This window comes from Gossypium hirsutum, chromosome A03 (genome assembly GCF_007990345.1).
Source record: "Gossypium hirsutum isolate 1008001.06 chromosome A03, Gossypium_hirsutum_v2.1, whole genome shotgun sequence".
In the NCBI taxonomy this organism is placed as follows: domain Eukaryota; kingdom Viridiplantae; phylum Streptophyta; class Magnoliopsida; order Malvales; family Malvaceae; genus Gossypium; species Gossypium hirsutum.
Genome location: NC_053426.1, coordinates 62245380 through 62317468, shown reverse-complemented (window position 1 = coordinate 62317468; position 72089 = coordinate 62245380). Strand labels below are relative to the sequence as shown.

Below are 72089 nucleotides of genomic sequence, written 5' to 3'. Positions count from 1 at the left end.
ATACCAAAGTTCAAACACAACATAATAGCCTATACATGCCGAAATGTTCTCCTAAGCCGACTAAGAAGAAAGTACCAAAACTTGCTATCCGGTGTGATGACTTCGATGACGGCCCGACCACGCAAAAAGAGATGTGTCCAAGAAACCTAGAATAGGTGACAAGGAAACACCGAGTGAGTTTATAACTCAGTAAGTCATAAGCTATGCACTACCATCCATCAATAACATTATCACAAGAGAAAACAAAATGGAACGAGGCTAATTACTCCATCCATTCCGAACCATACCATAGTTCCTCCAACCTATCGTTTCAATTTCATACCAATTTATGCATTCACAATCCACATACTCATCAATAGGATATTCGAGGCATTTTCATAAATCATTTTATTTTCGTTACAAACATACAACTAAACGGCCTTTCACCCATTCTACGATAAATTTTATGTACGTGACTTCAAGTATATTTGTCACATAGGTTCAAACTTACCAAGCTCAACACCAAGTATAGACATAGCACCTATTAGCCATGAACCCAAGACACTTACCCGATCCGCTGTCCATGATCGACTCAATAGTGTCGCACACATAGTGTCCATAATGATTCAAGGATGTATATTAAGTCCGCACACTCAGTGCTATATAGTCAACTCGCACACTTAGTGCTACATAATTAAACTCGCACACTTAGTGCTACATAGTCAATTCGCACACTTAGTGCAACATATTCAATTCGCACACTTAGTACAACATAGTCAATTCGCACACTTAGTGCTACATAGTCCAACTCGCACACTTAGTGCTGTACAATTTAAACCCGCACACTTAGCGCCAATCTCATGGTCATAAATGGTTATACCCGCACATTTAGTGCCGAGATCAACAACTCAACACATCTCACCTCTTTTCTTTTCATTCAACAATTTCATCATCACATACATACATGTATATATATATTTATTCATTCCATTCGGCATCATTACATAGATGTTATGACCATTTGAATTAATACCAAGTATATGCTTAATGACTTACTTTATGTTGGGTAAAATAATTCCGAGTCGGCTACTCGATGACCTTCGATTTCCCCTTGTTGGACGCCTCTCCTTTAGGTTCTTGAGCTTAAATAAATAAATCAACTAGTTTAATTACCTTGCTAGTTATTTATATCCCATAACATTAATAGTTTCATATCAAAAGAAGCATACGGCAACATTCTATTTCAAGGTATATATTCATAATTCAAATTCGACCATATAAACCAACATCATCCACTTGATCAATTATAAAGAATTAAGGTTAATATCACCATGTGTACTCTATATGGCCCATTATACATAATCAAATTTAACATCATCTATGTATTCACTCATATGGCCGAATATACATACCCCCATATAACATCATTTTCATTCCATTTAACACTTAATTTCCACCACATGAACACTTGGCCGAATACTCTTAAACTAGCAAAACTCCACATTTGTTCATACCATCTTTTAAATTCACATGTCTATTTTTACTTTTTTTTTTACAAGAGTCATAGTCGAATCGTTTTAACCATGAGTAACATAACAAGCATAGATCGTGTTTATGGATATACCATGGCCGATTCAAGCTAATCACCTCCAAAATCATCAACCATTTTCAATGCATATAACATATATAAACATGAATAAGTTTCATATAATCTCTTAACACATTAATTTCTTTCATCAACAACCTTTTGTTTCTTTATCCATCAAAACTTAAAGGTAAGAAAAAATCAAGTTCTTCTCACACATACCATAACCGAAAGCTCCATCCAACACTCTAAATTCGAAATTTTAGTATGGCTAGGTAAGAAAAACGTGATGATTAACCCAAACAACTATTATTTCAAAAGAAAAATTAACAAAATTTACTAACCTCCTCTTCATTCAAAAGGCCGAATGCCTTTGCTCCCCCCTCCTTTTTCTTCTTCTTGTACGGCTAAGAAGAACAAGGTAATGACCCCCTTTTTTTGTTACTTCTTTTATTATCCTTAGTATTTCTTTTTATTATTTCCTTTCCTTTACATAAAATAATGACCACTTCATGGAAACTTACCACCTATTCTAATATATGCTCCATCATGGCCGGCCACTATGTATAAAAGAAGGGGTATTTGACATGCAAAGCCATTATTCTCACCACATGCTTTAATAGGTCCTTGTAATTTAACCAATCACATTTCCAGATATTCTCACATAGGTCCTATTTACTAAAATTCACCTTCAATTAAAAAAAATTCAAACATGGAATTTTCACACATGCATATATACATATAATAAGCATCAAATATGACAGCTAATTATTTTTATGACGCGGTTTAGCGGTCCCGAAACCACTTCCCGACTAGGGTAAATTTTGGGGTGTCACAACTCTCCCCCACTTAAGAAATTTTCGTCCCCGAAAAGCTTACCGGTAAATAGGTTTGGGTATTGTTCTTTCATCGAACTCTCGATTTCCCAAGTAGCTTCCTCGATCCCGTGTTTGAGCCATAACACCGTTACTAACGGAACCCTTTTGTTCTGCAACTCCTTCACTTCACGAGCTAGGATACACATCGGCTCTTCTTCATAACTCATATCGGCTCGAATTTCAACCTCCGACGGACTAATTATGTGCGAAGGATCAGATCTATAGCGTCGAAGCATCGAAACATGAAAGACATCGTGTATCTTTTCAAGTTCAGGGGGCAAAATCAATCTATATGCAACCGGCCCCACTCGTTCAGAGATTTCATACGGCCCAATGAATCTCGGGCTCAACTTGCCTTTACGGCCAAACCTAAGTACCTTTTTCCAAGGCGAAACTTTAAGGAACACTTTATCTCCCACCTGATATTCAATGTCCTTCCGTTTCAGATCCGCATACGATTTCTGACGATCTGTGGCTACCTTCAGACTTTCACGGATTACCTTTACTTTCTGTTCGGCATCTTTAGTTAAATTAACTCTGAAAATTTTACTTTCACCGAGCTCGGTCCAAAACAATGGTGTACGGCATTTACGACCGTACAAAGCCTCGTAAGGTGCCATCTTAATACTTGATTGGAAACTATTGTTGTAAGCGAATTCGATCAAGGGTAAATACCGTTCCCATGAACCACTAAACTCGAGGATGCAACAACTCAACATATCCTCAAGTATCTGAATTATCCGCTCGGATTGACCATCGGTTTGGGGATGAAAAGCGGTGCTAAAATGCAGCTTGGTACCCAAAGCTTCTTGCAATTTCTTCCAAAATCGTGAGGTGAATCTCGGATCTCTATCCGACACGATAGAAATAGGTACCCCGTGTAATCTCACAATCTGAGAAACGTACAATTCAGCTAGTCTATCCAATGAAAAATCCGTACGCACGGGAATAAAGTGAGCCGACTTAGTCAGTCTATCAACAACAACCCAAATCGTATCCTTCTTACTTGCTGACAATGGCAGTCCGGACACAAAGTCCATTGTGACTCGATCCCATTTCCACTCGGGTATCATGGTCGGCTGAAGTAATCCTGAAGGCACTTGATGTTCCGCTTTCACTTGTTGACATATCAAACACCTTGAAACAAATTCAGAAATGTCTCGTTTCATGCCCGGCCACCAAAATTGACGTTTCAGATCGTTGTACATTTTAGTACTACCCGGGTGGATAGACATTCGGCCACTATGAGCCTCATTCAAAATCATCGAAATAAGTTCCGAATTCCTTGGAACACACAAACGACTTCTGAACCTCAAACAATCATCATCATCCATTTGAAACTCCGATTCCTTGTTCGGAACACACTCAGCCCGTTTTGCAACCAATTCATCATCAATTTTCTGGGCTTCACGAATTTGATGGATCAATAATGGTTTGGCTTTTAATTCAGCTACTAACACATTGTCGGGTAGAACAGACAAGTGCACATTCATTGCTCGTAAAGAAAACAACGATTTCCGGCTTAAGGCGTCCGCAACCACATTAGCCTTTCCCGGATGGTAATCAATGACAAGCTCGTAATCTTTCAACAACTCAAGCCAACGTCTTTGTCGCAGATTTAAGTCTCTTTGAGTCATCAAATACTTGAGACTTTTGTGATCCGAAAATACATGGCACTTCTCACCAAACAAATAATGTCGCCATATTTTCAAAGCAAACACGATGGCAGCTAGTTCGAGGTCATGGGTCGGATAATTTCTCTCGTGTGGCTTCAATTGTCTCGACGCATAGGCCACAACTCTACCTTCTTGCATCAATACGCAACCCAACCCAAGTAGGGATGCGTCACTATAGATGACAAACTCTTTACCTGATTCGGGTTGCACTAAAATTGGAGCTTCAGTCAAATGAGTTTTCAGTTGATCGAAACTTTTCTGACATTTCTCCGTCCATTCAAACTTAACATCCTTTTGAAGTAGCTTCGTCATTGGTGTGGCTATCATCGAGAAACCTTTGACAAATCGTCGGTAATAACCGGCGAGCCCTAAGAAGCTCCGGACTTCGGTAACATTTCTCGAAGGCTTCCAGTTAAGTATGGCTGAAATTTTGCTCGGGTCAACTCGAATACCCGATGCGGATACCACATGACCCAAGAAGCTAACCTCTCTTAACCAGAACTCACACTTACTGAACTTAGCATATAACTTCTCATCCCGCAAAACTTGCAACACTAATCTCAAGTGTTCAGCATGTTCGATCTCATCTCTTGAATAGACCAAGATGTCATCAATGAACACAACTACGAACCGATCCAAATATGGTCTGAAGATCCGATTCATCAAATCCATAAATACCGCAGGGGCATTAGTGAGCCCAAACGGCATCACTAAGAACTCGTAGTGACCGTACCTCGTTCTGAAAGCAGTTTTGGGTACGTCCGAATCTCGAACCCGCAACTGATAATAACCCGATCTCAAATCTATCTTTGAAAACACTGATGCTCCCTTTAATTGATCAAACAAATCATCAATACGCGGTAACGGATACTTATTCTTTATCGTCACTTTATTTAGTTGACGATAGTCAATGCACAACCTCATGGTTTCGTCCTTCTTTTTCACGAACAATAATGGTGCACCCTAAGGTGAGAAACTTGGTCGAGCGAAACCTCTATCCGTCAACTCTTGCAATTGAGCTTTGAATTCTTTTAACTCGGTTAGTGCCATACGATACGGAGCTATCGAAATTGGCGTAGTTCCAGGTACAAGCTCAATACCAAACTCTATCTCCCGAACAGGTGGCAAACCCGGTAATTCTTCAGGAAAAACATCCGGGTATTCACAAACCACCGGCACAGATTCGGGTTTCTTTTCTAACTCTTTGTCATCAAGTACATACGCAAGGTATGCTTCGCACCCTTTTCTTACATATTTCTGGGCCAACATTGCTGATATTACAGCTGGCAACCCCCTTAAGTCCGCAGACTCAACTCGGATTATCTCGTTATTTGCGCACCTCAAATCGATAGTCTTACTTTTGCAATTCACAACCGCATCATGCGCGGTCAACCAATCCAAACCAAGAATAACATCAAATTCATCAAACGGCAAAAGCATCAAGTCCGCTGGAAAACAAGAACCTCGAATTACTAGGGGACATCTCTTACACACTTTGTCGACAAGCACGTAACGACCCAAGGGATTTGACACCCGAATTACGAACTCAGTAGACTCAACAGGTAGAGTCTTATTGGATGCTAAGGTTTCACATACATATGAATGAGTAGAGCCAGGGTCAATCAATGCAATCACATTAGTATCAAAGAGAGTGAAGGTACCAGTGATGACGTTGGGGGAGGATGCCTCCTCTCGTGCACGAATGGCATATGCTCTAGCAGGAGTACGGTTCTCGGCTCGAACAGCCATATCAGAGGCCCCTCTCTGACTACCACCCCTACCTCCTAAAATTCTCGGTGGTCTACCTCTAGTTGTCACTCCACTAGGTCTTGCACCTTGAATCTTATTCTTCTCATCAAGCTCCGTGCAATCTCTAATGAAGTGGTCCTTCGAACCGCATCCGTAACAGGCCCTGTTAATAGTCTTACCCCAACATTCACCTATGTGTCGTCTTCCACATTGGGGACATTCAGGTTTCTCTAGACGATTATTGCCCACACTAGCTACCGAAGTAGCTCGGGAGTCCGTCGATGGTCTTGCTCTGATGGAAATTCCCGCAGTCGTCCTCGACTTATTAGTGTCCTCCCTGAACTTCTTTACGGCTGAGAATGGAGCTTTACCCGTCGATCTTTTACGATAGTCTCTAGCCTCAAATTCAGCCTTCTTCTTCTCCTTTCCAAGTTCTTCCGCCTTGCAGGCTCGTTTGACTAGTGTTACGAATTCTTTTATTTCCAAAATACCCATTAGTAGCTTTAAATCCTCATTCAATCCTTCCTCGAATCTTTTACACATAGCAACCTCGTCAGCTACACACTCCCGGGCATACCTACTGAGTCTTACGAATTCATGTTCGTATTCAGATACTGTCATACGGCCTTGCTTGAGTTCCAAGAATTCCTTACGCTTTTGATCAATGAACCGTTGACTAATATATTTCTTTCGAAATTCCGTCTGAAAGAAGTCCCAAGTTACTCGTTCGTTTGGGACTATGGAAATCAGGGTCCTCCACCAATAGTAGGCTGAGTCTCGCAACAAAGATACAGCACATTTTAGACATTCGTCAGGTGTGCATGACAGTTCATCGAACACCCGAATGGTGTTATCAAGCCAGAACTCGGCCCTTTCGGCATCATCAGTAACTATGGCCTTGAACTCCTCAGCCCCGCGCTTCCTAATCAAGTCTACAGGTGGCTTACTCAGCCTCACAGGATCAGTGACTGATGGCATTACGGGCTCTTGGGGTGGATTATTCAAATTCGGGAATTGTTGGACAGCCGGGTTGGTTCGGGCATATTGCGCGACCCACTCATTCATCATGGTAAAGAAGGCTTGTTTAGCCCCCTCACCTTGATTATTCGCAGATGACTGAGGTTCAACAGGCGGCGTCCCTTGTGCAGGAGCAGCCGCTACACTTTCAGTCATCCGCCAAGGTTCTCTCTACACCGGGATCCATTTACTAATCAAAACATAAATTTTAACCGTCAGAAGTCATCACACAGTTAAACATTAACATTCGGCATGTATAGCTAGACTCATACGTGCTATGGTAGTCCTAGAACCGACTAAACCATAGCTCTGATACCAATCAAATGTAACACCCCGAACCCGAGACCGACACCGGGGTCGAACACGAGGTGTTAACAGACTATAACCCCTTATAAAGATATTTTCCAGACACTGCCTAATCTGCGTACTTGTCGCTTTAAAAATCATATCTTGAGTTTCACAACTCGAAAATCAGTTTCGTGATTTTTCCCTGAAACTAGACTCATATTCCCATCTACATGTTTTTTTCTAGAATTTTTGGTTGGGCCAATTAGTACAGTTTATTAGTCAAATTCTCCCAAGTTACTGGGGTCGACTACACTGACCTTTGCGCGTTACGACCTAGATATCTCCCTGTACAGAACTTCAATGCTGATGCCGTTTATTTCTATAGAAACTAGACTCAGATAGGAATCTATACATATATAGCATGACTCCTAATTATCTCTGGTTAATTTATAATGAATTTACAAAGTCGGAGCAGGGAATCCAGAAACCGTTCTGGCCCTGTCCCACGAGAACCTGATTATCTCTTAATTTATTCATCAAGCTTCGATTACATAATTTATTCATCAATCAATTCCATTCCTACTATTTTTAGCGATTTTTCAATCTCATGTCACTGCTGCTGCCAGCATCTGTTACGAAAGCAACTATGCCCACTTCGTGTTTACTCCTTGATCTAACTAGTAATTCATCATGCATATCACAAATTATGATCATGACTAACCATGCCAAAGGCTAATCATTGTCAAACTTTCCCCTACTACACTATTGCCATATCATGAATTTTAACACCAAAATAATCAACCATGACGTATGGCATAAAAAGGTCGAATTATCAAAATTTGTGACCTAACGTATGAATCCAAACCCAACCGAACATTTATGCCATTTTCGCATGGCTAAAAGTTTACATACCAAAGTTCAAACACAACATAATAGCCTATACATGCCGAAATGTTCTCCTAAGCCGACTAAGAAGAAAGTACCAAAACTTGCTATCCGGTGTGATGACTTCGATGACGGCCCGACCACGCAAAAAGAGATGTGTCCAAGAAACCTAGAATAGGTGACAAGGAAACACTGAGTGAGTTTATAACTCAGTAAGTCATAAGCTATGCACTACCATCCATCAATAACATTATCGCAAGAGAAAACAAAATGGAACGAGGCTAATTACTCCATCCATTCCGAACCATACCATAGTTCCTCCAACCTATCGTTTCAATTTCATACCAATTTATGCATTCACAATCCACATACTCATCAATAGGATATTCGAGGCATTTTCATAAAACATTTTATTTTCGTTACAAACATACAACTAAACGGCCTTTCACCCATTCTACGATAAATTTAATGTACGTGACTTCAAGTATATTTGTCACATAGGTTCAAACTTACCAAGCTCAACACCAAGTATAGACATAGCACCTATTAGCCATGAACTCAAGACACTTACCCGATCCGCTGTCCATGATCGACTCAATAGTGTCGCACACATAGTGTCCATAATGATTCAAGGATGTATATTAAGTCCGCACGCTCAGTGCTATATAGTCAACTCGCACACTTAGTGCTACATAATCAAACTCGCACACTTAGTGCTACATAGTCAATTCGCGCACTTAGTGCAACATATTCAATTCGCACACTTAGTGCAACATAGTCAATTCGCACACTTAGTGCTACATAGTCCAACTCGCACACTTAGTGCTGTACAATTTAAACCCGCACACTTAGCGCCAATCTCATGGTCATAAATGGTTATACCCGCACATTTAGTGCCGAGATCAACAACTCAACACATCTCACCTCTTTTCTTTTCATTCAACAATTTCATCATCACATACATACATGTATATATATATTTATTCATTCCATTCGGCATCATTACATAGATGTTATGACCATTTGAATTAATACCAAGTATATGCTTAATGACTTACTTTATGTTGGGTAAAATAATTCCGAGTCGGCTACTCGATGACCTTCGATTTCCCCTTGTTGGACGCCTCTCCTTTAGGTTCTTGAGCTTAAATAAATAAATCAACTAGTTTAATTACCTTGCTAGTTATTTATATCCCATAACATTAATAGTTTCATATCAAAAGAAGCATACGGCAACATTCTATTTCAAGGTATATATTCATAATTCAAATTCGACCATATAAACCAACATCATCCACTTGATCAATTATAAAGAATTAAGGTTAATATCACCATGTGTACTCTATATGGCCCATTATACATAATCAAATTTAACATCATCTATGTATTCACTCATATGGCCGAATATACATACCCCCATATAACATCATTTTCATTCCATTTAACACTTAATTTCCACCACATGAACACTTGGCCGAATACTCTTAAACTAGCAAAACTCCACATTTGTTCATACCATCTTTTAAATTCACATGTCTATTTTTACTTTTTTTTTTACAAGAGTCATAGTCGAATCGTTTTAACCATGAGTAACATAACAAGCATAGATCGTGTTTATGGATATACCATGGCCGATTCAAGCTAATCACCTCCAAAATCATCAACCATTTTCAATGCATATAACATATATAAACATGAATAAGTTTCATATAATCTCTTAACACATTAATTTCTTTCATCAACAACCTTTTGTTTCTTTATCCATCAAAACTTAAAGGTAAGAAAAAATCAAGTTCTTCTCACACATACCATAACCGAAAGCTCCATCCAACACTCTAAATTCGAAATTTTAGTATGGCTAGGTAAGAAAAACGTGATGATTAACCCAAACAACTATTATTTCAAAAGAAAAATTAACAAAATTTACTAACCTCCTCTTCATTCAAAAGGCCGAATGCCTTTGCTCCCCCCTCCTTTTTCTTCTTCTTGTACGGCTAAGAAGAACAAGGTAATGACCCCCTTTTTTTGTTACTTCTTTTATTATCCTTAGTATTTCTTTTTATTATTTCCTTTCCTTTACATAAAATAATGACCACTTCATGGAAACTTACCACCTATTCTAATATATGCTCCATCATGGCCGGCCACTATGTATAAAAGAAGGGGTATTTGACATGCAAAGCCATTATTCTCACCACATGCTTTAATAGGTCCTTGTAATTTAACCAATCACATTTCCAGATATTCTCACATAGGTCCTATTTACTAAAATTCACCTTCAATTAAAAAAAATTCAAACATGGAATTTTCACACATGCATATATACATATAATAAGCATCAAATATGACAGCTAATTATTTTTATGATGCGGTTTAGCGGTCCCGAAACCACTTCCCGACTAGGGTAAATTTTGGGGTGTCACAGTTGTAATGCCATACAAATAGATAAAACAAAGAAATAATAATGAAATATTTATATATTAAATTTAGTGCAACCTGTGCATACACGTGACATATGTATTTCTTAAGTTAAATGATTAATATTGATGCCATAGATGTGTTTCATGTTTCTTGTATGAAATAAATATTTAAATTTGTATGTACATTTTATATTATACATTATTTGTGATGTATTGTGTATCTCAATTTATTTTTGGATTTGATAATGAGTTGAGTTATGAGCTTATATGTGATCTGAATTTTGATTTAAAATTTATAAACAACGTTTGTATGAATAATAGTTTAATTGGTAATACCTCATAACACTAATCTGGTGGCGAATATGGGTTAAAGGTGTTACAGATTAAATTGCATGAATTTTATTTTTCGATCTTAGGGATGAAATTGTCATTTATTAAAAAAAGAGGGGAAAAATAGGAATTTTACGTAAGATGTGAATTGAGTTCAATTGAGCATAAAGTGAATTAAATTGATGCTAAATTCATTTATATAGATCCAAAAAACTCAAATACGAAGTTAAATCGAGGAAAAGAAAAAGTGTCAGATTAGTAGATTTTTGTAAACGAACAAGTGTTGAGGTAAGTTTGTGTAACTTAATTATATATATTAATATGTTTGAATCAAATGTTGTATTTGTGTGAATTGCATAAATGTTTAATGTATGAAATTAATCATGTACTTGATATTGTTAAATAAATGTTTAATGTATGAAATTAATCATGTACTCGATATTGTTAAATAAATGATAAGTCCCGTTTGAATAATGAAATGCAATGGATATAGTATTTTCCCTTATTGATTATAGTCCTGCATATGTTATGGACATTATAGCTCGAACAAACAATCCTGTTATAAGCCGTCTCGAGCGTCTTGTTATATATTTCCTATGAGTATCCTGATCGGTAGTGATCCTGCATGTGTTGCGCACTACCGCAGCTCTTTGTAAGCGTCCTGTTACATGATTTGATCGGTTGTGATCCAGCATTTATTACGGACACAAACACAACTCTACGTGAGCATCCTAATATAAGCTCTTATGAGCTTCCTGACATGGCTCGCTTGAACTCCCTATTATGCTATCCGGAGCTCCCTGATAATAACTCTTCAGAGTTACCTGTTAAGCTCAATGAGCTTCATGTTCTAAACTCTTATGAGTTTCCTATTTAGCCCGGATAAGCGTCTTATTACATTGCTCATCAAAGCATCCTGATATATGGCTCGAGAGTGTGCTTCTTGATTATATACCCTTATGGGTACCCCTGAACATGAGTTAATGAATCATTGATTTGTATACCTCGAGTATACTACCTGGGTATCCATCGACATTTCAATAATTCAACGGAAAAAATTTCTGATGTGAGAAAAATATAAGAATTAAATGGATTATATCTAGGAAATTCCTAAAATACTTATAAATCTACATTTGATAAGCTCATCTCTATTTTCTTCAAATTCATGTGTATTACATGACTAACTATTTTGATGAGTATATGTGATTAGGAAATTGGCCAAAATGATTGGATGCATGTTTTGTATGGTAATCTTAAATGTAAATACATGGTAAGTTAAATTCCTGTTATACAAACTTACAAAGCATCAAATGCTTACTCTGTTTTTATTTTTCTTTGTTTTATAGTACTCAGAAGCTCGTAAAGGTTAGAGATTGGTTGGTTATAGGGCTGCTGCTGAAGATGATCCGGAAAGGGCTGAATTTTGGTTATAGAAGACAATCAGTATTTTAGATGAATTATCAAGTACACCAGTTGAGTGTCTAAAATGTACCGTATCATTGTTAAAAGATTTGACTTATCAGTGGTGGAATACTCTCGTTTCTGTTGTATCAGGGGGAAATGTTACATGGGAATTTTTCCAAACAGAATTTAGAAAGAAGTATATTGGCCAGAAATTTCTGGATTAGAAAAAAGGAAGAATTTCTAGAAATTAAACAAGGAAATATGACTGTGTCTGAATACGAGTGGGAATTTGTTCTGTTAAGCAAGTATACCAGAGAATGGGTTCCGACTGAGGCTGATATGTGTAAACATTTTGAAAAAGGATTAAATGAAGACATCAAGCTATAAACTCTAATTCTTGAATTAAGGGAATTTGTAGTACTGGCGGATTGGGCACACAAGGCTAAGGAATTAAGCAAAGAGAAGAGAGAAGTAGAGAGAAGCTTGGATTTCTCGTAAATGATTTATGGGTAAATCACAATCATCTGCTTCAAAGAAATCAAAGAAATACCATGATTGTTCTACCACATTTACGGGGTACTCTGGAAATGAATGTGGCTCTCAACGTTCAATCCGAGATCTTCGTCTCCATCTATAACAAGTGTTGGAACTGTTGGTAACCCCAAACTGAGGTGTAAACATTGTAATAAATTTCATTTTGAGGAGTGTTGTATGAGAAGCTGATCTTGCTATAGATGTGGTTCTCTTGATCACTATCTTAAAATTGTCCAGCAAGGATTGAAAAAGATACTGATCAGACTTCGAAGCCGAGTAACTCCACCTCGAGAGGTAGACCACCTCGACACCCTAGTAATGTTAGTGGTAGCTGAGGTTCAACAAAAGATTCAATAGTTAAGTCTGAAACATGAATACTGGCAATGGCATATGCTATTCGTGCAAGAGAAGATGCCTCTACACCAGACTTCATTACCGGTACATTTTTTCTTCTTGATACTAATATTGCTGCTTTGATTGATCCTGGTTCAACACATTTATACATATGCACAAATTTGGTGTCTATTAAAAATTTTCCTGTTGAGTTCACTGAATTTGTGGTTAAAGTTTCAAACCCCTTGGGCCAGTATGTTATGGTGGATAAAGTTTGTAAAAACTGTCCGTTGATGGTAAAAGGTTATTGTTTCTCGGCTGATTTGATGCTACTACCTTTTGATGAATTTGATGTAATTTTGGTAATGGACTGGCTAACTCAACATGATATGCTGGTGAGTTGTAACCAAAAATACATTGTGTTGAAATGTCAGAAAAGTGAATTACTCCATGTTGAATCTGATAAACTAGATGGGTTGTCTAATGTGATATTAGTCGTGTCAGCACAGAAATATGTCAGAAAAGGGTATGATGCCTATCTTGCCTATGTATTGGACACTAAGGTATCTGAATCAAAGATTAAGTTAGTACCTGTTGTTTTGTGAGTTTCCTGATGTGTTTCTAGAAGAGTTACCCAAATTACCACTGGTTAGAAAAGTGTAATTTTTTATAGATCTTGTTTCGAGAACAACTCTAATATCAATAGCACCATATAGAATGGCCCCAATAGAGTTAAAAAAGTTGAAAGCACAGTTGCAAGCATTGATAGATAGGGGCTTTGCTCAACCTAGTCGTTCACCTTGGGGTGCACCAATTTTATTTGTAAAGGAGAAAGATGGATCTTTAAGGTTATGTATTGATTACAGACAGCTCAACAAGGTCACAGTAAAGAACAAGTATCCATTGCCTCGAATTGATAACTTGTTTGATCAGCTGAAAGGTGCCACTGTGTTTTCAAAATAGATCTCTACTCTGGATACTATCAGTTGCGAGTGAAAGACTCAGATGTACCAAAGACAACTTTCAAAACTAGGTACGGACAATATGTGTTCGTTGTGATGCCGTTTGGTTTGACGAATGCACCTGTGGTATTTATGGATTTGATGAATAGAATTTTTAAACTGTATTTAGATAGATTTAGGGTGGTGTTTATAGATGATATTTTTGTATACTCCCGAGATGAAAATGAACACGCCGGTTATTTGAGAATTGTGTTGTAAGCTCTGCGTGAGAAACAATTATATGCCAAATTCAATAAATGTGAATTTTTCGCTTCAAGAAGTTAGTTTCCTTGGGCATATAGTATCTGTTGAAGGCATCAGAGTAGATCCAACTAAAATCTCAGCTATTATTAATTGGAAACCACCGAGAAATGTGTCTGAAATTAGAAGTTTTCTGGGATTAGCTAGTTATAATTGGAGGTTTTTCAAAGGATTTTCAATGATATCTTTTCTAATGACTCAATTGCTAAAAAAAGATGTAAAATTCTAGTAGTCTGATAAATTTCAATAGAGTGTTGATGGGTTGAAAGCTTTGTTGACTGAAGCACCCGTACTAGTTCAGTCTGAATCGGGTAAAGAATTTGTAATTTACAGTGATGCATCGTTGAATGGTTTAGGCTGTGTTTTGATGCAAGAAGGCAAAGTAATACCTTATGCTTCTAGATAGCTAGAAGAACATGAAAAGAACTACTCGATACATGATCTTGAATTAGCAGCCATTATGTTTCCATTAAAAATTTGGCGACACTATCTATTTGGTGAAAAATGTCACATATTTACTGATCACACGAGCTTGTAATATTTGATGTCACAAAAAGACTTGAATTTGAGACAGCGCAGGTGGCTTGAGTTATTAAAAGATTATGATCTAGTTATTGATTATCATCCGGGAAAGGTCAATGTGGTTGCTGATGCTCTGAGTAGGAAATTTCTATTTGTTTATGAGCAATGAATACCTGATTATCTTTGTCTAGTGATGGTTCGATTGTGGTTGAGTTAAAGGCTAAACCGATATTTCTGCAGTAGATCTGCGAAGCTTAGAAAAATGACAATGAATTACAAGCTAAATGGATACAATGTGAGTCAACTTCCGATTTTGAATTTCAGATTGGTTCTGATGATTTTCTTTTATTCAGAGACAGAATATGTGTACAAATCAATTTAGAGCTGATAGAAAAGATTTTGCATGAAGCTCATAATGGTATTATGTTTGTTCATACGAAAAGTTATAAAATGTATAATGATTTGAAAAATATGGACTGGTGGTCGGGAATGAAACAAGATATTTCTGAATTTGTATCTAAATGTTTGATATGTTAACAAGTCAAAGCTGAACATCAGGTGCCTTTGGGATTACTGCAACTAGCTACGATACTAGAGTGGAAATGGGAAAGAGTTACTATGGATTTTGTATCGGGATTACCCTGATCTCTAAAAAACAAGATGCTATTTGGGTAATCATTGACAATTTAACAAATTTTCCACCTTTATTCCGATACATATGAATTTCTCATTGGATAGATTGGCTGAATTATATGTTTATGAGATTGTTGACTACATGGAGTACCAGTCTCCATTATCTCCGATAGAGATCCCCACTTTACATCTTGATTCTAGAGCAAATTGCAAGAAGCTCTTGGTATGCAGTTACATTTTAGTACTGCATTTCATCCTCAGACTAATGGTTAATCAGAACATATGATATAGATTTTATAAGATATGCTTTGGTGCTGTGTGTTAGAATTTGAAGGTAATTGGGAAAAGTATTTGCCTTTGGTTGAATTTGCATATTATAATAATTATCAGTCAAGCATTAAAATGGCACCATACGAGGCTTTATATGGTCATACATGTACAAATCCATTGTATTGGATAGAGCTCAGTAAGAAAAAGATACACGGAGTTGACTTAGTCTGAGAGACTGAAGAAAAGATAAATGTGATTCAGGATAGTTTGAAAGCAGCCTTTGATTGTCAAAAGTCTTATGCCAATCTTAAACGAAAAGAAATAGAATTTCAGATCAGTGATAAGGTACTTTTGAAAGTATCACCTTGAAAGAAAGTTCTCTGATTTGGCCGTAAAGGAAAACTAAGTCCGCGATTCATTGGACCTTATGAGATTATAGAAAGAATCAGACCTCTTGCATATCGACTGGTATTACCATCAAAGCTTGAAAAATTTATAATGTTTTTCACGTGTCCATGTTAAGACAGTATTGGTAAGATCCTCCACATGTTATAGCACTGACAGAAGTAGAAATTCATCTTGACATGACGTACAGTGAAGAACCGATTAAAATCCTAGCACGAGAGACAAAAGAATTAAGAAATAAAAAAGTAGTTTTAGTAAATGTTCTTTGGAAACGAAATGGTATAGAAGAAGCTACCTGGGAACCAGAGAATACAATGAGGAAGCAGTACCCAAACCTCTTTACTGGTAAGATTTTTGAGGACAAAAATTCTTTGAGGGGGAGAGTTGTAACAGCCCGTTTTCAGTGAAATCGGAATAGTAGTTTCGAGACCACAGATTTGAGTTAGAAAGAAAATTTATTTTAATATTATTGTATGGTCTGTAGTGTGATAGGAAAGACGTATAAAAATTTTTTATAAGAAAATTTTATCGATTTCAAGTTTAATTATGGAGAGAACCAAATTGCATAAAATACAATAGTTGAATTGTAGTAGTTATAAGTATAAATTAGCTATGAAATTCAAAATTTGAGGTCCTTATATGGTAATAAGACCAATAAGGAAAAGTTAGTAGATATTTTTGGTGACTCATCCATAGAAAATTAGAAAAAAAAGTCTAAATTGGAATGTTAAAAAAAATAATGGATGATAATTAAATTAAATAGAAATAACAGATTATTAATATTATCTTCTTCCCCTAAAATACATGGAAACCCTAAGAAAGAGAAAAACATTCAAACAAACTTTCTTGGCTTAATTGGGAAAGCATTCTTGTCCCTTTTTAGTAATTTTTTATTTTTACGAGTTCGTAATAGCTTAATCTATCTATTTTAGGGATTAATTTGTAAAGATATCAAAGCATAGAAATTTTTCCCTGGATGTAAATGCTAAAATTTTGAAATTTACGGTAGAAAATGAAAGGTTGTTGATAGATAAACAATTTTTACAAAGAGAATTTTGATGAAATTATGATTTAGGGACCAAATTGAAAAATGGTAAAATCCATGGAAAAATTCTTATTTTTGTGAAATTCATGAGCTATTATTGTAACATGTAGAATTCAGTTAGGCTTGATATAAGGATTAAATTGCATGAATTTCATTTTCCGATCTTAGGGACAAAATTGTCATTTATGAAAAAAATAGGGCCAAATAGTAATTTTGCATAAGATGTGAATTGAATTCAATTGCCTATAAAGTGAATTAAATTTATGCTAAATTCATTTATATAGATCTAGAAAACTCAAATACGAAGTTAAATTGAGGAAAATAAAAAGTGCCGAATTAGTAGATTTCTGTATACGAACAAGTGTTGAGGTAAGTTTGTGTAACTTAAATATGTATATTAATATGTTTGAATCGAAAGTTGTATTTTTGTGAATTGCATAAATGTTTAATGTATGAAATTAATCACATACTTGATATTGTTAGATAAATGATAAGTCTCGTTTGAATAATAAGATGCGACGGATACAATATTTTCCCATATTGATGGACGAGCAATCCTATTATAAGCCCTCTCGAGTGCCTTGTTATATAGTTCCTGCGAGCAACCTGATCTGTAGTGATCCTGCATGTGTTAGCACTACCGCAGCACTTTGTGAGCATCCTGTTACATGATTTGATCGGTTGTGATCCAAAATTTATTGTAGACACAAACGCAGCTCTACGTGAGTGTCCTAATATAAGCTCTTATGAGCTTCCTGACATGGCTCGCTTGAACTCCCTGTTATGCCATCCGGAGCTCCCTAATAATAACTCTTTGGAGTTACCTGTTAAGCTCAATGAGCTTCCTGTTCTAAACTTTTATGAGTTTCCTGTTTAGCCCGTATAAGCGTCCTATTACATTGCTCATCTGAGCATCCTGATATATGGTTCAAGAGTGTGCTTCTTGATTATGTACCCTTACGGGTACCCCTGTACATGAGTTGACGGATCATTGATTTGTATACCTTGAGTATACTACCTAGGTATCCATCAATATTTCAATAATTGAACGGACAAAATTTCTTATGTGACAAAAATATAAGAATTAAATGGATTATATCTAGAAAATTCCTGAAATACTTATAAATCTACGTTTGATAAGTTCATCTCTATTTTCTTCAAATTCATCTGAATTACATGAGTAACTGTTTTGATGAGTATATGTGATTAGGCAATTGGCCAAAATGATTGGATGCATGTTTTGTATGGTAATCTTAAATGTAAATACATGGTAAGTTACATTCCTCTTATACGAACTTACTAAGCATTAAATGCTTACTCTATTTTTATTTTCCTCTATTTTATAGTACTCAAAAGCTCGTAAAGATTAGAGATTGGTTGGAGCATCATCACACTATCCTCCAGCTCATTTTGGTATAAATAGGAAACTTACTTTGGTATAATGGCATGTATAGACTAATGGTGTCAAATGAGGGTATGTAAATGTTTTGGTTGTATGTAGCCATTGGAATGGATATTGATAACATATTTAAAATATTTATGCATGAAGTAATATTATGCTTGGTATGTGAGTATGTGTGGATTAATAACTTAGATATAATCACTGTTAGGTAAATATATAATTTTAATGTAAATATGATAACTTGAAAGCATGAGTAAATGTGTCATGCATAAAAATTGATCATTAGATTGATTTATATGCCTTGAATTGGTTGGTGAATATATTTGAAGTGATGATGTAGGTGCAAGGTAAAAAGGGTGAGAAATAAGACTAGGAAAATGGCCTTATTCTATCCACATGGGTAGACCTACAGGCGTGTGTCTCAACCGTGTATGATACACGGCCATGCACATGGGTGTGTGGTTTGGCCATGTGTCCCCTGCATCTTAAAATTAGAGAAATAGAATGCTCAGAATTCAGCACACGGGTAGAGACACGGACGTGTATCCTGCTCGTGTAACCCTTTCACTTAATTTTTGAAAATTAAATTGTCCACACGGTCTAGAACGCAGGCGTGTGGCTAGCCTTGTGACCCAAGTTATAGAGTTTCACGGGTAAGGACATAGGCTAGAACATAGTCGTGTGCCTCACAACGAATGCCACGCAGCCTGGGACATGGGGGTGTTATTGGCCGTGTGAACCACACGGCTTGGTGGAAACACAAAAATTTACACACTTTTTCATACCTTTTTAACTTAAATTCATGCGAATTCAGTTAAATTCTTGTTGAAAAATAATTAATTTTTATAAACTAATTAAGGTGCACTTAAAATATGAACATATTGAATTTTAGTTAATTTCATAATTATTTTTGATTAATTTTGGTTATTTTCGACAGAATTGCACAAAGGGCGAAAAATGGCTCGGCGGACAATGCTAGAAGCACAAAATCGATAAGCAATTTGAATTGCCGACTCAAACTAATTTCCAGCCTAAGACGGTCCAAAATTATGTGTATTAATTCATAATTTAATTACTTTTAATTTATATCCAAGTTAATTTGGGTTAATAAATTATTATTAATTTATTATGAAAAAATAGTCCAATTGAACCGAACCGAGTGAACCGAACCGGCCAAGAAAGGACAGCCCAAAACCGTCCAAGTGTTGACCCAATTCAGCTCATTAGCTGATTATTTAAGCTACAGAGAAGCCCTTGAAGACTTGTTCAGATTTTAATTCAGCACCTCCACAATTGGTGGCTTTGAAGATTTGCCCCAAGCCATATATTAGCAAAGTTGAAGCCATCAACTTTGCCACATAGATGGTTGGCCAAGGGATGGCTCTTTGGCTGCTATTTTTAGCAAATTTTATCTGCCACATTCAGCTATAAAAACACCCTTTGGCTAATCATTCAAAGCATCTCTCATTCATTCACATCTCTTCTCTCCTCTCTCACTTTCTCATCTCATTTTCCCATTCCAAGTCCCTTGCTCTCATGCCGATTTCTCCTTTTGGAAAAGGGGAATTCATTAGCCATTTTGGAGCAACATTGAGTGTTCATAGCATCCTTGATCGGCAAGGATAACAGAGAATGAAGACGGAGCAACCTAGTCAAGCCACGAAGAAACACCAGATTTTATTCTTGTTCCCTGTCTCTTTAATTTTTGTTGTTGTTATGGTGAACATATCTATGAATATTTATGTTGTTGGAATGGTTAATTTAATCAGCTTAGATTGAATTTAATTCATTTTGGTTTGATTGCATTTCATCTGCTTAAATTATTAAAATTGTGTTTATGCTATTATAGGCCTCGGTAAAATGTTTGATTAAGTAGAATCATGCCTAAGTTATTCTTGCATTACAATTGTGAGGTAGCTAATGAATTAATTATTTAAACGGATTGAAATTATAATTAATTGACGCAATACTTAATCAGTGCATGTTTATTCTTCAAAAGGTAGCTAAAGGTTAAATTAGCAATGTATTTGGCGATACACTTGCCTTGCATAAGTTGCAAGGTTATTGTGATTAAACTGTTTCAAGGTAAGGATACCTTGTTACCTCACATAGTCTTTTATGTGCTTATTAGATTTAATTAATCGTTTGAATTGACATAGGGATATGCAAGAGATTAGTTCAATTTAATGAGTATGTATCTGCAATAACATGTTTGCGTATTAGAATCTGTTTAATCGTGCGAATTAACATAGGGATATGTTAAGAGATGAATGGATTTGTGTAGGTGAATATGTTCATAAGTTAACAAATTATTGAGTTGCCGTGAATTTATTCGTAACAACATAAACATGAGTTTAATAGTTCTAAGTTAAAGAAATGTAATTAATCCAACACAATTATGTCATTGGATTAAATCGTATTTTGAAATCGTGCATTAGAACTTTTATTTTTATTTAGTCTGAAATCTATTTCTTTTAATCTCCCTCTTCAACAAAATATTTTTCTTCATCAAAGTGTTTTAAATAGAATTCATAAATAATTCTTTTCATAGTCCCTATGGGTAGGATAACTCGACATTTACTTGTCACTTTATTACTTGTTGCTATTGTGTACACTTGCACATTTCCGTCGTTCCAAGTTCTTGGCGCCGTTGCCGGGGACTATTTTAAAAAGTCATTATTTGTGAATTTGTTAGTTTTACATTTTGGTTTATTTTTCTATTTAATTTTTAATTTAATTAATTTTTCTGTGATTATTTCAGGTGTTTATGTGTATTGATCAAATTATTGACTTACTCCCTATAGACCTTGAGATAGAAATAACTTTTCGAGAGCGAAGAAGACAAGCGAATCAAAGAAGGACCAAAGAAATGAACCTTGAAAATTTCAATTAAGGAAATGGAGCAAACCCTACACAAAATCCCATTGTTATTGTTGATGATAGGGATAAAGCTTTAAGATAGTATGCCATGCCAGTATTTCATTATCTTAATCCGGGTATTAGGAGGCCTGAAATTGAGGCACAACAGTTCAAGCTGGAGCCATTCATGTTTCAGATGCTTCAGACAGTGGGCCAATTCAGTGGAATGCCTACCGAAGATCCTTATCTATACTTAAGACTATTTATGGAGGAGAGCGGTTCTTTCAAATTAGCCAGAGTACCCTAAGATGCATTACGATTGAAGCTATTCCCATATTAGCTAAGGGAATGAGCTCGAGCCTGATTGAACTCAATGCCACCAAATTCAATTTTCACATGGCAAGAGTTAGCAGAAAGATTCCTTATGAAGTATTTCCCGCCTAGCAAGAATGCTAAGTTATGGAATGAGATCACAGTTTTCCAACAAATGGATGATGAGTCTTTGTATGAGGAATGGGAAAGGTACAAAGAATTATTACAGAACTGCCCTCATCATGGAATCCCACATTGCATCCAACTTGAGATATTTTATAATGGTCTCAATGCTCACACGAGGATGGTAGTGGACACTTTTGCTAACGGTGCTCCCCTTTCTAAGTCTTATAATGAGGCTTATGAAATCATTAAGAGGATTGCCAACAACAATTACCAATGACCAACCAATCAAGCAGCGTCAGGGAGACGAGTTGCTGAAATACATGAAGTAGACACTCTTACTTCACTCGCATCTCAAGTATCATCAATATCCTCAATGTTAAAAAATCTTACTACTAATTGGTCTAATAGTTTTACAGCACAACCACCAAATCAATTTGAAAGTATAGCCTGTGTCTATTGTGGGGAAGGACATTTGTTTAAAAAATGTCCATTGAACCCAGAATCCATGTAGTATATGGGTAACCAGAACCAAAACGGAGGAAGGCAAGGACTGCAATCCAATTTCTATAACCTATCGTGGCGAAATCACTCCAATTTTTCCTAGATTAACTAAGGGGCTGAAATCAGTAACACTTACGCCCAGCCTAGACTAACGCAACTGCCTAGTTTCCCCCAACAAGTTCAGAAACCAGCTCAAGCTGAATCATCCAATAGCTTAGAGAATATATTGAAGGCATACATGGCGAAAAATGACGCCACTCTAAGGAATTTGGAGAATCAAGTGGGCCAAGTTGTTACTAAACTTAGGAACCGACCACAAGGTGATTTATCTAGTGATACGGAGAATCTAAGAAATTCGTGGAAGGAGCATTGCAAAGCGTTGACATTGAGAAGTGGAAAGAAATAGAGCCCGGCACCATCGAAGCTGAAAAGGAGCAAGCTGATGCTTAAGATTCAGAGGAAGCTCAATCGAATATGGAAATTCTAGTTTCACAAGAACCTAAATCTGCAAAACCCGACAAGGTAATTTTAGAACAAGCTAATTCTGACCAACTAATAACTCCATTAGATGTAGAATTGCCACAAAAGACGAATCAACTAGTTCCAGTAAAGAAACCACCACCACCCTACCCTCAAAGACTTCAAAAGCGGAAGTAGAAGATTCAATTCAAGAAGTTTCTAGACGTACTCAAGAAACTTTACATCAACATCTTTTTGGTTGAAGCACTTGAGCAAATGCCGAACTACGTCAAATTCATGAAGGATATCCTGTCCAAAAACTTGGAGAATTTAAGATAGTAGCTCTGACGAAGGAATGCAGTGCATATCTTCAAGACAAATTACCCCCAAAGTTGAAGGTTCCTGGATGTTTTACCATACCTTACAAAATTGGAGCAACATATTGTGGTAAGGCATTATGTGACATAGGTGCAAGTATTATTTTGATACCTATGTCAATATTTAGGAAGTTTTGGATTGGTGAAGTTAGACCTACTGCGGTTACACTTCAATTAGCAGATCGATCCTTAGCACATCTAAAAGGAAAAATTGAGGATGTATTGGTACGTGTAGACTTTGAAGCAGACAAAGAAGTGCCAATTATCTTAGGAAGACCGTTCTTGGCAACCGAAAGGACCCTATCGATGTGCAGAAGGGCATGTTTACTATGCATCTTCAGGATGATCAGGTAACATTTAATGTTTTTAAGTCTATGCGATTTCCTGACACAATTGATGATTGTTCTGCAGTATCAGATTTAGAGGATTTAATAGTGGAGAAGGAGTTCAACTACGTTGAGGGTCTGTTAGAACAAATTTTGACATCAGATCCTCTGAATGATGAGGAGGAGGATGAATACTTAGCTTTGTTAGAAGCTAATCAAAAGAGACTTAATCCGCAATCCCATTTTGAATCTATGGAATTAGAGAAAAGCTATTATGCCCAACCAAAAGCGTCAATTGATGAGCCGCCTAAATTAGAACTCAAGGTACTATCTTCACATTTAAAATATGTTTATTTAGGTAACACTTCTATATTGCTTGTGATTGTTTCAGCAGAATTAAGTAGTGAGCAAGAAGAGAAACTCATCTTTGTATTGAAACAATTCAAGAAGGCTATCGAATGGACCATAGCTGATATTAGCGGTGTTAGTCCATCTGTATGCATGCACAAGATTATCCTTGAAGATGGTAAAAAAGGGACGAGTGATGGACAACGAAGACTGAACTCTATCATGAAAGACGTAGTAAAGAAAGAAATCATCAAGTGGTTAGATGCAAGTATAATTTACCCTATCTCAGACAGCTCATGGGTAAGCCCAGTCTAGTGCGTGCCAAATAAAGGAGGTATTATAGTAATTGAAAACGAGAATACAAGTTGATACCAACTAGAACGGTTACGGGATGGGGAGTTCGCATTGATTACCGGAAGCTAAACAAGGCGACTAGGAAAGATCACTTTCCTTTGCCATTTTTGGACCAGAGATGCCTGATAGACTTGCGGGGTGAGGCTATTACTGTTTTCTTGAGATAGTGGATGATAGGGGCATGGTAATGCTGTAAATTGAATTAATTTTAAAGGTTAATTTTGGTATTTAGAAATTAAAGTTAAAATAAGTAAAATAAGTAAAAATTACACAAAAATTTCAACCATTATCATCTTCATTAACTGAAATTGAAGGAATAAGAAACCATTTTAGGGTTCCTAGGTTCACCTACTTTATCTTGCTATTAGGTAAGTGATTTTGTCCCCTTTTTATTGATTTCTATGTTTTTGAGATCGTTGCAGCTTAATCTAGCTAGCCCAATGACTAATTTGCAAAACTGTTAAATGTTTAAGGTTTTTCCATTGATGAATTTTTAATGGTAGAAAATGCATGGTTGTTGTTAGATAAACAACATTTGTTAACTGATTTTTAGTAAAATGTCCAATTAGGGATGAAATTGTGAAATGTGTAATTTTTGTGGTTAAATTGTGAAATAAATGAAAAATATGGGCTGCTAGGGACCTAATTAAAATTTAGCTAGCATGAGTTCTTGTTAAATTGCATGAATTTGTGATTTTATGAAATAAGGACTAAATTGTAAAAATGTTGAAATGTTAAGGGCAAAAATGAAAAAGTGCCTTAATGTGTGTTTTGGACTAAATTGAATAGATAGATTATTAAATAAGTTAATTTTGTTAATTTTGATTACATTTAGATCAAGAAAGGCAAAATACATATTTAAATCGGGGTAAGTTCCTATGTAATAAGCTTTGTTTTAATTGTATTTTAAAATGCTTTAATATTACATAAATTGTGAATATGACATTGTGAACCTATTCGACGAAGATTCGGCATTGGAAATCCCAGTTGAACCCTAGGAATACATTAGGATACAATTGACATGTCTGTATGTCTGTACGTCTTACCGGTGCCTGAGTTATCCAACATGTGTTGTGGATTCACGTCAACTTGTGTGAGCAGCACCGTGTAGTAATGTCATGACCATCAGCTTGTGTAAGCAGATCCATTGATAGCTCGAGAGTGAGCATTATTGATGATATTGAGATAGCTTCCTGCTATATATATTGGCACTTAGGGTACGAGATTCCCGAGTATCCTGTATTATTCCAAATGGTTTAACGTTTATATCGAAGATATGAAATGGTAAGAATAGATACATATTAGAACAGGTATGTACGGAAACTGTATATGCATCGAACATAGGAAAGAAGTGAGCTCATGGTTATAGAGATGATTGAATACATGTTAACATTGTGGTTAATTATTTTGTGGTATGTTATATGCATATTTTGAATGGTAAATTAAATGGTGAGTTTTGCTTATTATTTTCATACGAGCTTACTAAGCTTTATAGCTTACATCGTTTGTTTTTTCGTGTTTTATACTAAATTCGAAGCTAGCTCAGATTCGTGAATTGTCGGAGACTTCATCACACTATCCTACTATCACTTTAGTACTTTTGAACTTAAGTATTTTGAGTATTGGCATGTATAGGTGTTTGGTCATTTTGGTACATAAGTCTTAACTATGAATTTAGCCATTTGAGTTGGCTTGTAAATGTTTAATTTTTGGTTTTGTATATAGCCATGAGAGTTGGCTTATTCTGGTTGATTTGGTTGTGTAAATGGTTCTTGTTTTGTGCTTGATTATGGATATGTTATGCTTACTGATATTTGGTAACTATAGCTATTAAATGATTGAGAAGTGAATTTGGTAAGCTAGTGATCTAGGCAAATAATGCATATTTGGAATTGGTTATTTTGATGTATTGTAAAAGTGAGTTTGATGTGAAATTGGTTGGTGTGTTATAGTAATTGGGTAATTTGTAATGGTTCATATTGAAATGGTATGAATTGAGTTTTTTTGGAGTTGATTTATATGTTTAGTTATGCCATGTTTTGTGTTATTTGAGTTGATGTAGGTGCATGCAAATTGGGTGGAAAAATGGCTAGGTAAATAGCCTATTTTTTTGTCCACACGGGCAAACACACAGGCGTGTGTCTTAGCTGTGTTTGACACGCGGTTATGTTGCAAGACCGTGTATCCTCTGGTGTTGATATAAAAATTAGGTCAGTAAACTCCACATGGCCCAGCTCACAGGTGTGTGACTTGGGCATGTGGCAAAAGTCGATATACCTTACAGGGTTGGCACGACCTAGCACACGACCTGGCACACAGGTGTGTGTGACCATTTTTAGGGCACACGAGTGTGTGTGTTGGCCGTGTGACCCAAGTTAGAGAGTTACACAGGGTAGGACACGGGTTGGAACAGGGCCATGTGCTTCCATTTTGAATGTCCACACGGCCTATGACACGGGCGTGTATTTGGTCGTGTGAGACACATGGCTGGGCCACATGAGCGTGTGTCCCCTGTATTTTGGAAAATTTTCTAAGTGTTTCAAAAATTTCTTAAGCCATCAATTTAGTCCCGAACCATTTCTAAAGCATATTTAGGGACTCGTAGGCCCATATTAGGGACAATGTGATTGAGTTTCAATGATGATTGCATGAAATTTCGAAATTGTATGTGAAATGAAAGTTTAATTTTTTTATAAGTCTGGTAATGCTCAGTAACCCTAATTTGGCATTGAATATGAGTGAGGGGTATTACAGAAGAACTATCATGGGTTTTATAAAGATGAAGGGGAAAATAGGTTGATTTTTAAGTTTGGTTTAATTGCCTATTAAAAACTATAAGTTTTGACTCTTTTACAATTATGTCCTTTTTGTGAAATTAAAGGTATTTAAAACTTATTTTTAGAAATTGATTTAATTTTCTAGAAATCATAATCGAAAACATTACAAGTATATCATGTCGTAAAATTTCAAAAGCTCTAAGGCTAAAATTCTTAAAATACCCTTAAAACTCCTAGGCCCTATTTTGGGATGTGACAATTCTCCACCTCTAAAAAGAATTTTGTCCTCGAAATTCCTTAATGACACATCATTTGCTTAATCACAAGATATGCTATTTCTACTTTTAACATGTAACACCCCTAACTCGTATCTGTCGCCGGAATAAGGTTATGAGACATTACCGATCAATACACAACATAAAGCATACAATCTCATAAACCATTCAACACAATCACTTTGTCCCTTATAAAGGCCTATGAGGCCTTAATCATGCTTTAGAAGTGGTTCAGGACTAAACTGATAACATACAAAAATTTCAGAAAACGTAGAAATTTTTCAATCATACAAGGGTCACACCCCCGTGAAGGCACACGGCTAGTTGACACGCCAGTGTCTTGGGCCGTGTGGAAACAGGGCATACATACTGACTTGCATCACACGGCCGGGAAAATGCCTGTGTGCCAGGTCGTGTGTGTAACAGCCTGGTTTAGACCCTAGTAGAACAGTGGTTTTGGGACCACAAATTCGAGGTCAAAAAATATTTTAATATTATTTTTCATGCTTATAATATGTGAATTTATATCTGTGAAAGTTTCGTGTGAAAATTTAATTTTTTGTGTGTTCAATTTGATAAAATGACTTAATTGCGTAAATTGTACCACTTGCATGCTATATGTTAAGTGTGCATATTTGTTGTAGCTTTTTAATTGTGAGGTCATTATGTTGTAATTTGACCATGGTTAGTGGGATTGGTAATAAATGACCTTAAAATGGATGAATTATAATGTTTTAAACAAAGGGAAAAATTGGTATTTGATTATTAATATGTGTTAGAACAAAATAAATATGAAAATAAGGCCATTTGTGTTCATCCTTTGCCAAAAATCAAAGAAAAAAAAAGAAAAAGAGATAGTTAGGGTACGGCTAGTTCAAACATCAATTAAGGTTTGAGTTTTGTTCGATTTTTGATAATTTCTACATTTTTGTGATCGTTGCTCTATATACTATCATGCCCATGTATGAATTTTGGAAATTGTTGATGATTTTGAGTTGAGCTATTGTTGATAATGTGAGTTTTATGAAGTTTGATGATAGTAAATGGAAGATATGTGTCAGATTACCATGTTTTATATTGGGATTTTTGATGAATTTGAGTATTTTGGACTAAATTATAAAAATGAGAAATTGATGGACTACAATGTGAAATAAATGATAAATATGGGCTGATAGAGACCATAGGAAAATTCGGCTAAGGCATGATATATATGGTGTTTTGTGTAATAAGGACTAAAATGTCAAAATGTGTAATTTTAGGCGCTAAAGTGTAAAAATGCCCAAAGATGTGTTTGCGTATTAAATTGAATGTGTTGGTGATTAAAAGGGTTAATTTTGAATACATATAGATCAAGAAAAAAGGAATTCAAATTTAGATCGAGGAAAATTGAAGATTATCGAGTAAAAGATCTGAATCGTCAATTCCGAGTACGAAGTAAGTTCACACATCATAAATGGTGTTATAATTATGTTTTAATGCTTCGATAATGCATAAATTGTATAAATATTTGATTACAGTTTGAGCATGATGATAATCGACTATGTTCGGCACTAAGTGTGCAGTTCGAAATAGCTTCAGCTACAAATGGCACTAAGTGTGCGAGAGTGTTATGGCTTCGACAAATCACTGATGCACTAAATGTACGATTGCCTAAAGCATGGAAAGACTTCTGAATGAATTAAGGTATTTGAATAAGAGGTGAGAATGAAATGAATAAATACGGGAAAGTTCAAGTATTTCGATACCTATGTGGTAGATGATATTATATGTATAAAGCTTGATGAATTCGTATGAACATATTAAATGAGATAGAATAGAAATAATGGATGAATTGTGAATAGAATAGGAATAATGGATGAATTGTGAATTGCTAAGTGTTTATTAGTTGATGTTTCGTATATTATAAACTGTTGATAATTTGGGGTACGAACTTACTAAGCTGTAAGCTTACTGTGTGAAAGATTCTTTGTTTTCTAGTGTTATAAAGCTAACTTGGATCTGGGGATCATCAGCGACATCAATCACACTATCGGACATCTATTTTGTACATTTTGAGAGTTGTATATATGGTATATGGCATGTATAGGCTAGAAGTATTTTGGTATGTGTTGTGATGTGAATATCTAGCCATGAGATTTGGCTTGTAAATGTTGGTATGTATGGCCTTTTAAGTTGGTCTACACGATGTGTTTGATAGGTAAGTTATATGATATATATAATGTTTATGTGATGGTTTGAATATGGAATGTTGAATTAGTAAGTTTTGTAGTATGAAGTAAGTGATAAAATGATGAGTTTATGTATTTGAAACTTATGTAAGTTGTGGTGATTTTTGGTACATTGATTTAGTATGTTTTGGTTGTGAAATTGAGTGGTGAATTGGATGGTAATTGAATGGCATGAAATATATATAAATTGGTTGATTTGGTTGCCTATGAATGTATGCAAATAATGCTTAAAATGTTGTGGTTTTGGAATACTTGAGATAGGCAAGAAATGTGGCTTAAACCAAGCCTAATTTCACCCCACACGGTTGAGCACACGTGCATGTGTCTCGACCATGTGTCTGTTGTAATTTAGCTATTCAAGTCAGTCTCGAGCATGGCCTAGACACACGGGCATGTCTGGTGGCCGTGTGAGACACACAGTCTTGGTGCATGGGTGTGTGTGTGCAACACCCCTAACCCGTAACTGTCGCCAGAATAGGTTATGAGGTATTACCTGACTTATAACTCAGATTCGAGCAACCACATAACAAAAATCATCTCAATTCAACAAGATAAAAAGCGTTCATATGCAACAAAAATTTTAAACAATCAATCAAGATTTAATCATCCCTTCAAGATCAATTTTACATACGAAAGTTCCAAAACTTATAAAAATTTTCAACTTTTAAAAGGTCACACACCCGTGTGAATAGGCTATGCGCCTCACACAGTTTTAGACACGGCCATGTGTCTAAGCCGTGGCAAAACAGGTCATAGCTACTGACTTGCTCACACTGCTACAAGACACGCCTGTGTGCCTTGGCCGTGGTCGAGCCTGACTTGGGCCACACAGCTAGCCATACGCCCATGTTCTTTGGCCGTGTTCGGGCCTGACTTAAAATTGTAGGGTACCCCAGGGGACACACAGCTGTGCAACATAGTCGTGTGCCGCACATGGCTGAGACACACTCCCGTTTCTCTGCCCGTGTGGACAAAATTAGGCCATTTGAATAACCAATTTGCCACCCCAAAACGAATCAATCTACAAGCAAGAAACAAGCATATTTGCTCAACCATTTCAGCCAATATCTATACCAAATCAGACATAACTCATGCTAAAAAATTATCAATCATTTCTATTCTCAATTCATCATTCAATTCATATCAAAACTTAAATTAACATCATACTCTACCAAATGATCGATACATCAATCAAACATATGCAATGAATTTACCAAACTTACCATTTTTACCATCTCTTTTAACCAACCAAAACATACCAAATTGAACATTGGCACCACATATTATATACCATAATCAATCTATAAGTTCAAACATAAACTATCCAAATCACATGACTAAATATATATACATCACAAAATGTAATCCCACAACTACTAGCCTATACATGCAATACTTAAAAATATACAATTTCAAAATGCCAAAATCAGGTTCGATAGTGTGGTGACGATCCTTGACTATTCCTGAGCTTGCAGTAGCTTCGGTATCTATAAAACAATGCAAACACACACAAAGTAAGCTTTAAAAAGCTTACTAAGCTCGTACCAAAAATCATCAATACATAATTACTTATAAATTATTAAATCATCTATCAAATCTATACCAACATAATCCATATGTTCATACCAAATCTATGAGCTTCACATACATAGTATCATCTACCACATAGGTATTGTACATACCTGAATATTCACGTACTTATTCACTTTCATTCTTACCTTTCGTTTAAATATTTTAAGACTTTCCATAAATTATTTGTGCTTTGAACATCCGTACACTTAGTGCTGTAACAGTTAGTCGAAGCTAGAACAATTCCGCACACTTAGTGCCATCTCAATTACCCAATGCTAAGTTGATATCGCACACTTAGTGCCTCAGATAGCCGAAGCTAGTTTAAATCGCACACTTAGTGCCTCACATAGCCAAAGCTAGTTTAAATCGCACATATAGTGCGAAATACTATTGATTTATCACACTTAGTGCCTCACATAGCCAAAGCTAGTTTAAATCGCACATATAGTGCGAAATACTATTGATTTTTCATCGTATTAATCCAAACCAAACATATATACAATGTATATATGATCAAAACATCAAAATATACTTAACATCATGTTTTAAGTACGAACTTACCTCGTACTCAGAATTTGTCGACCCAGATTGTTTACTCTATAATCTTCGACTTCCCTCGGTCTAAGTTCGAATTCCTCTTTTCTTGATCTAAATGTATTCAAAATTACCCTTTTATTTACCAAATTATTCAAAATAATCCATAAACTCATATTTGGAGCATTTTGCAAACTAGCTCTCACATTTTCCCATTTCGAAACTTTAGTCCCTAATTCACAAAATCACAAAATACACAAAATTTACTTATACACAAACTTAACTGAATTTTCATAGCTCTCATACAAGTCCATACATTTCATTTATTTCACGTTTTAATCCTTCAAAATAACAATTTTATAAATTAGCCCAAAATACTCAATTTCATCAAAAATCCAAAGATGAAACATGTAAATCCAATATCAAACTTTAATATTTCATCTTATAACATCACAAAGCTCATGAATCCATCCATGGCACATTTCAAAATCATCATCAAAATAAAAAATTAAGGCATGGGTTCGGTAATATACGAAGCAACGATTACAAAAACGTAGAAATTATCAAAAACCGAAGCAAAAACATACCTAAATCAAAGCTTGCACCCTAGCCAAAGCTTTTCTCTTTTCTTTTTCTCTTATTTTCGGCTAAGGATGAACACTAATGGCTTGATTTTCATGCCTTTGTTTTAATTAACTTATAATTATTAAACAAATAACCATTTTGCCCTTTATTTATACATATATAAATCATTTGAAATAAGGCCATATATGTCCATTAACATTTTAAAAGGCATAATAACCACATAAGGACCTCTCATAAACAAAGCCAAGTCAAATTGGCACTTTTAACATCTAGCACACAGCTTTTACATTGTACATGATTAGATCCTTTTATCAAATTAAACACAGATACAGTTAAATTTTAATACGAAACTTTCACACATCCTAATTCACATATCACAAGCACAGAAAATAATATTTAAAATATTTTTCTAACTCGGATTGGTGATCCCAAAACCACTATTACGGCTAGGGTCAAAACCGAACTGTTACAGTGTGGCCATTTTGAAGGGTATACGGGCTAGACACATGGGCGTGTGGTTGGCCGTGTGACCCAAGTTAGTTTTGACCATGGCCATGGCACACAGCATGTCTTGTGCCTGTGTGGTGAAGTCAGTATGTATGCCCTGTTTTGCCACGCTTAGACACATGGGCGTGTCTAATGCTATGTGAGTTACACAGCCCGCTCACACGAGCGTGTGACCTGTATAACTTTGAAAAATGATTAAGCTTTTTGCAAAATTTTGTATGAACTCAGTTTAGTCCCAACCCCTTTTTTTCATGTTTAAGGTCTCGTTGACGAAATATATGGGACTTGATATTGATGTATCATTTATAGTGTTATGATGATTGTGTAATGAATGCTAGCTGTTTAGATATGTTCAGTAATGCTCCTTTACCCTAGTTCGACGACTGATATGGGTTACGGGTGTTACAATGTGAAAACTGGATAGTATACTGACTTGGGTTACACAGCCAACCACACGTCCGTGTGTCCAGCCGTGTGCCCTTTGGGGGGTATACTGACTTATACCACACGGCCAGTCACACACTTATGTGTGAGACCGTGTGGAGCATACTGACTTCAATTCAATTTCAACACCAAGGGAGACACAACCATGTAGCATAACTGTGTGTCGCACACGGTTGAGACACAGGCCCGTGTCTCTACCCACTGGACAAAAGTAGGCCATTTGCAAGGCCAATTTGCCACCCATTTTGCACATCCTATAAACACTCAAATGGTACCGTTTCATCATACAACCAAGCAGTTAAAATCATCAACCGATTGCACATTTCATGCCATTATACTCTCATCTATTCCAAATCTCAATTCACTGCCATATACTTAGCCAAATACATGCTAATATAAAATCGAACATTATGGTTCATGTACCATAATTCATACATACATAACTTCTTTATAAACAACCTTCATACCAAAACATACCAAAATAAGCCATTTTTCATAACTATATATATACCAAAACGTACACATTTACAAGCTATTTATAATAGCCAATACATATCAATATTAACATTATTTACAGGCCAAATCTCATGGTTAAAATCACAACCAACATACAAAGTACCTTACATATGCCATATACCAAAATTACGCAACTTAAAACTACCAAATTAGATGTTCGATAGTGCAACGATGTTCCCGACGACTCCCGAATCTGAGCTATTCTTGATTCTCTATAAAACATAGGTAAATAACAGGAAGTAAACTTCACAGCTTAGTAAGTTCATATTACCATAATGAGCAACTTCACCATTCATTCACAATTCAAACAATAGAAGTTCAAGATAATACAAATACATTAAATCTCAAGCCATTTGGTAATTCATTCACTACCTTACCAAGAATTCATCCATTTCATGGAATCAATATTTATAAACTTTATGTACGTACCTGTACCAACTTGTACCAATCTCATTCTAGTCCACATCTTTCAAGAAGCATTCGGAATAGAAGTTGGATATTCAAGGATCTTAATCGATAAGTACATATACCATGGCCCGTATCCAAATCAAGGTAACTCCTCTCCAAAAATACCTATACCATGGCCTGTAGCCAAATCAAGGTATAATTCACACCCGAAGTGCTGATATCATGGCATGGAGCCAACACAATAACCTAATGACATGTCACTAGCATCCTAGAATATTCCTAAAGTTCAATCGGGATTTTCCAATACCATATCGTAGTCAAATCATTTCTAATTTCTGCCGAATCAGTTCCAAAATTATTCGTAATCATATAATTACAATTCATGCTATATCAAAGCATTTAAAATACAATTGTAATATCCTGATTTTGGGCCTAGTCAGAATAGTGGTTTCGTGACCACAAAATCCGAGATAGAAATAATTATTTTATGATTATTTTTAGGTCTATGATATGATTTCATGATTGTGTGAAAATTTCGTGAAGAAATTTTATGCATAAAGTGCTTAAATTGAAATTAGGGACTAAATCGAATAATTTGTAAAATTTGCATTCTAGAAGTTTCTAGTATGAAATTGTTTTGAAATATTAATTAGGAGGTATTAAATAGGAATTCTACCAATTTCTAAGTCTATGGACAAAAATTGGACATGGATGGAATTTTTGGAAAGTTTAGTAGTAAGGGCATTTTGGTCATTTAGGGGTAAAATGAATTAAAATACAAAAATAAAAGCCAATTTTGCTGATCTTCAACCCCATGGCCGAATATAGCAAGGAGAAACCATGGCTAGGGTTTTTCAAGCTTCCAAGCTCGATTGTAAGTCCGTTCTAGCCTCGTTTTTAATGATTTTTACGTTTTTAGAGTCCCGGTAGCTCGATTTAGCTTATGCTAGCAATAATTTAACCTAGGGTTTATATTTGGAAAAATACCCATAGGTGAAATTTGTGTATTTGGTGTTTTATGATAGAATATGAGGTTTTAAATTATGTTAGACAACTTCTGCTACTCGGTTTTAAGCGAAAACTAGCAAAAGGGCTTAATCGGTAAAAATACCTAATAGTCATAAGTACATGTTAGAGTGAGAATTTGATGTTTCCATAGAAGGGAAAAATGACCAGAATGTCATAAAACATAAGAAAATAGGCTGAAGTTTAATTTACGAGCTTTGGGCAAAAGTGTAAATATGCAAAAGTTTAGGGGCAAAACTGTAATTTTTCTAAAATATGATTTTGGGTCAATTTGAATAATGTGACTCCTAATTAGACTATATTTTAAATGATAGAGCAAGGAAAACTAAAATTCGGGCTAAAATGGGGAAAATACCAAGTTGTGGACGAAATGGTAAAAGTAGCCATTTTCGCATACGAGGTAAGTTCATGTGTAAATGTAGTAACATAATTGTCATTTTAAGCAATTTAATGTTGTTTATATGATATGATGCTGATTATTATCATGAAATATTATGCTTTGTGGTTATTGTTGAATAATATGTAATTATGTGAATTACTTGATGAGTATGAACTATCACCGAAGTATCAATTTCGATATTCCGTGGAAGATGGCAAAGATGTGTGATTGAGAAAAATGCCCGTTTGAACCTTAGGAATAGATTAGGATACAAGTGACATGTCACAAGGATATTTGGGCATCCGAACTCATTGAGTTGAGTCCGAGTTCACTTATGTATGCGAATGTCCGAACTCGTTGAGTTGAGTCCGAGTTCAAGAGATGTAACTAGGCATCCGAGCTCGTTGAGTTGAGTCCAAGTTCACTTATGGATGCGAATGCCCGAGCTCGTTGAGTTGAGTCTGAGTTCACTTATGGGCGGGTTACATGGTAGCTTGGCTACATATGTGGAACTTATGTGCAAACTTTCCATGTATCCGAATTATATTCCAATGTGTTCAACGGGTAAAATTCTACTCAAATGGAGGAATACTCGAGATGAAAGGGACGTATTGGTAAGTGTTGTGAAATGAATACTTTGAACAGGTATGTACTTAACCCTCAGGTTGAAAACTCGATATAACAACAATATGGTAAGATAATAAATGAAAATGTGATATGAATGTCTCGGTGATGATTATACAAATGATGTTTTATGTTTGCTTATATAGTTGTGTTACTTGCTATTTTCATGTAAGCTTACTAAGCATTTATGCTTACTTCCTCCTTTTCATTCCTTGTAGTGTTGACAAGCCAGCTAGGAAATCGGGAACGGTCGGAGGCATGCTCACACCATATCCATATACCATCTTGGCAAAATGGCTTGCATATTTTGAGTATGGCATGTATAGCATTATAATCATTTTGTATATATGGTCTTATGATATGGTTATTGAGTGGTATGAAAATGCTTGGTAATGATTAGCCATTGGAATGGCTAATCATGATCATATTTGGTGTTATGTATGCTAAATTACTAGCTAATCCATGGAAAACATGAAATAGGTAAAATTTACCATAAAATAGATTCAGACAGCAGTAGTGACGTGAGTTTGAAAAATCATTAAAAATAGTAGAGATACAATTAGATGGTGAGTAAAATATGTAATTTAATAATTATGAGTCTATTTTCATATGGATGGAACAAAACAGGTATATGAGTTATATTTTATGAGATGTTTAAAGTTTTGTGAAATAGGGCCAGAGCGATTTCTAATTCCCCTGTTCTGAATTAGGAAATTCACCATAAATTGTTAAAATATAATTAGAAGTCATGATTTATATGTACAGATTCCTTATTGAGTCTAGTTTTATTAGAAACACACGGCATAGTCATTGAAACTCTGTACAGGTAGATATCTAATTCGTAATACACAGAGTTCAGAGCAGTTGAACCCTGAAACAGGGGAGACTTTAACTAATAAAATGTACTAATTAGATGGACCAAAAATTCTATAAAAATATTAGTAAATATATATATGAGTTTAGTTTCAGGGAAAATTTACAGAATTGGATTTTGAATTTTGTAACTCGAGATATGAATTTTTAAGCAACTATGATGCAGATTGTTAGCTTGACTGAAAATTTTAAAAATAAATTGTTTGAGCTGTTTAAGTAATGAATTAAGTCTGTTAACACCTCGTGTTCGACTCTGGCGACGGTCTCGGGTACGGGGCGTTACAACAATTATAAATAAGCTCATTGCATACGAACTTATATCGTGTTCGAAATTGAGGGATCGGATCGACTATTCGACAACCTTGCTTTTCCCCCGATCTTAATCTGAATTCTTTCTTTATTGATCTATATGAATTCAAAATTAACCTATTTAATTATCAATCCATTCAATTTAGGCCAAAAATCACCTTATGGAAAAGTTACACTTTTGCCCCTACTATTTTGACATTTTAACAATTTAGTCCTTAGTTCGTAAAAATGAAAATTCATGCAATTAGGCCCTTAACTATACTAGCCGAATTTCTCTTATACGCATAACAGCCCATAACTTTCATTTATTCACATATTTAACCACACATTTTTACATTTTTACAAAAAAATCCTTATTTGGCATTTTTACTCAAAATCTCTTAACAAAACATGTAAAACTATCATCAATCTTTCATATTTCAACATTAAACATCAAAGAACACATAGATTCAACAATGGAAACTCTCAAAATCTTTAATAGTATCGAAATTAAAGATACGGGCTAGCTAGATTGAGCTGTGACGATTACAAAAACATAGAAATCATCAAAAATAGAGCAGAAATAGACTTACATGCTTAAAGATTAATGGATGAACCTTCAAGCTTCCCCGATGGCTTTTTCTTATGCTAAATTCGGCTAGAATATAGACAAGATGATGACCCCTTTTGTTTCTTTATTAATTTACTAACACATACTTATCCAATTACTATAATAACCTTAAATTTTAACTATTATAATTCACCTAACCATGCACAAAAATGTCCACTTACAATATGAATGGTCTATTTACCATGCAAGTTCTCATATATTCCATTCTATAATTAATTAGTGCATTTAACTTATAGACCTCAAGTTTTTCACCGTACGCGATTTAATCTTTTTTATCAAATTAACCATTCAAACAGTAATATTTCTTTACAAAATTTTCACACATGCATGCTATCATGCTATAAACACATAAAATAATATTAAAATAATTTTTCAACATCAAATTTGGGGTTCTGAAACCACCATTCTGATTTAGCTAAAATTAGGCTATTACAACTCTCCCCCTTATGGATTTTCGTCCCTGAAAATCTTACCAATGAATAGGTTCATGTATTGTATTCTCATGGCACTCTTGGGTTCCAACATAGCTTCTTCAACCCCGTGTCGATGCCATAATACTTTCACTAATGCGATTCTCTTATTTCTCAGCTCTTTGATCTCACGAGCTAAAATTTGAATCACTTCTTCAGCATATGACATATCTAGTTGAATTTCAACCTCGGTCGGGGAAATAATATGTGAAAGGTCAGATCGATATCGTCGAAGCATTGATACATGAAACACATTATGTATTTTCTCTAACTCAGACGGTAAAGATAGTTTATAGCCACTAGCGCAACTCGTTCGGTAATCTCATACGGTCTGATGAATCGCGGACTCAATTTTCCTTTCTGACCAAATTGGAATATCTTTTTCTACGGCGACATTTTCAAAAACACTTTATCCTCGATCTAAAAGTCAATATCTTTTCGTTTCAAATCTGCATATGATTTCTGTCGATCTGATGCCGCTTTCAAATTATCACGAATTACTTTTACTTTCTCTTCTCTCTATTTTAATATATCAACCCCGTGAATCTTACTCTCGTTAAGCTCCGTCCAATACAATGGTTCAGCATTTATGACCATATAGAGCTTCGTGTGGTGCCATCTTTATACTCGATTGGAAGCTATTGTTGTAAGCGAATTCAATCAACGGTAGATATTTCTCTCAGCTACCTTCAAACTCGAGAATGCAGCAACACAACATATCCTCAAGCATCTGAATAACTCGTTCGGATTGACCATCCGTTTGCGGGTGAAATGTAGTGCTAAAATGCAACTTTGTACCTAAAGCTTCTTGCAATATCTTCCAAAATTGTGAAGTGAATCTTGGATCCCTATCCAAAACAATAGATAGTGGCACTCCAGGCAATCGAACAATCTTTGAGATATATAACTCAGCCAATTTGTCAAGTGAATAATCCGTACGTACAGGAATGAGATGAGTCGATTTTGTCAATCTGTCAACAACAACCCAGATCACATCTTTCTTTTTCTGTGATAAGGGCAAACCTAATACAAAATCCATTGTGACTCTATCCCACTTTCACACAGGAATCATAATAGGCTGTAATAATCCTGATGGAACTTGATGCTCAACTTTAGCTTGCTGACAAATCAAACATTTCGAAACAAATTTTGAGATATCTCGTTTCATACCATGCCAACAGTAAAACTGTTTCAAATCATTATACATTTTCGTGCTTCCTGGATGTACTAATAAACGACTACTGTGTGCTTCGTCTAAAATCTTCTGAATAAGCTCAAAATTTCTTCGTACACATATTATATCACGAAACATCAAACAGTCATCAGACCCTATTTGAAACTCAGAATCAGAAGTTAACTCACATTGAGCTCACTTTGCTTGCATTTCATTATCAAAATTTTGAGCCTTACAAATCTACTGTAAAAATAACGGTCTCGCTTTCAACTCGACTAATATCGAACCGTCATCTGACAAGGATAATTGTGTTTTCAAAGCGGGTAAAGCAAATAAGGACTTTCTGCTCAAAGCATCAGCAACTACGTTTGCTTTCCTCGGATGATAGGCAATCACTAATTCATAGTCTTTTAGTAATTTTAACCATCTCCACTATCGTAAATTCAAATCTTTCTAAGTCATCAGATATTTCAAGCTTTTTTGGTCGGTGTAAATATGAAATTTCTCACCAAATAAGTAATGACGCCAAATTTTCAATGCAAGCACTATCGCGGCTAACTCTAGATGGTGTGTCAGATAATTCTTTGTGTGGCTTCAACTGTCTCAAGGCATAAGCTACAATTTTTCCTTCTTGCATTAAAACACAACCCAGGCCATTTAACGATGCATCATTGAAAACTACTAATTCTTTACCCGACTCAGGCTGAACTAACATTGGTGCCTGTGTCAATAATATTTTCAACTGTTCGAAACCCTGCTGACACTTTTCTAACCACTCAAATTTAACATTTTTTAAAGCAACCGTGTCATCGGAGTCACAATCATTGAGAAAACCTTTCACAAACCATCTATAATAACTGGCTAGTTCCAGAAAACTATAGACTTCAGATACGTTTCTAGGAGGCTTCCAATCTATAATCGTAGAGATGTTGCTTGAGTCAACTTGGATACCCTTGGCTGAAACTATATGTCCCAGAAAACCAATCTCTCGTAGCCAAAACTCACATTTACTAAACTTTGCAAACAACTATTTATCTCTCAAAGTTTGTAACACAATTCTCAATGTTCAGCATGTTCAGATTCATCAAGAGAATAGATCAAAATGTCATCAATAACAGAACTACAAATCTATCTAAATACGACCTAAATATTCGGTTCATCAGGTCCATAAAAATAGCAGGTGCATTTGTTAGTCCAAAAGGCATAACAAGAAATTCGTAGTGTCCATACCTCATTCTAAATGCAGTCTTTGGCACATTGGAGTCTTTAACTCACAACTAATAATAACCCGATCTCAAATCAATTGTCAAAAACATTGTTGCCCCTTTTAACTGATTAAACAAATCATCTATTCGTGGTAAAGGATATTTATTTTTTATCGTCACTTTGTTAAGCTACCGATAATCTATACACATTATCATTGTGCCATCTTTCTTTTTCACAAATAACACTGGTACACCCCAGGGAGAGAAACTCGGTCTAGCAAAACCTCTATCTGTCAATTCTTACAACTAAGCTTTTAATTCTTTTAACTCTACCGGAGCCATTCTGTATGGAGTTATCGATATCGGCATTGTACCCGGCACAAATTCAATACCAAACTCAACTTCTCTGATAGGTGGTAAACCCGGTAACTCTTTGGGAAATACATTTGGATACTCACACACAAATGGTACTGATTAAATATTTGTTTCTGTCACTTTCGTATCAAGTACATAGGCAAGATAAGCTTTACACCCCTTTCTCACAAATCTTTGAGATAACATAGATGAGATCACAACTGGAAAACTATTCAGATCATTAGATTCAATTCTAATAGTCTCATTGTTCTGAAATTTCAGTTCAATTATCTTTTGTCTACAATTCACTATAGCATCATGCATCGTTAGCCAATCCATACCCAAAATCATATCAAATTCATCGAACGGCAACAACATCAAATTAGCCAGAAAATAGAAATCTTGATGCATTAACGGACAATTCTTGTAAACTTTATCAACCAGCATACATTTGGCTAAGGGGTTCGATACTCTAATCACAAATTCAGTAGACTCTACAGGAAAAGTCTTACTGGATACTAAATTCATACATATATAAGAATGAGTTTATCCTGGATCTATCAATGCAATCACATTAGTATCATAAAGAGTGAAAGTACATGTGATAACATCTGGAGATGACCTTTCTTCACGAGTGTGAATAGCATAGGCTCTGGCAGGTGCTCTAGCCTCAGATCTCACTGTGGAGTACTTTGTCACCCCTCGACTTCCACTCACATTTCCAGCATTTCTTTGTGGTCTTCCTCTAGTCGACATGTTACTTGATCTCACATTTTAGGGTCTATCTTTCTCCACCGTCTCAAGACAATCTTTAATAAAATGATCTAGTGAGCCACATTTGAAACAAACTTTTTTACTCTTATTCCAACATTCTCCAAAATGTCGTCTCCCACAATGTTGGCACTCAGGTTTATTATTTCTAACACTACCTACAATCAAAACAGAAGTAGCTTGAGTTTTAGGACTCACATACTGATTTCCATGATCTCTATTCCGATATCCCGCTGATGCATTACATGGGCTATGCGAATCTCATAATTTCTTTGGTGATGATTGATACGGCTTACTCATTGATCTTTTTCTCGAGTCTCTAGCTTCAGAATCTATTTTTCTCTTTTCTTTGCTGAGATCTTCGTCTTTACAAGCTCTTTCAACTAGAACAACAAAGTCTTTTAATTCTAGAATTCCGACTAGTAGTTTTATATCTTCATTCAACCCATCCACGAACGGTTTGCACATTATTTCTTCAGTAGACACATACTCTCGGGCATCCTTGTTTAACCGTACAAATTCTCTTTCATACTCGGTGATAGTCATTCGATATTGTTTTAATTCTAGGAATTCTTTGTGCTTTTGATCAAGGAATCGCTGACTTATATATTTCTTTTAGAATTCCGTCTGAAAGAATTCCCAGGTCACTCATTCTCTCAGAACCATAGATATCAACTTGTTCCACCATTGATATGCGGTGTCTCTCAGTAAGGATACAACATATTTAATGCATTCATTAGGAGTGCAAGATAATTCATCGAATACCTGAATTGTATTTTCGAGCCAGAACTCAACTCTCTTAGCATCATCATCCACAGTAGCTTGGAACTCTTAGCTCCATGTTTATGAATCTTGTCCACTGGCAGTTTGTTCAATTGTATCGGATCCACAAATTGAGGAATAATAGGAATTTGTTGAGGTATAGGTAGGGGTGGGGGTTGTTGAACAGTCGGATGTGTCCAGACATACTAAGTGAACCACTGATTCATCATCTAGAAAAAAGCTTGTTTAGCTCCTCCATTGTGGCTACTCATTACAAGCCTCGAATCAGATGGCACCATCCCTTGAGCGGGAGCTGGCACATTACTTTCTACATCATCGGCTACAACTCGTTCAGGATCTATTAGTATACGAAAACTCAATTTAAACTGTCAGGAATCATCACACTATCGCAGAGTATTTATGGTATGTGCAGCTAAACTCTCACACACGATACGTTAGTCCTAGAATCGATTAAAACATAGCTCTGATACCAATAAAATGTAACACCCCTAACCCATGTTTGTCGCTAGAATAAGGTTTTGAGGCATTACAGATCAATCACAACAAAAAACATACAATCTCATAAACCATTCAACACAATCACTTTGTCCCTTATAAAGGCCTACGAGGCCTTAATCAGGCTTTAGAATTGATTCGGGACTAAATTGATAACATACAAAATTTTTTGAAAACTTAGAAATTTTTCAATCATACAAGGGTCACATGCCCGTGTGAACAGGTTGTGTGCCTCACACGGCTAGTAGACACGCCTGTGTCTTGGGCCTTGTGGAAATAGAGCATACATACTAACTTGTATCACACGACAGAGGACACGCTCATGTGTCAGGCCATGTGAAAACTAGAGAGTATATTGATTTGGCTCACAAGGCCAACCACATGCCCGTATGTCTAACCTCTGTGCCCTTTGGGGGTATACTGACTTATACCATACGGCCAGTCACACGCCCATGTGTGAGACCATGTGGAGCATACTGACTTCAATTTAATTTCAACATCAGGGGACACATGACCATGTAGCATAACTGTGTGTTGCACACGGCTAAGACACACACCCGTGTCTCTGTCCGCGTGGACAAAAATAGGTCATTTTCAAGGCCAATTTGCCACCCATTTTGCACATACCTATAAACACTCAAGTGGTACCATTTCATCATGCAACCAAGCAGTCAAAAAAATCAACCAACTGCATATTTCATGCCATTATACTCTCATCTATTTCAAATCTCAATTCACTACCATATACTTATCCAAATACATGCAAATATAAAATCAAACTTTATGGTTCATTTACCATAATTCATACATACATAACTTCCTTATAAACAACAAGCTTTCATACCAAAAATACCAAAATAAGCCATCTTTCATAACTTTATATATACCAAAACATACACATTTACAAGCTATTTATAATAGCCAACACATATCAATATAAACATCATTTACAAGCCAAATCTCATGGCTAAAATCACAACCAAAATACAAAATAGCTTATACATGCCATATACCAAAATTACGCAACTTAAAACTACCAAATTAGATGTCCTATAGTGCGATGATGTTCCCAATGACTCCCGAATCTGAGCTAGTCTTGATTCTCTATAAAACATAAGAAAATAACACGATGTAAGCTTCACAGCTTAGTAAGTTTGTATTAACATAATGAGCAACTTCACTATTCATTCACAATTCAAACAATAGAAGTTCAAGATAATAAAAATACATTAAATCTCAAGCCATTTGGTAATTCATTCACTAGCTTACCAAGAATTGATCCATTTCATGGAATCAATATTAATAAACATTACGTACGTACCTGTACCAACATGTAAGAATCTCATTCTAGTCCACATCTTTCAATTTCATGTTGAACCATTCGAAAAAGAAGTTGGATATTCAAGGATCTCAATCGATAAGTTACAATATGAATTAATGGTTAAACCTTCAAGTTTCCCTTATGGATTTTTCTTATGCTAAATTTAGCTAACCATGCACAAAAATAACCTTAAATTTTAGCTATTATAATTCACCTAACCATGCACAAAAATGTCCACTTACAATATGAATGGTCTATTTACCATGCAAGTGCTCATATATTTCATTCTATAACTGATTAGTGCATTTAACTTATAGACCTCAAGTTTTGCAACGTACACAATCTAATCCTTTTTATCAAATTAACAATTCAAACAGTAAAATTTCTTTACGAAATTTTCACAGATACTTTCTATCATGCTGTAAACACATAAAATTATATTAAAATAATTTTCCAACATTGAATTTGTGGTTTCTAAACCACTTTTCTAATTTAGCTAAAACTGGGTTGTTACATAACCTAACTGTCACATTTTCGCTGCACACTCTAATTCTCATTCTCTCTAACTTTCTACTGCTTTCCTTAATGATTCTATTCAGTAACATGAACTATTCTACGACACTATGACACTCTCATTTATAAATATCATAACATTTTTTTCTTAAATCAATAGTCTTTATTGGAATTCTCTACTTGTTAGTAATGTCACCCAAAATTTATGAAGGCATAGTACCTAAGTCTACTAACAAAGATAAAGAAATTGATCACAAAACAAAAATACCCTCATCGAGCACTCCTACTCGAATTTCCAACTTTCTAGCTAATGCACTTAGAATAGATGAATACCTTCACATTCACATTAACACATTTATGAGACATATCGAATCTGTTTTAACATACAAACAATAAAATAAAGAAACAAACAGTGTAAGTGGCGAGGAGATGATCCAAGCCTCATTCCTACAAGCAAAATTTAGGGTTATAGGAATGTGTTTTCGTTCTTATCCCACATTAAATTCAATCAACAACATTTCAAACCACTATATGCAATTCAAACAGAGTTTTATCACAATTCCAAGAAAAGATAGAAATTTAGACTCATAAGTTTTGAAACTCCAAACAGACAACAATCACCTAGGTCTGAGAGTTATTGAACCTAGATTTGTATAATTGAAAACTCCTATTACATGCCATTTATAACCATTACACAAATTAACCAAAAGCTACCAATATGGTGATTGGATAGTGTGATCATGCTCCAACGTGATTCCAGCCGATCCAACTTCCAATGTTCTACAAAACAAGGAAAATCAACTATATAAGCAACTAGTGCTTAGTAAGCTCATATAAAGGAAACTTAAACTTACCAAACATAAAATAATTAAATCATTCAAACATTGTTCATTAGATCACAAGGATATTTTCCATTCCTATACACAACACTTCACATAGTTAGTAGATATACTTAAGAACATATTAACAAATGAGACATGGAACATATCATGAAATGAATTTCAATATACAAACCATCCATCACATATTCAATTTGTTCCCTTTTCAATCCAATTACACAAATCATACCTTCCATTTCATATGCTCAATAACATAGCTCATTTCATATACGTACCTTTCTTCTTTAAACCTTAATTACCCGTTGAACTAAATAGAATAACATCAGATACTCAGGAAATGCTCACACAAAGTGTGATTTACATGTAACTATAACTATATCCATAATGCTCACACGAGCTATAGGTCCGGATGTTAGCTACACAATGCTGCTCACACAAGCTGTGGAGAATCTGCAACAAATACAGGACCTCAGCCATCGATAAGAAATCCAGGACCAACACCTGAAACCGTATAATCCCTAATGACATGTCATTTGTATCCTAAGTATTCACAAGGTTCAAACGGGACCATTAAACCATCCAATTTAATTAAATCAAAATTATGAAATTAAATTATACATAGCGTAACATTAATTAACATACTATCAAGACATCAATTAATAAGTCTAATACTTATACGAACTTATGTCGACAAAAATATTTGTAAAAACGAAGCCGATGACTAATCTGACACTTTAGATCCATTTAGATCTGTTTGGTTTGTTTCTTTATCTAAATAATAATTTCATTCAATTAAACAATTGAAATAACTTTAAATTACTAATTCAAGCCTATAACCCGTTTTAATAAGGAATTTATGAAATTACCCTTAACATTTTAACTTTTGTGCAATTTAGTCCCCAAACCTAAAACTTAAAAATTAACCACTTTTTACTATAAACCATGCTAGCCGATTTTTAATAGGTTTTGAAACAGCCGATATGTAACATCCCTAACCTGTATCCGTCGCCGGATTAAGGTTATGAGGCATTACCGAACATATTACAATTCACAAAGATATGCATAACATAATATAGTTCAAAATTTTAATCAGATCAATTGTTATAATTAATCAATTAACGAAACTCATAATATATGTCATTCATAGCATGATATAAATTACACATAACCCATCATTTATACATATACAGAACATATAACACATCAATAATTTCATTATTGACTATTAGACTTATTTTCATAAAAGTCTTGCACATGCATAAATTATAGACCATTTGAAATAAAATATACATTACCAGCTTTTTTTTATACATATATATACGACACCAACATATTAATCTATATGAAACTTGTATATATTGCATATTCACACCAAATATAATGAGCTTCCATTTAAAAACAAACTCATTCTAGTTTCTAGTCTATTCGGCTAACATAGTATATAAGATAAAAGTACACCAAATGGTACCATGTATGTGTTTCAGTTTTTTTTTTTTTACATAACATTCACATGGCCTACTTTAACTTATTTAACACTTAATATAAACATATAACAGAAATACAAAACATTTTTACATGCATCATATACTCAGATACACTTCTAATGTAAGCTCAAATCAAGATTAAATATTTATATGTATTTATAAACATATAACATAATCAATTTCTTCATGCCACATTCAAAATCAACAACCAATCCTCAAGACTTTCATATAACAGAAATTATGTTCAACCATGATATACAACATGATAACCAAATAAACTTTAACTATAATCTGACCAATACTGAATTTAAACCTAATAATAAAGCCATTTGCAATGCATAAAACACTTACCAAAAACATCATCCATCCATAGTACTTAGCACTTTAACTGAAATGAATTTTTACCACATTCATGCATAGCTGATTAAACATAATAACTAAGCACACATAAAACCAAAAAAAAAGCATAAATACCAAGCCATTTTCACATGGATTTATACAAAACCAACGTTCGTCGTTTCAAAACATTTTCCAGCCTATACACGCTATAAGTTTAAAAAGAATAATAAAAGCATTTAAAACAAGCCAAATTATAACATTATTGTTATACTTAATCTCAAACATATCATCTCATTTATTTATAACTTATACTTTTACACAAATAAGTTACCTTGGCCAAATGCTAATGTATCACATTTAGCATAATATCATTCAACTTTTCATTCCTAAAATAACATTACACCAAGTATGCTTACATTCAAATATATATATACTCATGAATCAAAACTCAATTTCATATATATATATAGCCAAAACATACTTCTCTTATCTACCCACATTGTTCACTTATATCTTACATATCTTATAATAGATATCAAGAAGCTTACTTAACTTGTTTCAATTAAGGATTAAGCTAAGCTCATACCTGGTCATTTTAGCTCATTTAACGTATTCAATTTCCACATCAGCATAAAGTATTTTAAGCATAAACTTATAATAATTCACTGGCATAAAGCCTGCTAGGCCTAAGCCTGTATCACACACCAGCACAAGGCCTGCTAAACTCAAAGCCTAATTTTATACACCTGCAATAAGCCTGCTAGGCATAAAGCCTGACTTAATTCACCAGCACAAGGCTTGCTAGGCTCAAAGCCTGAATGTCATTAATATAAAGTTGTCTCATAAACAATTCTTATATCGAAAATTCCAGATATTCCATAAAGTTCATACTGACTTCCAAATGTTATAACTCAGTCGTAACAAACTCATTAACATAGCTCCCAAGGTTATTTACATTCGGCTTACATAAATATATTTTCAAATAATTCATTTCAGCATATAGAACTCATATTTATTTAAAAGTAACAATGTTTCATTGCTTAAAGACATACCTCGGACGATGAAAAACCAGTACAGATCGGCTAGTCGACAACTTTATTTTCCCCCAATCTAAATGTGATTTTCTCTTTTCTTGATCTAAACTAATATAAATTAAACTTATTAAATCAAATATTTAACCAAAATCATTCAAAAACACACAAATGGGCAAATTACACTTTTACCCCTGATATTTCACAATTTAGTTCATATTGCATAAAACACAAAATATGCAGAATCTCACAACAATATAGTTAGGCCGAATATTCCTTACACTCATACTAGTCCATATATTTCATTTATTTTACATTTTAGTCCTTTAATTTATTATTTTTGTGATTTAGCCCTAATTACTCAAATTCACCAAAAATTCCAATACAAAACATATTAATCCAAAACATATCCTTCATAATTTATCATCAAACATCACAAAACACAAATATTCATTAGTGGCATAACTCAAAATATTCATCAAAATCAGAAATTGTAACAAGGGTCGGATAGTATTTGAAGCAACGATCTCAAAAACCTAAAAATTATCAAAAATCGAGCTAAAACTCACCTTGAATCAAGCTTGTTAATGGCCGAATGTGGTTTTCTTTTTATTTAGGTATTTTTTCTTTTGAAGAAAAAAATGAATGCATGCAACTTTATTTTGTGTTTTTATAATTATAACATTATTACCGTATTATAAAATTACCATTTTAAAATTAATATAATACCATGCTATTTAATACCACAACTGTCCATCCATTTTAATCATGGCCTAATTACATTACAAGTACCTCATGCAACAAAGACAACATCAATTTGACCCTTTTTATATTTAACCACTAAATTTTCATTTTACGTGATTAAGCCCTTTTTATTAAATCGGGCACTCAAATAAAAAAATTAAATCACGAAAATTTCACAGATATAAATTCACACAGAATAAACACAGAAAATAATTTTTAAATATTTCTAACTCGGATTCGTGGTCCCGAAACCACCGTTCTGATTAGGGTCTAAATCGGGCTGTTACACCATAACTTTCACCAATTCACCCTATATTCATTGAATTTTACTCTTTGAACAATTTAATCCCTAAACCTTAAAACCACTCAACAAAATCAGTTTATTCATCAACCAAGCTAAATATTCTATCAACCAAATTCAAAACACATTCACTTCATTCATGGTAAGTCCCTAGAATTTTAATAATTTTACGAATTGACCCCATGCTAACTAAATTAAGCTAATACGAACTCAGAATCATAAAAAAAAATTAAAAACGAACAAGAATTTCATACCATGCATCCAAAACAAAGTTAGGTCGAAACCTTTGCTTCCAAACTATGGTGATTTGGGTTTGACAAAGCAAACAGGGAAGTTGATCATTGTTTTAGCTTTTGCTTTGTTTAAACTTTTATTTAATTATTTAATTACAAAATTAACCTTTTAAATTTAATCATATTTCTTATAACTAGACTCCAAAATCATCTACTTTACTTTAGCTAGGTGAATTTACCATATAAGGCCCTTAAATCATCTTTTCATAACTATTTGATCCAATAAACTAATATAAGTCAACTATTGCAGCTTTTACAATTTAGTCCTTTTTACTCAATTAACTATCTAAATGATAAAATTTCTTAACCAAATTTTAATATGACTCTAATAAATATTCATAAACATTAAATTAATATTTAAATGTTGACTCACTTTTCAAATTTATGGTCCTAAAGATACTGTTTCCAACACCACTGAAAATGGGTTGTTACAACTCTCCCCTTAACAAAATTTTTGTCCCAAAATCTTACTGGAGAAAAGGTTCGAGTTCGAGTTTGGGTATTAGAATAGATGATGAATCCTCAAAAAGTTTGATCACATTTCACAAATTTGATTTCTTCCACAAAGCAAAGAATGAAAACTAAAATAAACCCAAAGCCTAAGAAAAGAGAAAAACTAAAGACTGGAACTAGGAAGAAAATTATACAATATGAAAGTTGTCCATAACATGTGTTAATTGAGCCTATTTATAAAATTTAGAATGGTTGTTGTCTTTAACCCTAGGTCAACTGCCATTCTCATGCTTAATGTTTGATTGTGCAAACCAAAACGTCCCTTGATCGTAATTATTTCCCATACACAGGTGATGTCGCAACACACCAAGTCCTGTGTCACAATATTGTAGGCAGTGTGCCTCAGCTTCAAGGTGTTTTCAAGGGTGTGTCGTGACATAAGGTAGTATGCTTCATCTTTAGGTTGTCTTCAAGGGTGTGTCTCAACATCCTCAGACTATGTCACGACACCGAAGGTAGTCTTGGAATTCTTCTATTTTGCTTCCTATGTTGCGATATCCAACTCTTCATATTGCAACACAATGGCCAGTATTGAGTTAGCACCCCTTCTAATGGTCTCTTGTACACTCACAAAGTATATTAGCTCACCCTTTGGCCTCATTCGACCCTTAAAGTCCATAAAAGACTCAAATTACACACTTTATTAAATTTAGATAATATTACAAAAACTTTAACTAAAACTTAATAGAAGTGCTTGTATTCAAGCTTTTAAAGTGCAAAAACTAGTTTAAGCTACACCTAATCACGGTAGATCAAACTCCTCCACACTTAAGTCATTGCTTGTTCTCAAGAAAAGCAAACAAAAATAGTAAATGAAAAGATGAACCTTAAGCCAGTATGGTACAAGTGTTGGTTTTGGAGCACATGAATAAGCATTTCATATTTACATAGAATTTTGGCATGATCAATAGCTAACTTACCACTTTTAGAATTAAGCACCTAGGTTCAGTATATTAAAAAACATATAAGTATTAAGGGTCTCAAATGTAGGAATGTAACACTTCTAACCTATCTCTGTTGTCGGATTAGGGTTATAAAGCGTCGTACGATCAAAATCTATTATAAACCATTCAATCACATACAGTTCATCCCTAAACCAAGCCCTCGAGGCTCTAAAAATAGTTTAAAGATAATTTGGGGCTAATTTGAAACAAAACAGAAAGTTAGGGAAGAAGTAGCAAAAATTGGAAATAGAGGTCACACAGCCGTGTGACATAGCCCTAGGTCGTGTAACTTTCGAGCAAGGGACACACGGTCGTATCCCAACCCGTATCCTCACTCGTATAACTCACTGAGTAGGGTCACATGCCCATGTTCCAAGCCGTGTGCTGGGCCATGTAACTCACTGACTTGTACACTATGAAACTCTCTGATGACACACGGTCGTGTCACCAGGCCATTCACCTTACACGATTGTGTCACACTCCCCTATCCTAAGCCATGTGAACCCAAAATGTACCAAAAATCAAACCATTACAAGTCCATTTCATACCTAATAACTTAAACTATATTGGCACACATTCAAGGGGTTCAAATACCTTTCAAATATACATAAACATGTCATTTCTGCAACACCCCTAACCCGTATCCATGGCCGGATTAGGATTACGAGGCATTAACGAACAAAAACACATTTTCAAACAACCACACATTTATACAAGCCAAATTCATATATATATAAAACATAAGTTCAATTAAAATAAAAAGCATGATTTTATTAATCATAATATAATATATAAATCATATCAAAATATAAAGTCAATAATGAAACTCAACCAAAATACCTCAAACAACCATATTTATTCACTAAAATTAAATTCATATATTCAACATCATATTTATACACTTACATATATCAAATTGAAACATTATATACTTAATTACATAAGTGAAAAAGCCAAATCATCAATCAACATTTTCATTACCTAAATTCACATTCCATTGAATGTATTTACCAACTAAATTATACTACTCAAATAAACTAACTAGAAATTTAAAATAATATACCATTAGAGATCGATACAAAAACCATATTTATCATTTGTTTATTCAGATAACAAAGTTTACCTATATAAATATATACCTTAAGATGAGTTATATATGTAAAATCCATTCATCATGTGCATAATATTTATATAAACAAATATCGAATTACAAGTTGTCATATATTCAAAACATAAACCTTACAAATAACCAACGAATTTATTTAACTAAACCCGTAAACATATCATCCATATTATAAGAACACATATATATATTATATGTTATCATGAAACATGGTTGAGTCAATTAAATATACCTATGAATATGCATATATGTATATCATAGCCGATTTTTCCATCCACAATATATATATCTGTAATCATCAACCAACTCCAAAGCATATATCACATGAAAATAATAACCGAATACCAAAATTAACATGACTAATTGTACAAACAACCATTAGCATTATAATCAACCACATTTCACAAGTATATATATACCGAAATAATATCCAAACATATATTCATTGTCTCATTTCAACAATTAACCAAATGTACTTGTCAACCAAATTGAATTATTATTATTACAAGGCATAGCCAAATCATTTTAATCAAGAGTAACATAGCAAATATAATTCATACTTATGGATATATTATAGCCGAATCATCCAAAACACATCCAAATTACTAATCAACTTCAATGCTCCACAAAACACATATCACAAAAATTATTCATCCATAGCATAAGATACCATAGCCAAAATAAACTCAAAGCATAAACAAACATATCCGAAATTAACATGGAAATTAAGCCATTTTCGGATGGCTCAAATTATACAAAACCAAAATCTAACATTTCAAAACACATTTCCAGCCTATACATGCCATAATTCGAGTTGATTATTTAAATACCGAAGCTGTAGATAGTGTGATAGACTTTGCTGACGATCCCTGAGCTTGTAACTTGAATCCAAAATCTATAAAATAGAAGCACACATAAAAACATAGAGTAAGCTTCTGAAGGTTAGTAAGTCATAAGCAAACTTCTGAAGGTTAGTAAGTCATAAGCAATTAAAAATTCCAAAATTATTATCAACTTATATAAACTAAACTAAATTATAGTAGCATAATATATCAGATCCACATATATGCATTATAAATATATTTTCATACTCAATTATCACTCTGGCAAAATACTCATAAAGCTAAATTATCATTATTACCATTTATATTCCACAACCAACTAGTCACTGTAACTTACTTCACATACCCATTAACATATAAACTCATATGTAATCACATAGTTTCATATGCATATATTAACCATGAAGCTGAATACATATAATCATGCATGCCTAATACTAAGTTTCATTTCAATAATAATTTCAAGGCCAATTACACTTGATTACGTAAGCCCCTATATTAAAATAATTCATCATATTCATATATTAAATATATAATGGAAATTACCTAATCATATATGCACATGTTTAAAGATGATTCATGATAAACAAGTTAACTAACTCACAAAGTCAAATACACATATCACATATACATATATTCTTCATTTCTACCCTTTCAAGATTTGCAATAATTAATCAAGGTACTTACTTACTTTACCCCAAATAGGTAACGAGTTAAATCATACTTGGCATATAGCTCGTTTTACACATTCGAACTCAATTTACCTTTGCCCGATGAACCACTCAAAATTGAATAGGACACTTGGATAATCACACTAATCGTATAATGCCAATGTCCCAAACGTGGTCTTACATATAGTAACATATCGATGCCATGGTCTTACTCGTACACATATATCAGAATCCTATGTCATGACATATGTATCCTAATTATTCCTAAGGTTCATACGGGGCTTTCGGACGTCGTAACTCGGTCAAAACAAATGCTTGAATATGCTTGCCAAGCTTATACACATTCAACAATAACATTAATAAATTCATACATTACATACCAGCATATATATTTATAATTTAAGGACAATTAGGCACGTCTATTTGCTTATAAACTTACCTCGGACGACGTAAAACGAAACGGAGCGGCTAGGCGACAACTTCGTTTTTCCCCAATCCCAATTTGATTTCTTTGGTTCTTGATCTAAACATATTCAAATTAAACTCATTCAAACATATTTTCATTCAATTTAGTCCAAAAACACATAAATAGGCAAATTACCATTTTACCCTTGACATTTACACTTTTTGCAATTTAGTCTTTTTTGCACAAAACACAAAATACACAAAATTTCAGCATACCCATGTTGAGCTGAATTTTTCCCACTCTCAAACAAGTCCATTATTTAATTTATTTCACATTTTAGTCCCTCAAATTAATATTTTTGCAATTTAGTTCCAATAACTAAAAATCATCAAAAACTCTAATACAAAATATGTTAATCTAAAACATATATTTCATATTTCATCATCAAACAACAAAAATCACAAGCTCTCAACAACAGCATAACTCAAAATATTCACCAAAATAAAAAATTCAGGCATGGGTTTTGTAATACTAGAAGCAACGATCTCAAAAACGTAAAAATATCAAAAATTAAGCTGAACTCTTACCTTGATTGAGCTTGAAAAGCAACTGAACCTAGGTTTTTTTTTTCTTTTTCTTTCTTGTTTTAGTTTCGGCAATGACAAAAATAATATGAACATGGCTTTCTTTTTTTTTTTTATGTTTTATGTTATAATATATTTTATTAACTTATAATTTATTTTACTTATTTAACCATACTAAAATTATAACAAAATCATATAATATATGTCCACTACTGTTCATTTAATAAGTCAATGGGCTATTTACCACTTAAGGGCTTCCTTTTATAAAGCCAATAATAATTCAACCCTTTATACATTAAACTACCAATTTTTAATTTACGCGATTAAGTCCTTTTATTAAATCAGATGCCTAAACGACAAAATTAAATCATGATAATTTTATAGATATAAATTCACACAAAATAAACACGGAAAATAATTTTAAAATATTTTTCTAACTCAGATTCGTGGTCCCAAAACCACCGTTTCGATTAGGGTCTAAATCGAGCTGTTACAATTTCAATTACCTAATATTACCTAACCAATGTGCCATTAAAAGGCACTGCAATTGCATCAAACAACATTTACCAAATCAAGTTAACCTCACCTCATTTCTTGCATAAATACCTAGTTCAAATAAGTGCCAAAACACACCACAAATGACCATTATCAAGCCATTTCAAACAAACCAAAATAACCTTATATACATGCACTTATAAGTGACAAAAATGACATACTTTGGTAAGACATTGCAATTACCAATTCAACTTAAACTCCCAAATCACCATTACATAACATCCTATATATTTCAACCACATATTCATCTATGTATACATGCCAGTACCCTAGGAGTTACAAAAACTACCAACATAGATAGATAGTGTGAGCTAGTTGATTGATCCTTCCAAAATGTCAGCAACGATTATCTACAAAACAATCCACAAGAACCAGTAAGGTTACACAACTTAGTAAGGACATAGTATAACATTTAACCTAAATACAATGAGATGCAATTCACATTCTATTTGATTCAGAGTTATCAGAGTATAAATAGAGGCACATAAGTGCATTCAGGGGTACCGAAGTACAAACAGGGGCACATAAGTGCAATCAAGGGCACAAACAGGAGCACATAAGTGCAATTAGGTGTATCGAAGTACAAACAGGGGCATGTAAGTGCAATCATCGGTACCGAAATACAATCAGCGTAAGTGTAATCATACAATAATTTTCTATAGACATATTAAGTAATGAATCTGAATATAAGAACAGAAATAGAAATTCATTTATGTATTGAAATACTATGAACTTACCTATTATTTAATGTCGATCAACACGCAGGGGCTAATTCACTATTTTTTCTTTTTATCGGTTATTGTCTTTTTTATCCATGTTTTGATCTATATAATAATTACATACAATATATTAAACTTATACATATTGCACATTCCATTCAATGTATATAACCCTTAACTCTTCATTAATTACACATTTTCCCCAAACTTTTACAACTTTTTTAATTTAGTCCTCTAACCCGAAAATCATCAAATTAACCATTTTCTAAGAATCAAATTACAACTAATTATTTTAGGCCTTTTAATAGTCCCTATTACACATAAAATTCACCATCAAACCTTGAAATTTTGACATTTTAATAATTTAATCCTTAAATCAAAATCTAACCAAAACCACTTTACAAAACAACCATATATCATAATCAAAGCTTAAAATATATAATTATCATCATAAAAAACCAAGATTCATGAATGGTAACTTCCAAAATTTTTAACAAATTCAAAAACGAAGGTACGGGCTAGCTGGACCTAGTTGCAATGATCTTAAAAACATAATAATCATTAAAACTAGGACAAAACTACATACCATGCATAAAGAAAATCCAAACCAAAGCTTCCCCCCTTTAATGGTGATTTCGGCCAAGGCAGAAGAAAATGAAAAAGATGATAGGTTTTGTAACAGCCCATTTTTGGTGAGATCGGAACAGTAGTTGCGGGACCACAAATCTGAGCCAAAATAAAAAATTATTTTATTTTATTTTATTTTATGATTGGTATCATGATAGGAAGGTCACATGAAAATTTTGGTATGAAAATTTTACCGATTATGTGTTTACTTAGGGAAAGGACTAAATTGCATAAAATGCAAAAGTTGGGTTCTAGTAGCTATAGGTATCAAATACCTATGGAGTTCAAAACTTAAGGTCCTTATATGGTAATTAGACCATTGAAGAGTAGTTAGTAGATATTTTAATGACTCATCCATGGAAAAATTAGAAAAGTGTAGGGACTAAATTGGAAATCAATAAAATTAATAGATGATAATTAATTTAAAAGAAAAAAATCATCTATTTTCATATCATCTTCCCCAATTTTTCTATGGAAACCCTAAGAGAGAGGAATAAAACTTTTCAAGCTTAATAATGTATGAAATCAAGTCCCATTTTTAATAATTTCTATATTTTTGGAATTGGGATAGTCTAATCTTTCTATTTAGGGGATTTATTTGAAAAGTTATCAAGGTGTGAAATTTGGGTCATGGATGAATATGCTGAAAATTAGAAATTTATTGTAGGAAATGAAAAGTTATTCCTAAATAAACAACTTTTACAAAGCAATTTTTTACGAAAACTTGATTTAGGGACTAAAATGAAAAAGTGGTAAAACCCATAAAAATTCTAAAATTTTGTGAAATGTATGTGCTGTAAATGCAGTATATAAATTTTGGCTAGGCTTGGAAAGAGGGTTAAATTTCATGAATTTTATTTTCTAAGCCTAAGGATGAAATCAAAATTTTTGAAAAAGATAGGGCAAAACGGTAATTTTACCTGGGATGTAATAGGATGCAAATGTATATGAAATGTGATAGATTAATAGTTAAATTTACCCATATATATTTGGAAAGACCAACCACAGAACTAGATCGAGGAAAGCAAAAGGTTTCGGATTAGTTGAAATTCAAATATGAACCATTTTTAAGGTAAGTTCGTGTAACTTAAAAATGTATGTTAATATGCTTGAATTGAATTGCATGATTGTGTTGATATGTGTGAGATGATATATACATAATGAAATAGTCTTAAGTTCAGTAATATGGACAAGTTATCATGTTCCAGTTTCATGTTGAATTTCGATAGGTTAAGAATAATAGTGCATATGTTCAATAGAATTTAGCCCAGACGGGTAATTCTAATGTAAGCCCTCTTGAGCTTAGGTTATAAATTGGATTTAGCCCAGACGGGAAATCCAAATTATGCTCTCTAGGGCATATGCTACGGATAGGATTTAGCCTAGATCGGTAATCCTACCATAAAATTTACGGCTCAAGACTGTGCCTTTTTATTATGTACCCTAATGGGTACCTTTGCACATGTGTCTATTACCTGAACATCCATCAAGATTTTAGTAGTTCGACGAAAATGACTCTTGAAGTGTGGAAAGGTGAAATTAATGGAAGCTTGTAATGTGATGAGTTCATCTATGTTTACATTATATTCATATGAGATTATGTAACTAACTTGTTGAATAAGTGTATGTGTTTAGGTAACTTACCCAAAATCGATGGAATGTAAATTTATGTATGCTTGTATTAATAAATATGATCGGTAAGTTTATTTTCCGTTATACGAACTTACTAAGCATAAAATGCTTACTCCGTTTAATTTTCCCTGCTTTATAGTGCTCAAAGCTTGCAAAAGTTGGAAGTCGGTTGGAGTAGTCATCACAATATCCACTATCTCATTTTGGTATAAATAGAAATATCATTTTGGTATAATGGAATGTATAAGCTTATTTGGCCAATGAGGGCTTGTAATTGTTGTTTTGTAATCTAGCCATTGGAGAGGCTAGTGGTGGTCTAAGTTTGGCTACTTTTGAAGTAATATTTTGGTAATCACATAGGTGCTTATTATGTGTTAGTTTGTTGGGAATATGTTAGCATATAAGTTTATGATAAGAGTAAGTTTATATCCTTTGATGCATGAGATAATACCACATGATTGATGGCTAAATTTATTTAAATATGATGTTGGATTGGTGGATATATGCTTATGAGTTTTGGTGCAAGAAAATGGTAAGTTTTGGGTGGCAAATGAGGCTAGGAAATGGCTTTATTTTGTCCACACAGGTAGACACACGGGCAAGTGTCTTGGTCGTGTGTGACACATGGCTTGTCCAATAGGCATGTGGTCTGGCTGTGTGTCCCCTGCATCTTAAAAATGAGAAACAGAATGCTCAAAATTGGGCACATGGGCAGAGACACGGGCGTGTGTCTCAGTCGTATGGTTGACACAGCCTTGAACACGGGCGTGTTACATGATCGTGTGAAAACTGCACCTAAATTTCGAAAATAAAATTCGCCACATGGCCTAGCACAGGGGCGTGTGACTTGGTCGTGTGACTTCAATTTCTTCATGCCTTAAAAGCCAGAGTGTTACACAGGTTAGGGACATGGGCATGTGTAGTACACAACCTGACCACTCGGGCATGTCCCTAAACCACACAGGCATGTGAGCCCTACACCTTGAAAATTTTTTGAAATGTCGCAAAAAATTTTATGAGTTTCTGATTAAGTCCCAACTTGATTCTAATGCTTGAATTGGAGCTCGAGGGTCCAATCAAGGGTCATTTTGAATGATCTCGGTAAAGGAACAATAATTTACGTATATTATTTGAAAAATGTTCTAAGTGTTATGGTAATACTTCGAAACCCTATTCTGACGACAGATACGGATTAGGGGTGTTACAGGTTTTTCATCTTTTACTTAATTAACATTTACGTTAATTATCATACTACTTAATTAACCTTTAAAAATTATCATAATTACATTAAAACCTATCCATGTACATCCACTATCAACATATATGGTATAATTACCATTCATCTCCATTGAATTTCATTTATAAAGTCATTTGACCCTCTTAACTAATAGAAATCAACTCTTACACTTTTTACGATTTTGTCCTTTTTACTTAATTAACTACTTAAACATCAAAATTTCTTAACAAAATTTTAATACAATCTTAATATATTCCTGTAGAAATTATATAAATAATAAAATAAAAATTTACTCATCGAAATTGTTCCTAAAACCACTGTTTCCAACATCACTAAAAAACGGGTTGTTAAAAGGAATCCATCAATAAATTATACAAGTAATTTGATTATCCTAGTAGAATACAAAAAGTCGTAAATGCTGTAACAGCCCGATTTAGACCCTATTCAGAACAGTGGTTTCGTGACCACGAATTCGAGTTAGAAAAATATTTTAAAATTATTTTCTGTGTTTATTATGTGTGAATTTATATGTGTAAAATTTTCATGATTTAATTTTGTCGTTTCAGTGACCGATTAAATAAAAGGGCTTAAACGCACAAAATGAAAATTTGATGTTTAATTGTAAAAGGGCCGCAATGAATGTCCCTTTATACGATGAGGTATTTAAAATGCAATTAGATCATTAATATATGGAGTGGACGGTTGTAACCTTATGTTATAATGGTTTCATATTTTATAATAAAGGTTAAATATGTAAGTTAAATAATATGTTAATATATGTTATAATATAACATAGTTTAAAAGCCAATATTCATACTTTCTCTTATGACCGAATAATAAAAAGAAAGAAAAGAATAAAAGCTTAGGGTATTCGGCCTTGTCCAAGCTCAATCAAGGTATGTAACTAGCTCGATTTTTGATAATTTTTACGTTTTTGAGATCGTTGCAGTGTAATGTACAAAGCCCATGCTTGAATTTTTTATTTTGATGAATATTTTGAGTTATGCCATTGATGAATATTTAAGCCTTGTGATGTTAGTTGATGAAATATGAAAGATATGTTTTAGATTAACATGTTTTGTATTGGAATTTTTAATGATTTTTGAGTAATTAGGACTGAATTGGAAAAATAATAAATTGAGGGAATAAAATGTAAAATAAATGAAATGTATGGACTTTTATGAACACATGGAACATTTGGCCTAAGCATTGTGTGTGCAAACTTTTCATGTTTTGTGTTTTGTGCAATTTGGACTAAATTGTAAAAAGTGTGAAATGTAAGGGGTAAAATGGCAATTAACCCATTTATGTGTTTTTGGATTAAAATGAGTGAAAATATGTTTGAATGACTTTAATTTGAATATGTTTAGATCAAGAACCAAAGAAATTGGATTTGGATTGGACGAAAACTAAAGTTGTCGAATAGCCGTCCTGTTCCGATTTCATTGTCCGAAGTAAGTTTATAAGCAAATAGATATTGTTATTTTAAATAACTATGAGTTTTATATGCTAAAATGAAATATGTGAAAATATATATGTGTTAGCCGAATGTAAATAAGCTTGGAAGCTATGTTTACGAATTCATTTAGACTGAGTTACAATGTCCGAAAGCCTCGTACGAACCTGAGGAATAGCTAGGATACATATGTCATGACATAGGATTTTCGATATGTTTTTTCGTGTGAGACCATGTCTGGGACGTTGGCATCGATATATGTGGTTACGTGTAAGACCATGTCTAGGACATCGTCATCGTATTTGATTCGTGTTAGACCGCGTCTGGGATGTTGGCATCGATATATGTGGTTACGTGTAAGACCCTGTCTGGGACAATGGCATCGTTATGAGGTAGCATGTAAGACCACATCTAGGGCATTGGCATTGTACGATATATGTGTTTATCTGAGTATCCTATTCAATTCCGAATGGTTTAAAGGGCAATAATAAGTTAAGATCGAATGAAAAATTGAGTTAAAAGGCTCAGGTATGTATTCACACTAAGATATGAAATTATGGTAAGTTGAATGTTTACATTGATGGGATAAATATTATGTGATGATGTGAATTATAAGTATGCATATGTGAAAGTATACATTCGGTCTAATTATGTATTCCTGATGCAAATGATAGTATATGCATATATGAAAATTTATATATTTATAATTGGCCAAATTTTAATTATATGTTATCTTGTAATTGTAAATATATATACATTTGTATATGAATGAATGTAGATACATGTATATTCTGCCAAGGTAAAGTTTGTATGTGAAAGTATATGTTATATATGAAATAGTGAGCTTGAAAATAAGTGTGGCCATGATAACATAAATTAGTTGGATAAGTTGAGTTGATATTAGCATTGAGTTACCTATTTTCTTATGACTTACTAAGCTATGATAGCTTATTGTCTGTATATGTTTGTCTTTGTTTTATAGATTTTTGAATCAAGTTACGAGCTCTGGGATCGTCAGTAAAGTTATCACACTATCATCTGTTTTAGTACTTTTATAAGTTGAACTTGAACTTATGGCATGTATAGGCTAGGCTTAGAGTTAGTTTATTTTGAATGTGTATATATATATTAAGCCATGCGAAAATGGCTAATGTGTTAAGTGATTATATGAAACATATTCATGTTTACATGTGTTATATGCATTGAAAATGGTTGATGATTTTGGATGTGATTAGATTGAATCGGCCATGGTATATCCATAAGTATGATATATGCTTGTTATGTTACTCATGGTTAAAATTATTCGGCTATGGTTCATGTATAAATAAAATATACATGTGAATTTGGTTATTATATTTGGTTGAGGTGTTATACATGATTTGGTATTAAAGGATATTAGGTTATATTTGAGCATAGAAAGAGTTTATTTTGATATGTTTATTACATGTTAGGTAAGATTTGTGTTTTGGATATATGTTTATGTTTGGTTAATGATTTATTCTTGTGAAGTATAAATTTGTAACATGATTTGAGTTGGAAGCTATTATAATGTACTTGTGTATTCGGGTATGTGATGAAAATATATGAGATGGTTATGGTAACAGCCCGATTTAGAACCTAATCGGAATGGTGGTTTTGGGACCACGAATCTGATTCAGGAAAATATTTAAAAATCATTTTTTTGTTTATTTTATGTGAATTGATATCTGTGAAATTTTCGTGATTTAATTTTGTCGTTTAGATATCGATTAAATAAAAGGACTTAATCGCGTAAATAGAAAATTTGGTAGTTTAATGTGTCAATGGCTAATTTGTTGTTAGCTTTATAATTGGAGGTTTTTAAATGGTAAATAATGTAACACCCCAAACCCGGCCTAGACGTTATGACCGGATTTGATGCGTCACAACAAAGCGTTCAAAACATTCCGTATTACTTAGTTTGGAAAAACTTAGTTGGTGTTGTAAAAGACACTTTTAAAAGTAGGTTAAAGTGAATGGAAGCCGTGCACCAGGTAGGAAACCAGGAAGAAGAGGAGGTGAGTCCGTCGGACTGCTTAAGTACCCAGCTCCCTTGGATCCAATCCTAGACATGCACACCGCCATTGCCACACTCTAACATCTCGTATAATTTTGAGAAAACCGTTTGGTTATGTCCATCTTAAGAAAATGATTAAGGTTGAAAACGTTTGCTTAGTGGAAGTCTTACACGTATTCGTGTTATTTTGAAATTACTTAATGTTTTTGAAAACGCATCCTAGAGCTAATCTATTTCGTTAGTTATCATAGATCAGTTTTATCATAATAGAATTAAATAATAAAGAAACAACCCAAACCATAAAAATAATTAGCGGCCTTATTACAAAAAACCCAAAACCATAAACGAAAAATATGGAAAATCTAGTTCACTGAAAAAAAACGAATTTGAAGAAAACGTATGGCCACTCTGAATCCCGCCCAGCTCCAAGTCCACCAACTAGGGCTCACCTGCAAGGATGGAAGAAAATGGGGTGAGTTTGGGAAAACTTAGTGTATACAGAAACCCATCCAAAGGCCAAATCAGCTCGAGCCCATTGGGCCTAAGCCCCACTCAGATAACAGTACACAGTGGACCGAAACCCTTTTCAGAATACAGTAGCAAGGCCTTAGCCCCTTTTTACATAACAGTGTGGCCCATAGACCCAGTTCAGTAACATAGGTAACAATAGTTGTAATGCATGCAAACCCATCTGGGGAGACTACTCAACCCACCAACCGCTACACTACCCCGTACCAGCCCTACACTCCATGTGGGGAATATCTCAACCCACCCAGCCCTACACTCCACAGTCGCAGCAACGCTGCTCAAATATCAGTAAGTTGAGGCAAAGCCTCCAGTACGTGGATGAACCACTTTCAATACTTCCTCCATCAATACCCCAATCCCATGCAACAGATATTAATAAAGCATATCATGTACAATACAATATTAATCAATCATGCAGTTTAGCCAATTTAAACCCTAGGGGTATTTCGGTAATTATGCTCTTTAGGGGTAATTTCGTACTTACGGAACTACACAAGTTATTTCAGAAATTTTTAGCCATTTCATGCAATTTGGTTCCACCATCTAACTAACATGCTACTTTGCCCATCTCTTACCCATATTGGTCCGTCAGCCCATTGGGCCCAATTTTGGCCCATCGAGCCCCTTTTTTCAAAGTACGTTAAAAGGTCACACGAACTTACTTACCACTTTACGGTGCCAGGTCTAACAATTAATCTATGTCTTGAGAGCATTCGCATACTGACAAGCCTATAAAATGTCGAAATTTCGGCATTTCGGCTTTTGCCGAATTGAACTAAGAAAGGGTGTTCGGTACACACCTGATTCGCGACGACTGCTACCGAGATTCCTTTCGATGTCCTACAATTGATTAGTATAGTTCTTATTTACAAACCGTAATCACAAAACCCAAAACTTGCTCAACCAAAGTCGAACCATGTTCCTAAAAAGCCTTTGAACCCTTACCTTTTTGCCAAAATCGATAGCTAGCTCCGAATCCGGTTGTTCCAATGATTCACACTTTTGATCCAATGCTTAAGAAGACTCTAATCACCAAAAGAAAACATCAGTTACAAACCCTTAAAGCCTTATGCTCAAATCGACAGCCTCCCTAATTTTTAGGGATTTCGGCTTTTCCTAACATCGTAAAATAAGAACAGATCTGAGATGATAAGTACTTACCCCTTACTCCTACTTGATTTCCACGCAATCTGGTGTAGATTTATCCTTAGAACAATGGTAAAACCCAAATCCAAGGGTTGAAGAAGTTTCTGCTATAAGCCCCTAAACCAATGGTACTTTCGGCATTTGCGACTTCGGAAAAGGTGCTGATGAATAGCAGGTTTGATGGATGGCTTTGGAGAAGAAAGTAGAGAAAGAAGAACAGGATAGGTGAAAGTTTCGGCTAGAGAGGCAAAGAGAGAAAAAGAAAAACCCTTGTGGTGCCTGAGCAGAAGAAAACGGCACCTCACAAAGCCCTAGGTGCCGAAATATTAACCTAAACCCTCTACCGAATTTTCCCTCTTCAATTCCCTAAATTCGGCCAACTCTCAGTCTCTCACCCAATCCCTTAAATCTCTCCCCTTATCACTCCTTAATTCAAGCATTTAGTCTGATTCAAACTTTCCTTTAGCAGAATCCACTTGGACTCCAACACTTACCCCTCCAGCACTTAAAAATAAATGCATCTATTTATCAACACTGGGAATCGATCCCATGCCTTCCCCAATGCTCTACACGCCACCTTTTTAGGAGCCTAGTGGCGTCACCCTTGCCACTCTACTAAGGCTCTTTTTGTGATGCCATTTACCCATAACTCTATACAAAGGCCATCTAGCCAGAACCTCTAACTCCTAAGTCCAAAAATTCAAAAATTCAACCGGGTTTTGTCAACACATGGGCCTTCTATAAGCCCATTTACCTACTCAAAACATTAATTTCACATCCAAATACAAAATTTTTAAAATCTTTACAAAATATTGAAAACCGCGAATAAATCCGAAAATCAGGATGTTACAACTCTACCCTCCTTAAAGAAATTTCGACCTCGAAATTTTACCTTATCAGAACAGTTGAGGGTATTGTTGACGCATAGCCTCCTCAGTCTCCCAAGTAGCTTCTTCTTTGCCATGGTTCCTCCAAAGTACTTTCACTAGTGGAACTGATTTCCTTCTCAACACCTTGACGTCACGATCAAGTATTTGCACAGGTTTCTCCTCGAAAGTTAAATCTGACTGTACCTTGATTTCCGCAACTGGTATGATATGAGTTGGGTCAGATCGATACCGCCTTAGCATGGATACATGAAAAACGTCGTGGATACGATGCAGTTCTAGTGGTAACTCTAGCTGATAAGCCACTGGTCCAACCCGCTTAACAATTCGGTAAGGCCCAATAAACCGTGGGCTCAACTTACCCTTCTTACCAAATCTCAAAATTTTCTTCCAAGGGGTAACCTTCAAGAAAACCATATCCCCTACAGCGAACTCAATCTATTTGCGCTTCAGATCCGCATACGACTTCTGTCTATCGGATGCGTCCTTTAACCGATCCCTTATCAGCCTAACCTTGCTTTCAGTGTCTGCCACCAATTTCGGTCCAAGCACTCGTCGTTCACCCAACTCTGTCCAACACGTCGGCGTACGACATCTTCGCCCATAAAGCGCTTCATATGGTGCCATCTGAAAAGTTACTTGATAGCTGTTATTGTAAGCAAACTCCGCCAATGGTAAGTAGTCCTCCCAACTTCCACGAAAATCAATGATACAACCTCTCAACATATCTTCCAGAACCTAAATAACCCTTTCTGACTGTCCATCTGTTTGTGGGTGAAAAGCAGTGCTAAAATCCAATCGTGTACCCAACGCTTCCTGCAACTTCTGCCAAAACTGAGATGTAAACCTAGGGTCTCGATCAGGAATTATCGACACTGGCACCCCATGCAGTCGCACTACCTCCGCCACATATAACTTGGCCAACTTTTGCAGTGAGTAGTCGGTACGAACAGGTATGAAATGAGCAGATTTTGTTAACCTATCCACAACCACCCACACTGAATCTTTCTTGGTGGGTGTCAAAGGTAACCCACTCACAAAGTCCATTGTTACTCTTTCCCACTTCCATAGCGGAATTTTCACAGGTTGTAGTAATCCCGAAGGCAATTGGTGCTCAGCCTTAACCTGCTGGCACGTCAGACATTTCCCAACAAATTCAGTCACCTCTCGTTTTAATCCAGGCCACCAGTACACTTCTCGCAAGTCTCGATATAACTTATTCCCTCCAGGATGCATGGCACAGAGTCCACCATGAGCCTCTTTTAGAATTAACTGCCTCAATTCAGGGTCCTTTGGAATACAAACCCTTCCACGAAAGCATAGAACTCCTTCACTGTTCAACCCAAAATCCTCGTTCTCACCACTTCTAACTTGCTGGAACCGAAGAGCTAATGAATCATCCTTCAACTATTTTTCCTTAATCTGCTCAGTCCAAGTAGGCCTTACTTGCAGTTCTGCCAACAAGCTTCCATCGTCGTACAGACTTAATCGTGTGAACAAGGCTCTCAAATCAGTAACAACCCTTCGACTCAACGCATCCGCCACCACATTAGCCTTTCCTGGGTGGTACTCTATCGAACAGTCATAGTCTTTAAGCAACTCCACCCATCTTCGTTGCCTAAGTTTCAACTCCTTCTGAGTCAACAAATACTTTAGGCTCTTATGATCTGTGTATATGATGCACTTTTCCCCATATAAGTAGTGTCTCCAAATTTTTAACGCAAAAATCACCGCTGCTAGCTCCAAATCATGCGTAGGGTAATTCACCTCATGAGCCATAAGCTGTCGCGATGCATAAGCGACCACCTTGCCCTCTTGCATCAGTACACAACCTAACCCCACATGTGATGCATCGCTGTATACAGTAAAGTCCTTCCCAGACACCGGTTGAATCAACACTGGCGCTTCGGTCAATACCTTTTTCAACCGATCAAAAGCTTTTTGCTGTATCTCGGTCCAGACAAATGGTACTCCTTTCCTTATGAGTTTTGTCAAGGGTGCCGCCATTACCGAGAAACCCTCCACAAACCTTCTGTAGTAACCTGCCAACCCTAGGAAACTCCGAATTTCTGATACTGACCTAGGTGGCTTCCATTCCAAAATCGCTTCAATTTTACGAGGATCCACCTTAATCCCCTCGGTAGAGACCACATGCCCTAGGAAAGTTACCTCTCTCAACCAGAATTCACACTTGCTGAATTTCGCATAGAGCTCCTTTTCCCTTAACACTTGCAGCACAATACGGAGATGCTCATCATGTTTCGCCTTCGTTTCAGAGTATACCAGGATATCGTCGATAAAGACGACTACGAACCGATCCAAGTAAGGTTGGAATACTCGGTTCATCAAATCCATAAAAGCTGCAGGTGCGTTCGTCAGCCCAAACGACATGACCACAAACTCATAATGTCCACATCGAGTTCGAAATGCTATTTTATGAATATCCCCTTCTTTTACCCTTAGCTGATGGTATCCAGAATGAAGATCGATTTTGGAAAATACCGAAGCTCCCCTCAGTTGATCGAACAGATCGTTAATCCTTGGTAGTGGATACTTATTCTTAATCGTCAGTTTGTTCAACTGGCGATAATCGATGCACATGCGCATCGTTCCGTCCTTTTTCTTCACAAACAGGACCGGTGCTCCCCAAGGAGACACACTAGGCCTAATGAAGCCTCTATCTAACAACTCTTGGATTTGAGCCTTCAGTTCCACCAACTCCATCGGTGCCATCCTATACGGTGCAATAGATACTGGTGCTGTTCCCGGCAACAAATCGATTCCAAACTCAACTTCCCGATTCGGAGGTAATCCAGGAAGCTCTTCCGGAAAAACATCCCGGAATTCCCTAACAATTCTGATGGTCTCCACAGTCAGATCCTCAGTTTCAGCTTAGCTTACCAAAGCCAGATATGCCTCGCACCCCTTGCGCATCAGTTTCTCGGCCCTCAACGCCGATACTACATTGGATAAGTAATCCCTCCGTTCTCCAATAATCATTACCTCTTCATCATTGACAGTCCTTAACACCATCCTCTTAGCTGCACAATCCAAAGTTGCCTTATGCTTGTTCAACCAATCCATCCCTAGTATCAAATCGAATTCTTCAAGGGGTAACTCCATCAAATCCCCACAGAAAACCCTGTCTTGAATCTCCAGAGGCACCTCCTTGAAGAGTTTCTCTACCTTAACCGAATGACCTAAATGACTTATTACAGACACCCCACATACAGTCTCCTCGAAGTGCACACCCAGTGCCGCAGAAATGTTATGTGCCACATATGAATAGGTTGATCCCACATCAATCAGAGCAGTATAAGGTACACCATAGATAAAAAACGTACCAGTTATGACATCAGGTGCGTCACCCTCCTCGCGGGGATGAGCAGCATACACCAAAGCTGGCTGACGAGCATCCGCGTTACCAATACCCCTGCCGGGTGCCCCACGTCCACGGCCATTACCACCGCGACCTTGTCCACGACCTCTTGGCAGCGGCGGTCCATCCCTCACAGGTTGAGCCGGTCGCACAGCCCCTGGTTCGACCACCTGAGCCTGAGTGGCCCTCCTAAGACAATCCTTAATCCTATGCTCCTTAGACCCACAACAAAGACAAGCCCCAGAACGCTTCCAGCACTCTCTTTGATGCATTCTGCCGCAATCCCCACAAGCTTGCGGTCTACTTGTGTTCACCAGAACTGCTCGAACCGGTTCCTCTATCCTAGCTCTCTTAGCATTTCGATTTGCAGCACCCGCTGGTCCAGCATCCCTCCTGAACCGATTCCGATCCCTAACACGATTCTTCTGTTCGGTTTGTTTCACCTCCTCGGCTATCTTAGCCTTCTCTACCAGTGCAGCGAAATCTCGCTCTCTCTGCGGAGCTATGAGCACCCTTAACTCATCTCTGAGGCCATCCTCAAAATGAACGCTGCGCTCGTATTCGGTGGAAACGATGCCATTAGCATACCGACTCAATCGTAGAAACTCCGCCTCATATTCAGCAATGGTCTTATTTCCCTGAGTCAGATTCAAGAACTCCTTTCTGCGTGCGTCCACATAGCTAGCTCCAACATATTTTGCCTTAAAGGTCTGTTTAAACAGCTCCCATGTTACCCTCCCAGCTGGGGTACCCTCTCTCACAGTAATCCACCACTGATACGCTTCATCCCACAGCAACGACACCGCCCCTTTCAACTTCTGTACTATCGAGCAGTCCAGGTCATCCATGATCCGCTCTGTGGCTTCCAACCAGTACTTAGCCACATTTGGGGCCACTCCAGATACGCCCATAAAAATCTCAGCTCCGTTGGCCCGAAGTCGTTCAGAAATGGACCCCCTATTCATGGGCCCGATGTTAGCTCCGGCCACCCTTTCCAAAACCCTCAACATGGCCTGAGACAAAGCGTCATCCCTTGCAGCCCAGTCATACGGCCCATTTTTATTAACTGGGGGTGGACGTACCTCGCCAGCTGGCATGTGTTCAGATGACGCAGATCCAGCTTGAGTGCTACCTCGGCCTCGACCACGGCCTCTTCCCCGAGTAGCCCTTGTACTCATAACGATTTATCTGTTTACGAATTTTATGACATTAGTTTACTGGTTCCACTGTTTATTACCGAATGTCTTATGAACAGATAGAGTTTCAGAGTTATTTTCGCGCAATCACAATTTAGCTACGGTCCCAATTTTGTAGCCCTAATACTACATTATCACTATTTATTACCGAATGTCTTATGAACAGATAGAGTTTCAGAGTTATTTTCACGCAATCACAATTTAGCTACGGTCCCAGTTTTGTAGCCCTAATACTACATTATCAATAGCACTATCTCTAAGGCTCAGTACTATCTACAGTATAATTTCTAGTCCAGTTCCATATAAATATGTAAAGCAGAAAAAGAACACTTACAGACTTGGTGCCGGGGATTCAGTGTGCCACTTCCTTATCAGTCCAATTTTTTTTTAAAAATACCCATGTTTTCGTTTACCGAAAATAAAAATACAGTAGCAAGGCCTTAGCCCCTTTTTACATAACAGTGTAGCCCATAGGCCCAGTTCAGTAACATAGGTAACAATAGTAGTAATGCATGCAAACCCATCTAGGGAGACTACTCAACCCACCAACCGCTACACTACTCCGTACCAGCCCTACACTCCATGTGGGGAATATCTCAACCCACCCAGCCCTACACTCCACAGTCGCAGCAACGCTGCTCAAATATCAGTAAGTTGAGGCAAAGCCTCCAGTACGTGGATGAACCACTTTCAATACTTCCTCCATCAATACCCCAATCCCATGCAACAGATATTAATAAAGCATATCATGTACAATACAGTATTAATCAATCATGCAGTTTAGCCAATTTAAACCCTAGGGGTATTTCGGTAATTATGCTCTTTAGGGGTAATTTCGTACTTACGCAACTACACAAGCTATTTCAGAAATTTTTAGCCATTTCATGCAATTTGGTTCCACCATCTAACTAACATGCTACTTTGCCCATCTCTTACCCATATTGGTCCGTAAGCCCATTGGGCCCAGTTTTGGCCCATGGAGCCCTTTTTCCGAAGTACGTTAAAAGGTCACACGAACTTACTTACCACTTTACGGTGCCAGATCTAACAATTACTCTATGTCTTGAGAGCATTTACATACTCACAAGCCTATGAAATGCCAGAATTTCAGCATTTCGGCTTTTGCCGAATTGAACTAAGAAAGGGTGTTCAGTACATACCTGATTCGCGACGACTGCTACGGAGATCCGTTTCGATGTCCTACAATTGATTAGTACAGTTCTTATTTACAAACCGTAATCACTAAACCCAAAACTTGCTCAACCAAAGTCGAACCATGTTCCTAAAAAGCCTTTGAACCCTTACCTTTTTGCCAAAATCGATAGCTAGCTCCGGATCCGGTTGTTCCAATGATTCACGCTTTTGATCCAACGCTTAAGAAGACTCTAATCACCGAAAGAAAACATCAGTTACAAACTCTTAAAGCCTTATGCTCAAATCGACAGCCTCCCTAATTTTTAGGGATTTCGGCTTTTCCTAACATCGTAAAATAAGAACAGATCTGAGATGATAAGTACTTACCCCTTACTCCTACTTGATTTCCACG

General features: G+C 35.4%; 1 non-coding gene across 1 annotated transcript; it reads right to left on the bottom strand.

Moving 5' to 3' along the window:
• Positions 1–21931: 21931 nt before the first annotated feature.
• LOC121226318 (small nucleolar RNA R71) lies at positions 21932–22037 on the bottom strand. Its single transcript, XR_005924165.1, has one exon. It is a non-coding gene; the product is annotated as a small nucleolar RNA R71 (small nucleolar RNA).
• Between the last annotated feature and the right edge of the window lie 50052 nt (positions 22038–72089).